Source organism: Eucalyptus grandis, chromosome 10, assembly GCF_016545825.1.
Source record: "Eucalyptus grandis isolate ANBG69807.140 chromosome 10, ASM1654582v1, whole genome shotgun sequence".
In the NCBI taxonomy this organism is placed as follows: domain Eukaryota; kingdom Viridiplantae; phylum Streptophyta; class Magnoliopsida; order Myrtales; family Myrtaceae; genus Eucalyptus; species Eucalyptus grandis.
In genome coordinates this window covers 36,808,540-36,869,487 of record NC_052621.1, presented here as the reverse complement: position 1 = coordinate 36,869,487, position 60,948 = coordinate 36,808,540, and the positions used below count along the sequence as shown (strand labels likewise).

Genomic DNA, 60,948 nt, shown 5'->3' with positions numbered 1-60,948 from the left:
CCGGGTTTGCTGTTCTTGTTTCCCAAGTTTGTGGATGAAAAGCTAGTTTACTTCCCACCGAAAAGAAGAGGGTTTTAGGGAGCGAAGTTCAGCGTGACTTCCTAAAATAATCATTAAATGCACTATAATTATAGTTTATAAAGTTTAAACCCAAAGCTTATACGATGGGGGCCAACTCTTTTTGAATATGATACTTTACCATCATGTACTTAAAGCACTATAACCGCAGTGTGGGAAAGTCATCTCTCTCTCTCTCTCTCTCTCTCTCTCTCTCTCTCTATATATATATATATATATAACGCATAAATGATGGAGGCAGGCAGACTCTTTTTACTTAATGATACATTACGATTATGTAATTAAAGCACTATAACTATAGTGTGAGAAAGTCTAAGCCCAAAGCTTAAATGATGGAGGTAGATTCTTTTTATATATGATACATTACCATCATGTACTTAAATGATCTTGGATTATACTTAACATAAAGAAACACAATACCCACAAATATTTGAGCATAACTTCTCAATAGGCAAATCACCCTGGGCAAATTGTCTTAAAAGTCATACAGCTAAATCTTTAAATTTTGCTAACTAAGTTCTAAATATTTGTACGTTTTGCCAATTGAGTCAATCTAACTAATTTTTTCTAGAAATCGCTAGCATGGACATCGGCTATCTTTTGTGGTATGGCCATAATTGAGATGGATAATTTATAATAATATTTACTATTTTAATATTTTTGCAATTTTTTTAATTTTTTTCCTTTTCTTTCATTCCCCTTTTTCTTCCTTCAGTCGCTGGGCTTAGGGGCGACCGGCCAAAGGCACGAAACCTCAGGCGAGTTTCCCCTTGACAAAACACCCTTGACTTGATTCTTATTCAACCAGGGAAATTTATGGTTCACTTCACACATAGGCATTAATTGATGCCAGAGTTGTTGGAATCATTGAAAGCAATGACTGGGTATGGCCTGCCGTAGATCTGATCATCTGGCTGTGTATTTCCAAATGTCGACGGAGAGGATCGATTTGAATGGCTCTTGGAACTAGTTAGAAGTAGAGGACTCAAGTCAAGGTGGCTAGGCACCGACTAATCTGGTTCAAGCCAAAATGTTCCTATAATAGTTAATCTTGAATACTCACCCACCCCTTTTGCTTCTGTCATTATCGCCCTTATATTACAACCTAAATTTTCCCCATATTAGCACATGATTGATTAAACGTACAACAACCGAGTTGTTGAAGATTGGACTTCCAGGAGGGCTCTTGAGAAGCTCACCGCAATTTATGGTAAAAATTGTCCAAAAAATCGTAAAACTTATTAAACAGCGATCAATTCAATCCTAAACTTTTTTAATTTAGAAAATATTTTTTTTTCGGAATTTTATTTGGACAATTTAGTTTTGAACTTTTTGACGATTTTTTAATATAATTAATTGTTGATGTGGCAGTCCAATTAACGAGGACCATCCTAATGGCATGATCAACACTATCGTAGGAGATTTTGGCAATTTTTTTAAATATTCTGATTTTGCAATTTTTTATCCTTTTTTCTTTCTCCTATTGTCTTGCCTAGCAATTAATAGATTGAAATAGAGAAAAAAAATTGAAAACTTTAAAAAAAAATTGTAAGAAAAGTCCACATCATCACCAAATTGCCCTATATAAAACAGTTGACCTCTACATCAGTGATTATCGGCAATATTAAACAAAATGATGATATTAGTAAATTGTTAAAATATTTAGAACTAAAAAAAGCTGAATTGAAAGTTTAGAAATGAATTGTTCGTCATACAATAAATTTATAATCTTTTGATAATTATCATGCAATTTGTTCATTTGTTTATTCACTTATGATTTCTCCTTTCCTTTGGCGTACGAAATCAAGCAGGCCGTGGGTAGTGGAGTATCCAAATGAAAAGCGGACAGATATCTCTCTTTTTGACTTGACTAATCGAAGCAAATTCTTATCCTTCCCTTATCCATACAGCTCTCATCGCTTTAGACTCAGACTAGGGTTTTCCATCAACGATACCTGCGTCCATGTTCCATAGGATAACCTTGGTTAACGCACTTTGTATGGATGGCCAAGTTGCTCGTAAATAAAGTCACGCTTCACCCTTTTGGCACGAAAGCTCAGAACTTTATTTTATGGACCATCATGTCGAAACGTCGACAAGATCGGTGATGGGCAATTTCAGCATATGATAGCAAATTTCTCGATGATGAGTAAATAATAAATTATGTTAGAGCCGCAGAATCGTTATTTTTTGGGAATTAATTTCTTTTAGGCCAAAAAGAATTGGGAGAGGCTAAAACAATTGGCGGTCGACTTTGGAGTATAGGGAAAGTGTATGCTATTTTTGCCTTTCATCCACATTTACTCACATGCGGCAATAAATATCTCGATCAAACTTGTTAAATGAAAAGGAATTGTTGCGTTGGGTTGATCGCAACATTCCGATCTAATCCATTCTATCCAGTTTTGGCCCCTAATACAAATCTAATCACACTATATTAAATTACTCGAGTGAATTGGCACGATAGATTTGGTGCTCATCCATTATGTGTGGGACCGCCAATGTAAGTTCTAGTCATATTCTTATCTTGGCTTTGCGGCAAGTGGGGACAATACCATCAATAGGACAACGTATTTAGGAAAAAAAATAATAATAATAATTGCGGCTTGCTCCTGCGGTTTCCAAAACCAATTGTCTCATTTATTGATTAAATTAATAAAAAAAAAATTGTTGGAAAGGGAAACCGAGTCCGGTTCGAGGAACGTGCATCTCTCCACAATTTGAAACTCTTGACAATAGTATAAAAAGCAAACTCCACAAACCCTTCGTAGAACCAAGACACTCCGAGCAACTATCCAATTCATCCGACCTCTGGATTTCTCTCATCTACTTCACCCAAAAATTGTGTTCTTCCTTCGTACTTCATTCATACATGGCGTTGATTCCCGGTCTCCCCGACGACATCGCCCGAGAATGCCTGATCCGAGTCCCCTACGCCGGATTCTCCACCGTCGCGTCCACGTGCAAGGGATGGAAGGCCGAGATCGAACTTCCACAGTTTCGGTCGCATCGCAAATCAGCAGGCCACAGCCAAGTGATCCTCGTCATGGCTCAAACCGTCCTCGACCCGGCCCGGAGCATCGGATTCGCGAAGCTTTGCCATGTCCCGGTTTACCGCCTGACCACTTTTGAGCCGGTTTCGGGTTCTTGGAGTGAGCTGCCGCCGCCTCCTGGATTCTCTGGGGGTTTCCCCATGTTTTGCCAGTTGGCCGCCGCCGGGTCGGATCTTGTTGTGGTCGGGGGGCTCGATCCAGTTTCGTGGGAGGCCTCGAGTTCGGTCTACATCTACAGCTTTATAACCGCCACGTGGCGGCGTGGGGCCGACATGCCGGGCAGACCACGCTCGTTCTTCGGCTGCGCGTCGGACGGGGACCGCGTGGTGTTCGTGGCCGGAGGCCATGACAACGAGAAAAACGCATTGAGGTCCGCAGTGGCATACCACGTGGAAAGAGACGAGTGGGCGGCTTTGCCTGACATGTCAAGGGAGCGTGACGAATGCAAGGGCATCTTCCACGGCAGCAAGTTCCATGTCATCGGCGGGTATGGCACCGCGATGCAGGGGAAGTTCGAGAAGAGCTCCGAAGCCTTCGACACCGCCATGTGGCAGTGGGGCCCAGTGCGAGAGGACGCGTTGATGGCGAGCACATGCCCAAGGACCTGCGTGGATGGCGATGTGGACGACCACTTGTACATGTGTAGGGATGGCGACGTGTTGGCGCTCAGAGGATCAACGTGGCGGGTCAAAGCTAAAATCCCCGGTGGCGTGGCCAATCCTAGTCATGTGACAAAGTGGCAAGGGAAGTTACTGGTGATTGGGTCTGCGAGAGCTGGCGAACCCCTAAAGGCATACGTGCTGGAGACACGCACTTGTACTTGGACAAACGTGGAGTTGCCGGAAAAGTTCTCCGGTCATGTCCAAGTTGGCTGTTCTATGGAGATTTAGGAGGAACAAGGCTGAGAAATAAAGCGTGTTGTGTACATATTAAGATATGAGACTATTGTTTGATTTATTACAAATACAATATTACTGTATAGGCAAGAGATTTTTCAGGGACGTTGGCGATGATCCATGTCATGAGATGCAAATTAGTGGGTGTAATGTGGAAAATTTTACTTGATTGGAAGTGGAACATATGCAGGTTTCGCTAGTACGTTTGGGCCTTTGCCTTGTTTTTTCTCTTTCAACTTAGAATCTCCGTCATCCTCGACACCATGTTTTGGTAGAGAAGAGGGTTTCAATCACGTCCTTAAATTACGACGTCCGACTTAAATATGCTACACATGTTTTATCCACGAGTTGGTGCTTGACCGCCTACCATTCCATGTCATAAAAGCACCGCTGGCCTTATTGCAGTCTCCTGAAATTAAATTTCAAAGGCAAACCCGGGATTTTGAAGCCTCTTGGAAAAATGTTAATATCGACCCATTTTAATCATATATAATAACACCTCTGTTAACCCCAATTATTGTCAAACTTCTCCTGTAAATTACGTAGGGTTCAAGTGTGGATTTATTTGGCCATCTTTCTGTCTAAGCGTTGGTGTTGGTCTTGTCGGATCATCTACGATAATTGGCATGTTAAGCCCAATAGGAAAATTCACATTGGTTGATACCAATAGAATTGCTGCCCTTACATTTTCAACATTTGGTAGTTGATGCTGGCCCACCCCCTAACCCTAGGACCAACTCGCACAGTGCTAGTCCTCAATTTTTGAAACCGAGAACCAACCCTATTGAGCTTGGGACCAATGACCGGATCGACCCAATGGGTTTGGTCTTCTTCTAGGATCAAGCCGGGACCAATTGATAATTTATTTATTTCATTTTTTGTACTATTTGAAAAGGCAAACGAGGACCGGACCGATCCAATCCGGTTTCAAGGTTAATCCGAAACCAACCGATAATATTTTGTTTTATTTTGTGTGCTCCCTAAAAAGGCGAGCTAGGATCGGACCAACCCTATGGGCTCAGTGAAGAGTGAGGTCAGCTAAGAGAAGCGACGAGTGTCGATGGGGTGAGCGTCAAATGTCAAGCAGGGAGCAACAAACCAGGCGAGCATTGAGCAGAAAAAGCAGCACAAGTGACCCAAAGCGAGTGAGGCAAGTGTTGAGTAGCGAGCGGCGAGCGAATAAGTTGTTTCTTTCGATTTTGGCAAATTAAAGACTAAGAAGACAAATAAGATAGAAGAAAACGAGTACTAGAGAAGGATACTGTGAGGAACTATTTATACCCTTTTGAATGTCGTGAGAACTCCTCACAAAAACATTTTTCTCCTTTGTAAATTATAGTTGTTCACGCCGTAACATTAAAAGATCTAAGTTATTAAAAAATAGTGTAAAATTACTTGAATTTCTCACTAATGAGCTATTTAATGTTATTGACGCCGTTTATTTTAGAATTTTCTCTATATAAAAATTTTATAAATAATATATTAGATATATTATATATATATATAAATCAAGGTTGGTCCGAGTTGGATTGACCATAAACTTCCAAGATCGAGGACCAATCTGTAGGGGTGAGCGGTTCCCGATTCTTTACAGGTTCCGCTTGGAACTTGGAACCTACCCTCGGGTACAGGTTCATCATTTTTTGGAACCTGGAACCTACCTGTCAGAACCGAGAACCTGGAACATACCCTGTCACAGGTTCCAGGGTCGGTTCCAGGTTCCAACATGTTTTTTTTTTTTTTTTCATTTTTAGTTAAAAAAATGAAAATGAATGCAGCAATAATAAACAAACTTGTCATTCATTGAAGATAATATAACACAAATAGCAAACAACATTTCAGAAGCAATAAACAAACTGTTTTTACACTCATGAACAATCCAGTAGTTCGAGCACATGATGGATGAAACGTGCTCTAACAATGACCATAATTGCACTGTAGGCATAAGAGCCAGACTTAGCTTCATCTACTTATAATGAACACAGAGTTCATAAAATCATAAAGGTAAGTTCACCTGCACGTTTCTATCAAATGATGTCATAGGAAAAATTGTGCATTCCCTGCTATCCTACTAACTTTATGCAGGTGGCATACCTAGGAAAACTTGTTTAAATCAGCAAAAGACTCATAGCTCATGCTTTGATGCAGCTTCTGATAAAGTGTCTTCAAGTTCCCAAAGATTTTCGCGAAAGTCAGCACTCCTCTGTTGGAATGGCTGGATGATCCCTCCACTGAGAATGAAGAGGAGGTGCTACTACTAGAGGTGGAATACCTGCCATTTCTGGGCATAGTTTGTTTGTGGCTATGCTTCCATTTTTCAAGACGTTGCCAGTCAAGAACTCCAACACTAAAAGCTTTCTCCGGAACATTTTTCCCCCTCTCAAGAAAAGATGGCAACTTCGACATGTACTTAACTAGTTCATCATCCTTAGTTGTATTTTTATTTTTTTGCTTTTGGCGTTTTGTTTATCCTCCAAAGGATAAGTTGGTTCATCTTCTATAGCATTCGTGATTTCATGATCGAAATCGGCATATGACAAATTAGCATCTCTTGGAGAAGAGTCGAACTTTTCGCTTTCCTGCAAAGCGTTTCACAAAGAACCATTAACCATGTACTATGTTACTGTTGCCACAAAACCTCCAGGACCATCAAGCACAACACCGTAAAAGGCCACCGCATTTTGATGATGCAATCAGCAAGGTTGATTGCCTCATTCCAAAAATCATATCTTTGTCTCAACATAGCAACAGTGCCAAGGATTCATAAAGAAAACTATTAAATATCAAAAACAACAAATAGCAAGAAGATCCATACCATTCACTCTTGCTCTGAGGGCTTCCCAGAAAAGTACTTATCAATATCAGCGAGCAGTGGCGTTGTGGGCGAGCGACGGTGGTGTCGAGGGCGAGAGACAGTGGCGTTGAGGGCGATCGGCAAGCCAGAGGTCAGTGGCGGTGCCGTTGAGGGCGAGAGGAGGTGGCCTCGAGCAGGGGTCAGCGAGCGGTGGCGTTGATGGCAAGTGACAGTGGCATCGAGGGCGAGCGACGGTGGCGTCGAGGGCGATCGGCGAGCCAGAGGTCAGTGGTGGTGCTATCGAGGGCAAGGGGAGGTGGCCTCGAGCAGGGGTCAGTGAGCGGTGGCGTCGAGGGCGAGCGACAGTGGCGTCGAGGGCCAACGACGAGCCAGGGGTCAGTCGCGGTGCCGTTGAGGGCGAGCGAAGGTGGCCTTGACCCTCGAGCAAAGATCAATGGCGGTGGCGTCGAGGGTGACCGGCAGTGGCGTCGAGCAGAGGTGGAGAACGGACGGGTGAAGAGAGAGAACTGTGAGTGAAAAAAAGTGTCGTGTGGAAGAAGTGAGTGAATTTTTGCTTTTGGGGTTTTTTAGCCCTAACCTAACTTGACTGATTTGGGGTTTTTTTGCCCTAACCGGACCGATTCCGGTTCCGATTCCGGTTCCCCGTGCCGGTTCCGGTTCCCATCGGAACCAGAACCAGAACCGAGAACCACCGGTTCCCAAAAAAAGGAATCGGGAACCGGAACTAGCCTCTTCAGAACCGGGAACCAAACCGGACCCTCCTTTGGTTCGGTTCCGGTTCCCGGTTCTACCCAGAACCACGCTCACCCCTACCAATCCGCACAATGCTGGTTTAGAAATCCCAGGACTAAGGACTGACCCGATCTCCCTAGGAACTGGACTAGGACCGGCAAGGTTGGGCCGGTCCAAGGTGGGTCCAGGGTTGACCCTAGACCGATGCTCACCCTTATATAGGGGTTGACTACTTTGATCGACATGAATAGCATCATTAAATGGAGAGAGACTAGGAACATACCCACCGGACGATATTGGCCTAGATAGGGTATCATTTAACTTTATTAGGTTTGACATGTGACTCACAATATAGTTGGTTTTATCATTCTGCTTTCGAACAATCTTGCCATGGTTGACACCATGTTGGAATTTGGAATAATATCTCTTAACTTCTCTTTAGTGTGATGCATCGGAAGATCAACTTCCTCATGTCGATTATCTTCTGCTGCTCTCCTAGCAGTTGAAGTATTATAATGCTCGATCAGCTCATTACAGTTTGTGGTAATAGATTGTTGTTGCTAGTGGAATTTTTAGACTCTTGTCGATTTTTCGTTCATACTATCGTAGTCTCATCGAATCAACAAAATGTCTCTCATTAGGCACATCAAAAAGATATTTCACAAAAAATGATGAAATATGCTTCAAGAATATGGATGGATTGATATAACCGACAAAGGTTGTAAAAGGTCATTTGTCAATTTTGGATGCAAAAATAAATAACAAGGAATTTAAAAGTATAACATTGGGAACAATCATTGCCAATGATGTAAAATGCAATAAAAACTTGTAGGGAAGTAAAGATAAACTCGTAGAAAGTTGAGTTCTTCAATTGATGGGCATATGTCCTTTACAATGAATATACTTGTGGTGTTTATAACGATGGTTACTTGTGGTGGTTACATACAACAGTTACTGAAATTACATATCTAAAGTATCACTACTAAGCAATTACATGCTGGTGCTGAGGACTTCATTCTTGGTCAGAGTTTTCATTGATAACTAATGTTTGCCGATAATAATTTTATTGGAGAGTTGTCAATTCTCTTGGAGTTGTCTACTGATAATAACTAAAAGTTGGTCATTTCTTGATGTTTTTATATATTCTGATGTCTTATATACTACTATAACAATATTTCCTATGCCTAACGCAAATTTAAGGTGTCATAAACAAGTCCACTCAAATGTCTTTTTCAATCAAATTTAGACCACAAAACGTGGCATAATTGTCGATACAAAGGTTGGACCTGAGCAAGTCCTTAAACTGCTCCCTCCTGAAATTGACCATTCCGGGAGGTCTTCCCCTCACAAGCCATTTACAGGCAAGTGAGGGGGAGAAGTATGGGATAACGGTCCCATTGGGTATCCCGGCCAAGCCCCTCACGGGGTTAGGGACCCACCTTGGATCCCCGTGAAGCCCGGTCTCCTAGCTCTACTAGGCAGGGTTCAGGGAAAATCCAACTAAAATTCTTTGTGTTGCTTTCTTATTTCCCAAATGAATTGTTTTTGAGAATCTCCTAACCTACTAACACTTTCCAAGTTTCAGTCTTTTCAAAGTCTAATTTGTTACATTGGCTGACTCCCTTCACTTCCATTTGTTTTGGGTTTCTTTTGAAACTTTTTCTCTGTGGGTTGAAGCTCATATGAGAGAGAGAGAGAGAGAGAGAGAACTGGTAGCATTCATATTAAATACAACCTAGCTGCAGGTGTTAGGAACTGACCTTTCTCGGAGGGTCACATGCAAATAATGGTTTTCATGTGTTCTTAGCATGTTGATCATCTATGTACAACACTGCAATATAACTTTATTATACTTTACGCCGAAAATATGCTCTCTCTCTCTCTTTCTTGGGACTTTTTTCACTTGGGGTTAATTATCCATAAAGTCTTAAATTTATTATATAGTGGTCAATTTAGTACTAAACTTTTTAATTTACCCAATTTAGTTCTAGACTTTTTGACGATTTTCCATCATAGTTCTTTAGGCCGGAAATTACTTTTGTGACAATCTAGTCAGCATATGACATCTTGCATAGCATGACTGTCATTGATTGGACAATTTTTGCATTTTTTTAAAATATGAGATTTTCTCTTTTTTATTTTAGTTGTTCTTTCTTCTCCTTTTTACTTCTGCCCATTGCCAGGGCTTTGGTGATGGCTGACGACCTTGGCCGACCTCGAGTGAGGGCCGAAAAGGGCTATGACCGCCCAGATTTGGTGAGGGTATTGATGCCCTCACCTATGGCCAGCAACCTTTCCTAGTCATTGCTGAGGCCTTGACGACCGGCAAAGGGAAATAGGATAAAAAGAAAATAATTCATGAATTTAAAAATTGAAATTTGAAAAAATCGTTTACATCAACATCAGTCGTGCCTTGTGAGATGACCAACACTAACTAGATTGCCACGTAAACGATTTCCAATCGGAAGAATTATGTTAGAAAATTCTCAAACGGTTTATGACCAAATTAGTCAAATTGAAAAATTTAAGACTAATTTGGTCGTTATACAATAAGTTCATAATTTATTTATTTTTTGACAATTCTCCCTGTTGTTTGTATTAAAATTTGACTTGGAAATTAACTTTAGTCAACCATGACCAACAGTTTTTAGCGGCGGAGATTGCTTTTGTTTAATTTACCGAAGAAACTTGTATCCCACAAATTCCTACGGCCAAAAAAGTAGAAAATGGTAATCGATTGTGATCCGATGCTATTCCACCAAGAGGTCAAAAGAAGACATTAAAGGCGATATTGCATTCTCATCACTTACGTCATCATTCTAATGGGCTATTTACCTGACCTTAGTTTTTCCTTCCAAAACCATGTCTATTCCAAAGAAACTACCTCCACTATATACAATTGATGGTTTTATCCACTTGATAGACCGTCTCTTCACAATTTCAATCAACCATTCCCCGCCGATACCAAACCTAAAAGTTATAATTAGCAAAAAATTATAAACGACCAAAATTATGTATGCAGGTGAATTTATGATGTTTGATTTTTGTTCTTTTCAAAGCACAACGAAATGTCAATATTAATTCATCTTGGTAATATCCTATTTTCATGAATGCAATTTTAAGCCATGTGATTCAACTTTGCCCGTTGAGTCGACAATAGACAGTTACATGGAAAAACAAGGGAAAAAAGAGAGGATATTTACACTTATTCTAATCAAAAGCAATTAATAATCGACCTCTCTTTTCTCATGTAGGAAATTTGTAATTCATAAGTCAATGAGATCGCATCTTACATCAACTCCGCGTGTCTTTCTGCATTTTGGACTTTGATGTCCATAATATTTAACGCAAAGCATGTTCAAAAATTATAAATTTATTCTACATTTTATTAACATATTGCGTGATGGAAAAAGTTGACTTTACTGCACACGACTTTTGGAAGAGTAGATTTAAAGGTCAGCAACAACATGCTAATGTCGAAAGTCCAACAATTATGTGAAGCGATGTCAATATTCTAGTGAGTGTTATTGCAAAGATCAATCAAAGGTTTTAAGTTGCAAGCATAAGCTATTTGAAGTTTATTTGACCCTGTACAAAATTATTGAAGTACATGTAACCTGGCTTTGAAAATCACTTTCCTTCCACGATCACCACGTTTCTCTTGAAGTCAAAAGATTGCTCCGTATATAAATGTCAAATACGCAATGCCTAACATCAAATCTCATATCTAATCAATGATCTTATACAGATAATGGATAAATGATAACATGAAAAAGCGGATATGAAGTGATGAGGTCATGCTATGTGGCATGTGTATATCATGGCAAAATAAAAAGTCATTGATTTACTGTACCACCGTCACTTTAGTCTTAAGTATTTTGATTTTACCAATTTAGTTATAAACCTTTTGACGATTTGTCAATGTAGTCTTTTCAGCCAATTTTGACAAAAAAATGCTAACGTAGACATTAGTCGTTCTACTTTGCATTGCTACCACATTAGTGATTTTTGGCTAAACTTGGCTTGAATGACTTTATTGTCAAATAGTCAAAAGTTTTAAAACTAAATTGATGTATTATTATAATGTTTAGAACTAAAAAAAAATTTAAAAAGTTTATGAGCAAATTAGCTGACGCATGATATGTTTAGCACTTGTTGGATTATTATCCCCTTATCATAAATATACGTGGTTAGTGTAATCAATGTAATTTGTATATGCCATTTTATTATGAGAGAAATCAAATTAATGACAGCTCTTTGATTTGATTTTATTTTTGCTTAAATATTATATATTATGTATCTTTTATCATCATTTGCACTTAAGAATTTTATATATTGCTTAAATATAAAAATTCAATACTCAATTGATCTTGACATTAAAAAAAAAGATTTTTAATTTGATTATTAAGACTCTATTTGTTTTATGGAAAATAAATAATATAGAAAGCATTTTTCTAAAAATGATTGTTTGCATAACTTGAAATAATTAATTATTCAATTTTTTTATTATCAATAATAATTTATATATAAACATTTTCAGAAATAATGAAAATATGTTTTATTTATTGATTTTTGTAAGCAGTACAAGTGATTATTTTTAAAAAATATTTTTCAAATCACTTGTTTTTTTTTTCTTTTCTTTTTGATGGAACAAAAGTAGAGTAAGGAAAACTTCCTTTTCCAAGCATTTATTTTTGGCCAAACCTTCGTCATAAATTCCACCGAACAATATTGTACGACCTCGCGCTTCTTCATTTTACATTGAATTTCGAGTGAACCAACATTGAAAAAGCAGATTCAATGTCTAATTTCAGACCATCTTCTCGTACTCACAATGTCGATTTGTCTCTTGTTTCAGTTAAACATCGTATCAAATAAAGATGGATAAAGCTGGCATCTTCGACCTAGCTCATTCATGTTGGAAAGAATGTATTTGGACTTCTACTTTGACCATATGCCCTGTACCTGCCGGTTCTATTAATATATAATGCAAGTTCAGGCACCCAATTCGTCGGTGTAAGTTCTTGAGAGATTAATAAGGTAATTAATTCCTTTCTCAGAAAAGCATTTTCGTACACCATGGCGAATTGGCATTTGGAAGCACGAATTTAAGCTAGCCTTAGAAGCAACGTATTTGCTAAAAAAAACACTAAAAAAGGAACGTTACGTTGTGACAAATTTTTTTGGTCACGACAAGTTAGAAATTGATCCGGAAATGCTTTTGCGAAAGAAAATTTTGGTTTGTGCGAAATTGGTTGCCATAGGTTACTTGGCACGGTATTTAGCGGTTGATATTATGTTCAGTTACCTGAGGATGTCTCTCATGACCAATCTTTGGTCACTAAAGGGAGTTAGGCATTCTTTGCAGTCTTTTCCGGCAACTAAGGCTGCGTTTGGTTGTGTTTATTTTTTTTGTTTTTAAACACTTTTTTCTTTTTTTTTGTTCCGGGAACAAAATGAACAAAAACGCGTTTGGGTGCGTTTTATCCTTTTTTTGTTCTTTTGTTCCAGGGAACAAAAAAAGAAAGAAACAAGAAACACAAATTTTGTGTTTCTTGTTTCGAACACAAATGAGAAACGCTTTTTTTTCTTTTTCTTTTTCTCTTATTTTCTTGTTCTTCTTTCTTTTGGCGGTGGCCTCACCCACCCACGGCGAGGCTCACCGTAGCCGGGCGAGGGTCGGCTCGCCATGGTCGGGCGAGCTCGAGCTCGCCGGCACCGTGGCGAGGCCGACCTCGCGCGCCGGCCCGGGTGAGCTCGATCTCGCCCGGATCCGGCGAGGCCGCGCCCGCCCGCCGCCGGGCGAGCTCGGCCTCGCCGGATCAAGGCGAGGCCGACCTCGCGCCGGCCGGGCGAGCTCGATCTCGCCCGGATCCGGCCTCGAGCTCGCCCAGCCGGCGAGGCCGCGCCCGCCCGCCGCCGGGCGAGCTCGGCCCTCGCCGGCGACCGGCCAAAAGAAAAAAAAAAATGAAAAAAAGAAAAAAAAAAAAAGGAAAAATAAGAAAAAATAGAAAAAATAAAAGAAATAAAAAAATTATCCAAATTTACCAAACATGTTTTTGTTTATTTTTTATTCCCGGAACAAGTTTACCAAATGCGTATTTTTGTTCAAAAATTGTTCCCCGGAACAAAACACTTTTTTCTATTTATGTTCCCTGGAACAATTTTTAAAATAAAAACACAACCAAACGCGCCCTAAATCTTTGGTTGCCGTCAAACCTATCAAGACCCATTTTGGTGGGTTGAGTTGCTATATGGGTTAATTATATTTAGTAATTGGTTTAAAATGAAAAAACCCAAAATAATGTTGGTATTAAATGTGTTCACAATTTATCTAGACCCAATCTACCTCTATAATTCTCTTCCATACTATTACATTAGTTTGGATATGAATTTTTCTAGATTGAATTAAATACGAAAATATTTTCACAATACCGGTCGAGTCAGTATAGGTTGGGTCGAATATGAATCACTATATTTGTATTGCATGGAAATTAGGCAAAATGGCTAAATGGGTTAATTTGAATCAAATCATTTATAATCTGACCCACTCGTTGGATGAGTTGTTGCCATAAAATCTTCTGTCGATCAAACACTTCTTGCGACTTTGGTCGCCAGCCAGAGACCCTCTATGGCAACCAAATAAATGGGTATTAACAGGGTTGCCAAGACCAACACTTCCGGGGGGCGAAATTTGGTGCAACCGTTCATCGTGCCGAAGGGGAGAGACGCCGACGTCTTGAGATACCCACTTCCAAACAAGATGATGGCAGAAAAAACCCCATCGAGAGAACTAACTGGTATTGACAGTAGAAGGACGGGTAATGTAGCTCCTAATCTTGGTCGCTATTAACTCAGGAGTTCCTCAGCTCTATGAACATGTCCAAGTGCAACACTCCAATCGAACGGAGCCGAATGCTTTCCACTAAATCTGCCTTTGACACGTGGAGAGCACTCCGCTCTGCGATACCTTTTTTATAAGCTCATGAGCCAAAAGTCCCCTTCGATCCTATGCCTTGTTGATGTATGACCAAGAAAATATTCCAAATTTATATGCTCATAGTGACAAATTTATTGCATCACAAACTCTAAATCGATACAAATGTGACAAATCTACCCATCGTTAGTTTTCATTATTTTAACGTCAAATTACTAAATTGAATTATACGTGTCAATTCATAGGTGTACCGATTTGAGATTTTATTCCCTATTTATTATAAATATACTAACTTATAATTTTTCGTGATATCATTTCAATTTAATGGAATGATATAGATGACATATTTATTGCGACTGTACTAATTTAGAATTTTTCATAATATTAATTTAAAAAAAAAAAAAACTCGGCCATTGGGATTTGATTGGATGGTGGAGTTCAAGAGAAGCGCCTTTTGCTCTCTTCTCTATCCCACGTGGTCCCACATGCCATTCCGGTTTAGCATACATGGAGACAAAAAGGCGGTGGCATGGAGCCGCGACGTCCCCATCTCAATTCTCTCGCGTCTCTCGCCCTCCTCTCTCTATCCCTCTTTTTTTGTCGATCTCGATCGATCAAACCCAAGGACAAGAGTACGGAATCGCTCACTCCGAACCGGATGACGACGATCACAGAACAGACGAGACGAGACGAGACGAGGGACGATTGATCAGGGGATTATAGAATGCCGTCGGCGTCCTCGAGGGGCCATTAATTAAGCTCTTGCTCTCGTCGATAATGGCGTCAGCCACGAAAGCCCGCCGACCCGTACTTCGATGAGATTTAACAACGGCAGGTTTCTCTGTGGTCTCCCCTCGAATATACGGAACACACGCTCTCGAACGTCACGTCGCTTTGTACATGCGCGCACGCTATATAAACGGGTAACAACGCCCACCTTTTCCGACACCACAAGCCCCCCGGAATAGCAACCGAAAACAACGTTCCCATTCCTTCCTCTTCCGATTCCACGTTCTCGTTCTTGCTTCGTTTCTCGTTCGAATCATGGAATTGATTCCGGGCCTGCCCGACGACGTAGCCCGAGAATGCTTGATCCGGATCCCCTACGGCGGGTTCTCCACCGTCGCGGCCACGTGCAAGGCGTGGAAGTCCGAGCTCGAGCTCCCGCGGTTCCGGTCGCGCCGCAAGTCCGCCGGCCACAGCCAGACCGTCGTCGTCATGGCCCAGGCCGTGCCCGACCCGTCCCGGAAGACCGGGTTCTCGAAGCTCTCCCACGGCCCCGTCTACCGCCTCACGACCTTGGAGCCGCTCTCGGGTTCCTGGGACGAGCTGCCGCCGCCTCCCGGGTTCTCCGGCGGCTTCCCCATGTTCTGCCAGCTCGCGGCCGCCGGCTCGGATCTCGTCCTCATCGGCGGGCTGGATCCGGTCTCGTGGGAGGCTTCCGGCTCGGTCTATGTGTATAGTTTTATGACCGGCGCGTGGCGGCGCGGGGCCGACATGCCGGGCGCGAGGCGGTCCTTCTTCGGGTGCGCGTCGGACGGGGACCGGCTGGTGGTCGTGGCCGGCGGGCACGACGGCGAGAAGAACGCGCTGAGATCCGCCCTGGCGTACCACGTGGGGAGGGACCAGTGGCTGCCGTTGCCCGACATGGCGAGGGAGCGCGACGAGTGCAAGGCGGTCTTCCGCCGCGGCAAGTTCCGCGTCGTCGGCGGATACGGCACCGAGATGCAGGGGAATTTCGAGGGGAGCTCCGAGGAGTTCGACCCGGCCGCGTGGCGGTGGGGCCCCGTGCGGGAGGACCTCCTCGCGGCCGGCACGTGCCCGACCACGTGCGTGGACGGCGAGGGGGACGATGACCTGTACATGTGTAGGGACGGCGAGGTCCTGGCGCTTAGAGGGCCGGCGTGGCGGCCGGTGGCTAAAGTGCCGGCGGACGTGGACAGTCCAGCTCACGTGACAAAGTGGCAAGGGAAGCTGCTCGTGATTGGGTCTCCGAGATCCGGCGGGGCCCAGAAGGTCTATGCTTTGGACACGAGTTCCGCCCACTGGATCAGCATCGAGTCGCCGGAAGAATTCTCCGGCCATGTTCAGGCGGGGTCTTGTTTGGAAATTTAGGGAGATTCCAAATCTTGTGCGGGAATTTTGTGTATATAACAACATGGAGATGAAGTTTTTGTTCATGGTATTACTGTACATGGTATTAGACTCGATACATCTTTGCGGAAATCATGTAATTAGCGAATGTCCCTTCACTTGCGGAACATGATCAAAAGCATTATCCATATCAATTGAAAGTTGGTTGAGGCACAGACGTGCATCTCCTCTTTGTCATTCGCTCCAAGTTGAAGCGAACTCCAATTCAAGTGGCCAACTGTGTGCAGTTATAGCATGTCGGCGTGTAGAAAACGATTGGTATTAGCCGCCTTGTGTACATGCATGCCGAGTTTGTTTTGACTTTCCTAAATGCTCATGTGTAGATAATGCCCACCGCCCATTTGAATTTTGAAGCAAACGGGCACGATTTCGGTTCCCGTGAAGCAACCATGTGCTCGTGCACGTAATGTCATGGGCCTTAGCTTGTGTGTCGTGCTCGGGCATGCTTTCTGCAACTTGGTCAACGATTCATTCCCCCTTTCGCAATCATTACGTACCATCTGATCCCGCAATTTGCTGGTACTGTTGCCTCAGAGGCTTATCCTCAACGAGTTTTGAGGCATTCCAAAGGCTGATCATCTTTTCCTTTGCTTTGAGAAAGCGGTAAGGTCAACTGGCCACGTTCCATTGCGCTTGGTCCACAAGCAGAGCACTTGCGGTAGCACGTAAGATATTAGTCGGAGTCGCTTGGATGACAAGTTGAAGAGGAAACGGAATGATGAACAAAGTCAGAAATTAGAACACGCGTTTCGAGTTGGAAACTTAGTGAAGATAAAGCCCAGGTAGCTTCATCTCTCTCGCTCACACTCAAAACTTTTTGCATTCTAAAGGCTGTGTACTGGGAACACGAGACGTACATTGTAAGATGAAGTATCGGCTGGCATCCGTGAGATGACAGCGAGTTGCTTTGGAGATGAATGGTGATGATCGACGACAAATTGAAAGAAAAAAATGTGGTAGAGGAAAAGATATACCCATTATGATCACCACATCTCTTCATCTTGTAAAATGAATCAATCCTCAATCAATGAACGGCCAAACAGTTCGGCCAGCACGTGAGCTCTTCGAAGAAACTACTCGCCCTGTGAGAGAATGAGAATGTCCAGTGGTAAAAGATCCCTCATCTCATGCATTTGGAGAGAACCACGGCGAATTTCTTGTATATGTGCCGTTTCAAGTACATTTTTTCCACCTTCTTCCTCCCCTTCATCCCCATCTGCTCCCTCAATGCCGGTTCTCTAAGCAAGTACTGGATATTTCTGGCAAGCACTTCAATTCCAGGACCACCTGGAGGGTGAAGAAGGCCCGTTTCATTATGATCGACAATCTCTTTTGTGCCTCCTGCATCTGTTCCGAGCACCTGCTCCATTTTAGGGGAAGTGAGCTAGGCAATATTTTGTTGATCACTCCATTGCTGACTTTACATACATACAAGTTGGACAGAAGGTACATTTCTCAATGCACCTTCTTTAAAATGGTGTAAGATGAAACTAATCAAATGCATTCAAGAAAAAAAGAAATTTCCTTTCACAACTAAAAACATGAAGGAAAGAAACCAAAGACTTCAGCAGGTAGAGGCACAGCCAATGTTTCGTGCAAGCAATCAACTCTTAATGTAAGAGAAATCTGGTCAATAATCATACCGGAAGGCCAAACGCCATAGCTTCAATTGTAACTCTTCCAAATGTCTCTCCCATGCCCTGCACAAAAGTTTCAAAATTTATTGCACAATCTACAATGACTGTAAGCAGAACCGAGCCATGATATAAAGCTTGAATGAATATAATGAAAAATCTAAGTATGGAGACAAGCCATATATGTAAATCTTATGAACTTGACTGACCCCCTCCGCAACAACTGTGATTTTGTTCCAACTTCTCACACCCGATAATGGAGCAACTGCATGCCAATCATAATGGTCCATGCCAATAGACGATTGGACCATAATCCTAGTCATTTCAATTAAAAAGTAACCTAGTCGGTGAGAGATTGCTTAAGTAGAAATATCCACAGAAAATCATCTATAGATCTTCTTTCTTAGTTTCATCATCATCTCAGCACATGCTTTATTGCTAAATAGCTGCTTTACAAATCAGGCTAAGGATTTGGAGCAGAAGAAGAAATCAGCGTGCAACAAAAGTGCATTCCAGATTTTTAGGAGTGCCAGGTGCCAATAAGATCCCTTTATACACCACGATGGCTTCTACTTTTTTCAATCAACTCAAATTTTTTTTCTTTTTTTGGGTCGAATTCAACTCAATTTGGAAAAATATGTTCAAGTGTGAACACAAAATAACAAGAACATATCCTTTTCCTTCTGATTTGAGCTCATAATTGGTACCAGATAATTTTGAATTTCAGCATCGACAGAAAAATAAATCTATTTTATGCGGATCTCCCTACCAGATACTGTAAGATGCTCATAAAAATACTAGAAGTCAAACAAAAGGAAGATGTTTAACCTGTGAATTGATGACATAAACATCCGCAGCAGAGTAAAGTGAGGCAACACGAGTAGTTGCTGGTGTCCACAGAACGGATTTTGAAAATTTGAATGCATGGATAGAAATGAAAGTGTTTCTTTCACGTATCGTACTTTATTGCTTTTAGATCCAACAGACCCAATAAGTACTTTCAGCACCTGCTGTGGCTTCCCTTCACTATCAGACAATGTTTTTCTTCTTTGAGCAATGTGCTCAGAACTTAAAGTATCTATCCCATGCTCCCTCATGGGACCAGGCAATGACGAAGTTTTTCTCTTAGGGTTTTTCAAAGAATCCAAATAGCTGGGCAGTTCACTCACTGACTCAGAATCATGCAACTCCTGAAACGATGCTCTCGAATGACTCTTTACAGTGGAGTTCACTTCCTCCTGGGCCTTGCCAAGTCCTGCAGGGGTTTTTACTTTAGTACTATGCTGCAAGGAGCCATTCTCTATCAGCGAGCATGCCGATTCAAGAAGCAGAAGCTGGCCTTTTGCAGGGTTTATGCTACTCAGAGAAATCAAAAGCATGTCATTTTCTGTTAATCCCATCTCTTTTCTGACGGAATCCCTCAGCAACATCCTTTTCTCCTTCATCCTTTCGGTGCTGAAGGATGGGGTGTTGAGTGAAGAATGAATCCCAGCAACAAAAGCCAATTCCTCATTAACTGATAGTGGGACTACTGAAGGTGGATATCTCAACTTTATTTTTTCTTCCTCACACCAAGTTAGCCACTGTTTAGACTGCGACTCTGAAAGAAAAATAACCATCTTTACTCGGTTGAGTACAGGCTTTGCACGATCAAAATACTCTCTCCTGTTCTCCATGATCCACCAAGTGATCTGACTCCCACCAGCCGGAAAGTGCTCCATGTATTTATCTGAAATAAGTCATGACCCATGAGAAGAGACAGCGATCAAATAAGTTCGTAGAGTTTCCCTAGTACAATTAAGTAAGTCTTGTCAATTAACTCTAATTACCCGGTCCCAATTCAGCCATGTGAAACTAGACATCAATAGCGCCACACAACAACATCACGTGAATCCAGTCTTTTAAAAAAACTTCATTATAATCTATTCCTATTCCTACACAAGTGGGAAAATAGAGTAATACAAATAGAACCAGAGTATTAACAGAAAAAGTTGAGCAGAGCTGATTAATTCGTTGGAGGAGACATGTCAGAAGGACCATTGCTTAGAGAAGTCATTGACTAAGCTGTTTTAGCCAGATCAATCAAATGAGGGAAAAAGTTAACCCTGCATTCAAATATTGGCAGCCACATGGATGTGTAAAAATCACTTGGGCGTACTTCTCGAATGTAATCTGCAGTCTGCACTTTCCAGTGTTTAAAATGTACTAGTGTATGATAATGCAATGCAGTGGAGCAATATTTTGCATGAAGGAATGGTGCACAAAGGTTTGTTCCTATATGCAGTTCTACAAATTGAAAGTTTGGCTAAATAAACTTCTGCAAATAGATGAGGCTGATCCAGGTAAACCAGCCAAATAAGATTAGCCATGAGACTGTTGATAATACTCAAACTTAGCACTCAATTTACATTATTTTCATTCATGTGTCAAGATACTTCCACAGTTTGAATGCCGCTGTGCTAATCATAGTTGACGTCACCTCTTACTGAAGAACAAAACCATTGCCCAACAGATAAATAAACCAAGTACTTTCAATTCAATGACATCTCACCAATCCATGAAGCACAGACAGCTGATCCAGCGATCACAAGATCAGATTTCATCCCAACTTTGAAGCTGAAGTCTGCTTTGTCTTCAAGCACTTTGATTCTTCTCCTAGCAAGCTCCGACATCAATCCTCCCTTCCTGCTAAGAACCACAGCTGAAACTGTAGCCCCACAGCTCAGTAGCTCTGTCGCAAGCTCCATCATTGATAGGGGAGCACCGGTCATGGAAAGCTCATGGAAAATCAACAGAAACCTCCTTGACCAAACAAGCCGAGCAAAATCTCCCTTCCTGTCACAGGTGCCTGATCGTTTCTCAGGACTCCATTCCAATACTTTGTCCTCTGTCTTGCCAAATGGACCAACAAGGAGACCATAAGTAGTATTTTTCTGGGGAATTTCGGGTTCCTGCTCTTCTAACTCTGCCTCTCGATCTCCACCTTGGGTGCCCGTTTGCGTGCTTTACCCCTTGATCTACGTGATGATTTCTTATTCTTTTTCCTAGCAACAATTTGAGGAGATGAACCCCCACCGCCCTTGTTAGCCAACACCACACCTATTGTTTTATTTTCCGGCAACCTTACGTCAGTCTCATTTTTTGTTGCTGTTGTACTGTGGTTGGCAATCAAACTCCTTCTTTCATTGTTATGAGAGTCAGGATCGTGTTTTCTTAGTTTATTTCTGAAACGAAGGAATTCATTTCTGTTCTCACCATGAGCCCATCTGGACTGGAAGTAAAATCCAAGGTAAGTCCATAGAGTGATCAAAAGCAACCAATACACCAGTCTGTTACTGCGGAACCACTGCAAACTAACTCCACCAGTTCTACCTTCTCTTTTTGGATTTCGGCTAGCATGCAATCTACGAGGAGAACTCCTAGGCGTTGATCTGCCCGACAATGTGGATTTATAGGTGCCACCGCCCTGCTTCAGCGACGATTGCCTAACAAAATTTCCTTGAGGGTCTCCTCTGTTTAGCCCATCCTCCATCAGTCTCTGCTCTGTTCCCAAATTTTGCCACCAAAACTCAACCTGCAGCACTTAGAGATGCCCCGACTCCACGAAGGCCAAACTTTTATAATCGACGAATTACACGAAATTACTTCACCAGCGCGCTCCTTTAATTTTCCATTCTCTATATGAAACAACAAAGCAGAAACTAAAATTAAGATATGCGAATACGGGAGGCAAGAAGGCACCAAATAAGAAATCCTCAGTTGAGTAGCATTCATAAAAATAGAATATCATCATCATTACAATGAACTAGCAATCTACTCGGCAGTAACATATCCCAAAAAGGAAACATCCATCCTGTCGGATAGAAAGACCATGAGGCAAAAGACATTCTTAGCTCAAAACATCCATCGTTTTCTCAAGCACATTCGCAAGAAAAGCCCAAACCGAGATGAACCCAGAATCCGACACGCGCTTAGAACGCCGGAATCGGCACCAATCGCGGTAAAGACGCTCACCGTTGACTCGATGACCATCCACATTGGCTCAGAAACCAGAACGACTCACGAAGATCAGAATCCCTCTGCCCAAAAACGGAAAACGAGACGGCGCGGGCGAGACGTACCCTCGGTTCGAGGAGCTCATGAAATCCGGGCAGCCATCGAGCCGGCGCGATCGGCGGCGGAACCGGGTGGGGAACGAAACTATCGGCAGACGGATGCAGCTCCAGAAGAGGCACCACCACCGCCACCGCTCCACGGGCGGACGCGACGGCCGGAGCGCGGGGACGAATCCGACCCGGAGCTTTACGGAAACGAAGCGAAGTGAGATTGCAGGGAACTGTGTAAGATCTGGTAAGCGAAATGCGACTTCTTCAACTGACCGAGAGCTGCTTCGGACAGGGAGAGAGGAAATAGGGCACGTGCGAGTCCCACTCGTGTCAACGAGATCCGGGGGTTGTGGTACCCGACGGCGCAGGACGGTGTTCACGGTGTTGTCGTGTCGTCCGTGGTTTTCAGCTGTTTGATCCCGACCGTTCGATTGTACAAACACGCAGACCCACGCATCTATCTTTTTTTGGGATTTTTGTTTTCCTATCAAAGTCCAAAGTTGTGCTTTTCTTTTTCTTTCGTTGGCTTTTTTTTGAAATAGAAAGCTAATAATTCGACCTTCGCACTTTCTTTTTTTGAATTTTTTTTTGAGAGAATAACTATCCATTTCGGACTTGGGCAAGTCCTTAAAAAGTTCAAGGGTCCTCTAGATAGACGGAAGAATCGCCCTAAAGTGGGAGACCTCGCTTAGCAATGGCTCATATTCTCTGTTGATCTGAGAAGAAAAATATCAAATCGGCTATAGGAGGAGTTAGACACCGTGTTCTTGAGGCATTGTATCGGGTGAATCCAAGTAGCCCGCCACCTCTCCTTAGGACGTGGACAGGCGTTGGTAAACCTGATTTGGGAGGTTAGACCTCCTTCAGGTTTTGGTGGAGCTTACCTAAATAAGCCTTAAAACCTAGCTTAGGTAAGTAATGAAACCATTTAACATAAAAATATATAAAAAAACCACCTTGTATTATTTTTAAATTATCATACCGATTACATCATAGTGGGAGGCGATGGCCCGCGCTAATCCCAACTTTCGATTAATAAATGCAAATCTTGTGTTTGGATATGTATAGTATTAAAATGGAATTAAATAAAAAAAAAAATTTATAATTAGAGGGGTACTGCAAATTTCGCTCCATTTGAAAACCTAACTAGTTAACAAGAAGATGCATGCTAACCCTCGTGGAATTGAGCGCAGGATTGCTTTGTCTGCATTGGATGGAAAGAAAAAGCAATATTTTGCGTGAAAGTTATCACAAGGAAAAATTCATTATTAGTCTCGAAGTAAATTAAACAAGATATATTTTTTTTCAACAAATTAGAACAAGATATTTAACTACCGCCATTTAAGAGGGGGAAAAAAGATGGTTACTTTAATGTCTGGTGGGGTCAGCATTGAAATCCGAGCTTGATCAAGCCAAATGTAATAGCAATGCTGGCAAAACTTGTTAAACAAAAAAATTGAAAAACAAAATTAAACATTGACTACATATGACACTGGAACATTCGGTATAGTAAAATTTGTAACTTGAAAAGCGCTAACTAATTATGTGATTTGAGATTTTAACTTTACTACTTGAAGTAAGTATGATTTTTCCAATTTTTAAGGTGTCACGGAAATTTTTACTTCCAATTTTAGTTAACTTAATTAGTACCCTATTTACACATGTTAACGAAGATCTTTTTTATTTATTTATTTAATTGCTTAACAAGTGTCACGGTCATATTATTTAACCAAAGAATTTCAATATAAAGTGTCCCTACAACACTTGATACTAATTAATAATAATACTCTAGAACTTGAGCTTTATTCGTGACATACTAAAAAGAGATAATGTTTTCAATTTCAATCTTTAGATACTTGTCAAGCGCGGCACCTGGGGACCAGATCCTTAAGAAAATGTTATTTTATTTTATTAGGCAATTTCTTGCTTTACCTTTTCCCTTCTTTGTCTCCTCAAACTGATTGTCGGCTAACTTTCTGGTAAAGAGTCAACGTAAATTTATGGCAGCAATAAATGACGCTTGTTTTCCTCATCCCAGTTCCACATATAGGCAGAGCACAAACATTAATTGGCGTCAAATTCCCGAATTCTGGATTGGGATGATAAATTAGCTTGTACTTATAGTACTACTAAATCGTTCGGTACTCATCGTACAATCTTAAGAGAAATGAAGATGAAATAAGGCGTGAAGGTGGGTCTATGGATGGTTGCAAGGTTTGATAAGTGCTGCGCCGCACGTTGCAATATATGTATCATGTATAAGATACTCGTATGGTGTATACCTGTCAAAATGAGTCATAAACTCATTCCTCTAACTGTATTTGATCAGCTAAATTATTATATGTATAAGTTATATTTAGTAAATATGTTAATGAGCTTAAAATGGTAAAAACTCAAAATAATATGAGCGTTAAATAAATTCACAACTTACCAACCTACCTTTACGACTCTATATTTACTCCCTCATGCCCTCACTCAGTATTGTGTTTGTTCAATTCACGCTTTTAACTTAGTTTGGATATGGATTTTTTTTTATATATATTAAGTCATATGTGAAAGTGTTTTAGCAATATGAATCGAGTTAGTATGGGTTACTAAATTTGTATTACATAAAAATGAGTAAAAATTTGTTAAATTGATTCGACTCATTTTAGTCCATTTCACCAGTTTTGATCCCCATGAAAATCTTTTACCAAACATTGCATTTTTGTTTTATAATATGAGACTCAGATTTTGTATTGAATTTGGATAGAGAATGTCAAATGCAAAGGGAAATTTTATCTATCAACTTGTATATATGACCCTGACAATCAATACTTAGATAGCTCGAAAACTAACTACTTATGGGCACAAATTGCACCAAAATCTAATCAATGATGCAATATAGACACTACTAGGTGGATAGTTTGTGCTTCAAACTCAAATCATACCGGAATTTAATACAACATAGTTTGTTTTAGGTGTAGAGCTGAAATCTAATTAACAGCAATATCCATTGATAGGAAACACGATGCTAGAATTTAATTAACAATGTTGGGCTTGTGAAATAACATCGGAATCTAATCGAAGATACTTGATCATATAGAGATGCACATTCGAATTTAATCAATGATGGGAATCTTGAAAACTACAGCTAAAATGCGATAAAGTAAATATAGTTATTGTGTTGTTTGGGGGTTCTTCAATGAACGGGTTGTGGTATTTATAGGATGGATTGGCAACCATTAGTTGGTTTCCTTTCCTTGGGTGTCACTCTTGATATTCTCCACATTTTTAAATTCTTTTTGGCACTCTTATCTATAAGCAACTGTGTTCTAACTCATCAATGATGCTTGCGCGGCTTGCCTGTCAAGTAAATAGTTGCTCCCCCTTTTATGCATATTCATCGCAGCAATTACTTTCATTCGAGTTCTAGAACTGATCTCTCTTAATCTTAAATTTGATCCACTATCCTATAACCTAAGATGTGGCAATCAATTACTTGGCCATCAACTCTAAGATTTGCTTCTATAATCTCATCGAGGTTCAGCTTAAGTAGCCTCCACGAAAGCTGTTTGCCCTTGATTTTAAGAATCCAAATGGAGCGTTTCACTTATTATTTCCTCATGATCAGCACATGGTTCTATGGGTAATTTTGGTGTCAACAGAGTCAAATCTTTTTTTGACTTGACCCAAGGTCAACTCAATCCACCCGGGTCTAATGCTGCTTCATGATCCAAAGAAGCTCTTGACTTGTGCTTAGAAGTGCCTTGAGCAACGCATCTTTGTTCCTGCTTCAAGCGACGTCTGCTAGTGTTCTCTGGGCTGCTCCATTTTGACTCCTGCTGTAATTCCATTCATTGTGTGCATAATCTGCTGATGCCAGAAAGAGGAACTTCTTTATGTTGATTTTCAGATATATGCTTTATGCAAGATCAAGCCCAATAATGAAAGTGCTCCTTATTGGCAGATCACAAAACCATCGCTTTATATTTTTCTGAGGTCATATTTGTTGAAGAAGTCTTAAATTTATTATACGGTGGTCAAATTAGTCTAAAATATTTCAATTGTGTCAATTTAGTGTTAAACATTTTATATAGCAATCAATTTAGTAGTAAGCATTTTATGGATTTATCAATGTAGTCCTTGAGCGATTTCTAGCCAAAATTACCAAGAAGGAGTACACAATTTAAAATTAAATTGGTACACTTGAAAATTTTAGAATTAAATTGATAAATTATCAATAAATTTAAAACTAAATTAGCACAATTAAAATGTTTAGGATTGAATTGTTGTTAATAATAGATGTATGATTGAATCGACACAATTGAAAGGCTTATGATTGAATTAATCGATGTACGATTGTTTAGGACTTTTTGAATAACTTTTATTTATGAGCTCCTCTCTATTTGCTTCTTAAATCCCAGGCGACATGTGGCACATGTTACAGGTCTAGATGACACGATATCTTTGAACGTTTGAACGGAAATAAGCAAGAAGCTATGACAATGAATTGTGAAATGGGGCTTCATTTCCCGCTTCTAACAGAAACATTGATGAGGCTCAAACAGCTTTTGTCTTTCATCTAGATTCAATGTAATGCTACATATACTAACATCTTACTAAGGAAACCTTACCAATGATATGGCATATCCCACGTCTACCATTTGTATACCATCTCATGACATGACATACACATATAATTGTCATCTCATTTAAAACCATATAAAATTACTCTATAACTTATATTTGTCTATTTTGTTGGACCATGTCAATCACTAATATCACAAAACATGTATAAAACACATCATTCTTTTATGGTTCAAAACATTGCAATATGGACGGTTGCCTATCCAACTTAAAATTGAAATAAGAAAGAGAAATCTCAAATGTAATTTCTCATCATCGTTCTACCAGCCTTGGCGTGAAGGAGAGAATGTCAAAACATAAAAGATTAAGCTGCTTGTCTTCCAATACAGTTTTAGTCATATTTATGTTATGTCATGTCACGTCATTCATAAAATGATGATCATTAGACACCATCCACATACGTGCGTACATAAATAAGGTGCTTGGGAGATACTCGTAGCTGCAAAAACACTAAAGAGGGGCAATGGAGAGAGTTGGTGTGGCGAAATTGGCGAAGGGGGTGATGATCATAATGGTGCTTCTTCTCGTGCATGCTGCTGTTGAGACGGAAGCGAGGAGGAACGACGACGAGTGCTTCCGGAAATGTTCTTCCCGTTGCGTCGGCATCGGCACGCCCATTTGCCGCGTCATTTGCAAGAGGAGATGTAAATCTCATCCTCTGATGAACCTCGACGACACTTGCATCTCCGGCTGTGCTGAATCAACCTGCAACAGCATCGGCCCTCTCGGTACCATCAGTCAACAATAATGAATTTCTATAGATAGATAGAGAGACCAATCGTGCATGCATTTGATAAACAGATCGTGAAAATTATCGGGGTCTTTTCAAGAACATGCTTGGCTTGATGAATTTGTTTCTGAGTCATTCGAGATGCTTATATTCTCTCTTTTCTTCAAAGAAAAGATTCAGATGCCTGTTTACGTTTTACAGATGCAAAGGGTCGGCGATCTTTTACTCATTTTCTTCAATTTTATTTTGTTGCTATTTCTCGCAGATGCAGATGAAGCGGAAGGCTGTGTGGATGCATGCTCGGAGAAGTGCAAGATCAAGGGATAGAAGAAATGTAGCCATTGTTGGGACGAGGTCTGCTACATGTTGAACTCCATCAAACCTTGAAACTTTCTGTGGATCAATTGTAATAAGAAATGTCAAATAAAGAGGCCATTTAGCTGGGGTTTGTGCATAGATTTTGTTGGACCATCTCCAATTGCTCTAAAAACTTATAAGTATCCAACACTCCCTCTCATTCTTAGAATTAAGCATGGATATTTAATTGGGGAGATAAAGGAGGCCTAGAAAGATTTAAACTTAAAACCATCAGCTCTGATACTATATGAGATTTTATGAAATCATCACTAATTATTTAAAAAGTTTAAGTTTATTAGGTGAAGGCATGATTTCCCAACTGCATGTCATATTATCATATTCACACTTAATAACTTTAGTTTGATCTATTTAAATAGTCGGATCAAATTTGACTAGAAAGCTGAACCCTAGGTATACTGGTTCTTGAATAGAATGGCGGTTTAGAGCATTAACTTAGGAGCCAAACTAGCCTCAATTGGTTTCCGAGGTTTTCAACTCGTGAACCTATCCATAGGCTCATATTAGATTCGGCCCTGGACCAGCCTGGTCGGGTTGCTTTTCAGGTTAAACGGGGACCAATAGTCATCCCACCCAACACGGTTCTACTTCAAGTCCTGAAGCCAAACTTAACGTGTCGACTGAAACTTGCAATCTCTGTACCGTCCCGATCTCGAAACCAGATCCTCACCTCGGCACAACTACGATTACCGAGAGATGCACCGAATGCTTATGGTTGACGTTGCAAACAAATTTCGGATTGCAAGCTTTTACCCGATCCACGATATTAATGAACTGTTTCACGGTCCGTGCGAGGGGCATTTGCTCCTGCAATCCCATATTTTTGTACAAACGATGAACTGCGACTACTGTAGTGTCGCTTGCGGTGGCAAATCGCTGGGCAGCTTCGCTTTTCTAAAGCAAGCTTATCATATTTATTTCCCAACAGAAAATTAAATGTCAAAATAAATGGTTTTTTCTATAAACGACAATTACGGACAAGGCACTCAATGAACCGCAAGACCAGGAATTTATTTTCCTCTTTCCTAACAGAAACATATATGCAAAACTCAAGAAGCTTTGTCTTCGAGCGCATTCGGATAAGCCACACCAAGTTGACGCTTCTCTCTTCCAAAGTCCTAACTTATATATATATTGAATAGAAGACCGCGTCCGTTACATATATCAAAGTATAACATATGGATTTCTTCGTTTATTAGTTCAAACCAATAGAATAAACAATTACGCGGAGATTATCCAATCAGTCCTAAACTTATTGTACATATGTCAATTTAGTTTTAAACCATTCAATTTTGTAAATTTAATTATAAATTTTTGTGCAAAATTTCAATGTAGTCATTTCGGCTTAATTTTACAAGAAATCGTTGATTTAACTGTGTGCCACATAAAATGGACAATGATGACTTGATTGCCACATCATCAATTTCCGGCAAAATTTGACCGAAATGATCATATTGAGATTTGGCACAAAAGTTTAGGACTAAATTGACAATATTAAAAGAATTTATGACTAAATCGACATAAGTTTATTAGGTTTAGGACTGATTAAATAATATTCCCAACAATTATGTAAGCCAACTTAAAGCTACAACCAGAGTAAAACATCTCAAGTCGGATCCTCCTAGTTGTTCTACTAGCCATTGCATACTCAAATTATATTAGACCCAAAAACTAGCCGAAACCTAAAGAAGTCGATAGCCTAAATCAAGTCCTTACACTACTCTTAACTCATAAAATCCACTTGGGTGAATGTAAAACAAGTTCATAAAGGCCATAACAATGCAATTGTCCAATAAAGCTCATCGATGGAATGCCTGCAATGCTCATCGATCATAAGTTTTCAATAAATAGAGTTTGAGTGAAGTTCATTACATGTGGCAGCAGTAACTTAACTCGAAACATGAAAAATACGTTGAAGTCTAAGTCAAGAATGATCCAATGATCCATTCACTAAGGGATAACTTTAACTAAAAGATCGCTAGTAGTCACAAATCATTCCTAGAGTAGTGAATAACTCAAGAGGGAGTTAGAAATTTTTACGAGTAAAATTTGTGATGTATAACGAAGTGACTCATTAAAAATGCAGGAAAATAGAAAAGCGACAGGCACCAACAAATTTCTCACCATATTCAACTTAGATAATAAATAAACTATAAGCAAGAGACGTCAGAAATCACAAGGGTCCATCAAATTTTGAAGAAAATCATTCGGATTGGATTTTTCTTAATTGATATTTGAAAAAGAGTTGAGAATAAGTTTTTTTTTTCATAGAATAATATACCCATATCCTTGAATTCAGTTTTTTTTTTTGAAGGAATAAGTATAATGAAGTTCTAAAACTTATCATAAAAATGCAATTGAGTCCTAAAAAAAAATTATTATAAAGGTGTAATCAATTCTTAAAGTTTTTAAAAAAAGTGCAATCAACAATTAGATCTAATTGGATAAATTTGACAAATTTTAAGATTTAATTGCATGTTTTTAAAGTTTTAAAACTCAACCACATATTCATAATGAGTTTTAAAATTTGCAATACACTTATCCATTCTTTTTTATTGGTACAAGGAAGATTTTATTTTTCTAGTGAAAGCGGGGGAACTAAGGAGGTCAGTTACGATGGAACAGTGTGCAATCAAGAAAGCACCGTCGTCGGCGTAAAGATTACGGAGCCGTCACCATCGCATTGCTGTTTCATATGGTAGCAGTTCAGCAATACATAGAAGTCAACTTCATGAGTCATTACTCGAGGGAGATTGCTTTGTCTAATGAGGCAGATTTATTTTTTATCCGCTATAATGTTATTTTTCACAACATTCTTTGATTCTGCCACCCTATTACGTATTAATCAAGTCCATATTTCCTTCAATATAAAGATTTTCCTTTTCGCAACATGTAAAATATGTGATGAAATAATTATGAATGTGACAGCACTCAGGTCAATTTGGAATTAATATTATTGATTTTCTGTCCTGAGTTTTCTAAAATAGTCGATTTTAAGGGTTGCTTCATAATTTTTTAAAGATTGGACACAAAAATTTCTTTCATTTTGCATTTGCTCTTCCGCCACTCCCAAACTTATATTAATAATTTTTTCTAACTATGTCATGGATTAAAAAGAAGGTACGACTTTCAAAAATACATTAATACTTTTGATCGGTGGCCTTAAAGGCACTTTTTACTGAAAATCAAACTTTAAATAGATGTACAGATCGAATTTCTGTCAGCATCCTAGTGGAGTTAGCCTTGAAGAAGGCCTATATAAGATCTCCATTTAGGGCATCGAGGACCGTATCTCAGCTCAAATATTTATCGGTGGTTCATCAAGTTCTTCCTCGCAGAAGACAGCAACATGGACAAAGTGAAGCCTGTTTTCATACTTTGTCTTGGGTTGGGGTTGTTTCTTGGGCAGGCCACCGCCGACGCCGAATTTCTTGGTTGCTACGCTCGTTGCTTCGTTATATGCGTCATACTACCCCCCTTGGGGCGCCTTCACTGTGGTAAAATGTGGTCTCAAGTGCTTGAATCACTGCATTCATCCTTTATCAGAGTTTTCCAATGACCCACAATACTTCTGCAAGCTTGGATGTGCTTTCTCCTCGTGCTCCGACCTCAGTTCCAAAGATAACCCAAGTGATAAACTCTCTCTCTCTCTCTCTCTCATGTGTGTATGAGCTCGCGCGAAGCTCACACCGTCTCTTCTTGTGTGGTTTGACAGATCAAAAGGCAGTCGCGGGATGTGTGGATTCTTGCTTGAATCCGTGTACCGACCATGTGTAGCTGAACTCGTCAAACGTTTTGTTTATTTTGTCGGCACAAAATGTAGTAATCTGATCAGTGAAATCAACAGAATTGTTATGAGCAGATCTTGAGCTACCTTTTTCCAGCAGATTCTTGCACTCTTTCCTTTGGCAGACGTAGGTTTATTCGGGATTCCCCTATGATACTTTTCCTCAGAAAATTGAATGCCTAAAAACATGAGTTTCGCCTTCAACTACCTTGTGGACAAGACGTGCAATTAACGCTTGCATGCAATCCCACACAAATAAACGGTTTGGTGTGTCGTCAGGGGCAGGACTTTCATGAAGAGGAAAGTTGCCTAGGAAATTGGACATTGCTCTTCATTTTGCCAGACCTCTTTTTTTCCCGACCAGCCCTCCATGGACAAACCTTGCGGAGGAACCCTTCGATTTGTAAGGCTTTGGAGTCTCAGCAATATTTATGTCAGTTCGATAGTATCAATCAATTTTTATCATTAAGTAGACCTCATTAAAGAAAGGAAAATTGTCCAAAAGGTCCTAAACATATTACACTATTTTTAATTCAATCATAGACATTTAATTTTATCAATTGAGTTATAAACATTTTTAAGATTTGCTAATTGAAGCCCTTTAGGCCAATTTTAAATGGAAATTACTTGTATAGACACCAATATTCCTATGTGGCAAAATAGATGTTGAGTGCAAATAATTTTTACTAATATTTTAATATTTTTGAAATTTTTATTATTTTTCGCTCCATTTGAAAACCTAAGAAGTCAACAAGAAGATGCATGCTAGCCCTCGTGGAATTGGGCGCAGGATTGCTTCGTCTGCATTGGATGGAAAGATAAAGCAATATTTGCATAAAAGTGATCACGAGGAAAAATTCATTATTAGTCTCGAAGTAAATTAGAACAAGATAATAAACTACAGCCATTTAAGAGGGGAAAAAAGATGGTTACTTTAATGTCTGGTGGGGTCAGCATTGAAATCCGAGCTTGATTATGCCACTTGAATAATGTTATAGCAATGCTGGCAAAACTTGTTAAACAAAAAAATTGAAAAAAATAATAATTAAACATTCACTACATATAACACTGGAACATTAATATAGTAAAACTTGTAACTTGAAAAGCGTTAATTCTAATTAAATGTGATTTGAGATTTTAACTTTACTATTTGAAGTAAGTATGATTTTTCCAATTTTTAAGGTGTCACGGAAATTTTTACTTCCAATTTTACTTAACTTAATTAGTACCCTATTTACACTTGTTAACGAAAATCTTTTTTTTTTTTATTTAATTACTTAGCAAGTGTCACGGTCATATTATTTAACCAAAGAATTTCGATATAAAGTGTCCCTACGACACTTGATAACAATTAATAATTATACTCTGGAACTTGAGCTTTATTTGTGACATACTAAAAAGAGATAATGTTTTCAATTTCGATCTTTAGATACTTGTCAAGTGCGGCACCTAGGGACCAGATCCTTAAGAAAATGTTATTTTGTTTTATTAGGCAATTTCTTGCTTTACCTTTTTCCCTTCTTTGTCTCCCCAAACAGATTGTAGGCTAACTTTCTGATAAGAAGTCAACGTAAATTTATGGCAGCATTAAATGACACTTGTTTTCCTCATCCCAGTTCCACACATAGGCAGATTACAAACATTAATTGGCTTTAAATTTCCGAATTTTGGATTGGGATGATACTTTAGCTAGTACTTATAGTACTACTAAATTGTTCTGTACTTATCGTACAATCAAACCGAAATGAAGATGAATTTAGGCATGAAGGTGGGTCTGTAGATGGTTGCAAGGTTCGATAAGTGTTGTGCCGCATGTTGCAACATATGCATCATGTATAATGTACTCGTGCTGCGTAGACCTGTCAAAACGAGTCATAAACTCATTTCTCAAACCGTATCTAATTAGCTAAATTATTATATGTATTGGTTATTGTCACGACCAAAATTTTTTCGGGTGCACCACCTAAAACTAGATTAATGAACTACTAAGCTTTTTTAAACTTAGCTCAGGCTCTCCCAAGCCCATACCAAATCGCGACTTAATGTTCAATTATTTAACATGCAAATGATTAATATCTAGGAGTCGCCACTAATCTGTTTATAGTAGGTCGATTAGACACTTAAGTAAAATAAAGGGAGATTTATTTTACTCCTACGAACCAGAGACTGAGGGTACGGGGACTTTGTTATACTAGATTTCTCTAATGCCCTTTCGGTACCATTTCTTTTTAATTTTTCAAAATGTTTTTTTTTTTTTTTTGCAAGCAACTGATTTATTTTAACCTAAATTACTATCATGCAAATGTGGTGACCACACGGGTGCTCATCCATTATTAAAGCAATCAAATAAATAAATTGCATCACACAAAGCAAGCAATCATTTTTTTGGGTTTTCTTAAAAATTAGAATTATTTTATGAAAATACATTTTTAAACCAAATGACTTCATCTTATTAATATGCAAATTTTAATTAAATGGGCCTATTATGCAAACTAATTATTATGCACCTCATGACCTAACTTCACTAATTAACAAGTTCTGATTAAATAATCCTATTATGCAAACTAGTTAACATGCACCTAGTATTTTTGGATTTTTTTATTGAAATTCAGAATTTATAAAGATCTTAATTAATCTATCTAAAAATGGATAATTTTCTAATCTATTCTAGGGACTAATTTGACTTAAACCCTATCATATCTTAGAAAACTATTTTTTTTGGGAAAATGAGATAATTAGAATATGCGAACATTATCTAAAACCCTAAAAAATATTTAGGTTCAACCCTAACTTATTCCTAAAAATGCAATCTTAAAAATGTAATCCTAAGAAAATTCTAATTTGTTAAACCTACATGCTTGATTTACTAAACCTATATACTCATGCAGAATTTTGATTTTTTTTTTTTTTTATCTTATGATTTTTTTTTTTTTTTTTAAGAGATAAGTAATTATTAAATCTAAACTATCAACAAAATCAAGCAATGAATGATTAAAATAATCGAAAAAATAACATGTTGTCTCACAGGTTAAATTAACGGTTATTCTAACCCTAATTATCACAGCAAATAGATCAAAATAATTACAAATCTGATCCGAAGTCTTACGGACCAAATTAAATAATTATTGTGATTTAACAATTAAAATCTCACTAAAAAGCCCAAAAATTAAAATAATTAAAAAAATAATCCAATGTCTCTTGGATCAAATTAATAATTATAATAATTCCAGACAAAATCCCTCGTGAGACAACATGTTATTTTTTGTCAATCGGTTCAGTAAATAAATGTAAATTAAAAACAAATGCACCTAAATCTATATGCTATGCAATTAATATTTTTTTAGAGATAAAATTAATCCCTAATTTTTAAGGCGATAAATAACTAAATGGGTCGCCAAAATTTAGGTGTCAACAGTTATATTTAGTAAATATATTAATGAGCAAACTCAAAATAATATGAGGATTAAATAAATTCACAGCTTACCAACCTACCTCTACGACTATCTATTTACTCTCTCACGCCCTCACTCATTATTACGTTTGTTTAGTCCGCGCTTTTAGCTGAGTTTGGATATGAATTTTTTTATATTAAGTCATATGTGAAAGTGTTTTAGCAATATGAATCGAGTTAGTATGGGTTGTTAAATTTGTATTACATGAAATTAGTAAAAATTTGTTAAATTGATTAATTTGAGTATGTTTCACTAGTTTTGATCCCTATGAAAATCTTTCACCAAACGTTACATTTTTGTTTTATAATAGGAGACATAGGTTTTGCATTGAGTTTTGACAGAAAATGTCAAATGCAAAGGGAAATTTTATTTATCCACTTGTATATACAATCCCGACAATTAATACTTGGATAACTCGAAGACTAACTACTTTTGGGCACAAATGACATCAAAATCTAATCAATGATGCAATATGGACATTACTAGTTGGATAGTTTGTGCTTTGAACTCAAATCATGCCGGAACTTAATCTACGACATAACTTGTTTTAGATGTAAAGCTGGAATCTAAGTAATAGCAATATCTTTGGATAGGAAACACAATGCTAGAATTTAATCAGCAATGTTGGGCTTGTGAAACAACATCGGAATCTAATTGACGATACTTGACCGAATAGAGATGCACATTCGAATTCAATTGATGATGAGAATCTTGAAAACTACAGCTAAAATGCGATAAAATAAAGATAGTTATTGTGTTGTTCGGGGGTTCTTCAATGAACAGGTTGTGGTATTTATAAGACGGACTAGTAACCATTAGTTGATTTCTTTTCCTTGGGTGCCACTCTTGATATTCTCCACATTTTTTAATTCTTCTCGGCACTCTTATCCATAAGCAATTGCATCCTGACTCGTCGACGATGCTTGCGCAACTTGCTCGTCCAGTAAATAATTACTCGCCTTTTTATGCACATTCATCACAGCAGTTTTATAACCAAGAAGAAGTACACAATTTAAAATTAAATGGATACAATTGAAAGTTTTAGAATTAAATTAGCACAATTAAAATGTCTAGGACCAAATTGGTTGTTATATAACAGATGTAGAATTGAATTGATACAATCGAAATGCCTATAATTGAATTAATTGTTGTACGATTATTTACAACTTTTTGGACAAGTTTTATTTATGAGCTCCTCTCTATTTGCTTCTTAAATCCCAGGCGACATGTGGCACATGTTACAGGTCTATATGACACGATAGCTTTGAACGTTTGACCGTAAATAAGCAAGAAGCTATGACGATGAATTGCGAAATGGGGCTTCATTTCCCAATTCTAACAGAAACATTGATGAGGCTCAAACAGCTTGTCTTTCATCTAGATTCAATGTAATGCTACATATACTAACATCTTACTAATGATATGGCATATCCCACGTCTACCGTTTGTATACCATCTCATGACATGACTTACACATATAATTGTCATCGCATTTAAAACCATATAACATTACTATATAACTTATATTTCACTATTTTGTTGGACCATGTCAATCACTAATATCACAAAACATGTATAAAACACATCATTCTTTTATGGTTCAAAACATTGCAATATGGAGGGTTGCCTATCCAACTTATAATTGAAATAAGAGAGAGAAATCTCAAATTTAATTTCTCATCATCGTTCTACCAGCCTTGGCGTGAGGGAGAGAATGTCAAAACATAAAAGATTAAACTGCTTGTCTTATAATACGGTTCTAGTCATAGTTATGTCATGTCATGCATCCATAAAATGATGATCTTTAGACATCACCCACACGCGCTCATACATAAATAAGGTGCTTGGGAGATACTCTTAGTTGCAAAAACACAAAAGAGGGGCAATGGAGAGAGTTGGTGTGGCGAAATTGGCGAAGGGGGTGATGATCATAATGGTGCTTCTTCTCGTGCATGCTGCTGTTGAGACGGAAGCGAGGAGGAAAGACGAGTGCTTCCGGAAATGTTCTTCCCGTTGCGTCGGCATCACCAAGCCCCTTTGCCTCATCATGTGCATGAGGGCATGTGGATTTCCTCCTCTGATGAACCTCGACGACACTTGCGTCTCCGGCTGTGCTGAATCAACCTGCAACAGCATCGGCCCTCTCGGTACCATCAGTCAACAATAATGAATTTCTATAGATAGATAGAGAGACCAATCGTGCATGCATTTGATAAACAGATCGTGAAAATTATCGGGGTCTTTTCAAGAACATGCTTGGCTTGATGAATTTGTTTTTGAGTCATTCGAGATGCTTATATTCTCTCTTTTCTTCAAAGAAAAGATTCAGATGCCTGTTTACGTTTTACAGATGCAAAGGGTCGGCGATCTTTTATTCATTTTCTTCAATTTTATTTTGTTGCTATTTCTCGCAGATGCAGATGAAGCGGAAGGCTGTGTGGATGCATGCTCGGAGAAGTGCAAGATCAAGGTATAGAAGAAATGTAGCCATTGTTGGGACGAGGTCTGCTACATGTTGAACTCCATCAAACCTTGAAACTTTCTGTGGATCAATTGTAATAAGAAATGTCAACTGGAGAGGCCATTTAGCTGGGGTTTGTGCATAGATTTTGTTGGACCATCTCCAATTGCTCTAAAAACTTATAAGTATCCAATACTCCCTTGCATTCTTAGAATTAAGCGTGGATATTTAATTGGGGAGATAAAGGAGGCCTGAAAGGATTTGAACTTAAGACCATCAGCTCTAATACCATGTGAAATTTTATGAAATCATCACTAATTGTTTAAAAAGTTTAAGTTTATTAGGTGAAGGCATGATTTCCCAACTGCATGTCATATTATCATATTCACACTTAATAACTTTAGTTTGATCTTATTAAATAGTCGGATCCAGTTTGACTAGAAAGCCGAACCCTAGGTAGACTGGTTCTTGAAAAGACCGGCGGTTTAGAGCATTAACTTAGGAGCCAAACTAACCTCAATTGGTTTCCAAGATTTTCAACTCGTGAACCTATCCATAGGTTCATATTAGATTCGGCCCCGGACCAGCCTGGTCGGGTTGCTTTTCAGGTTAAACGGGGATTAATGGTCATTCCACCCAACACGGTTCTACTTCAAGTCCTGAAGCCAAACCAAACTTAACGTGTCGACTGAAACTTGCAATCTCTGTACCGTCCCGATCTCGAAACCAGATCCTCACCTCGGCACAACTACGATTACCGAGAGATGCACCGAATGCTTATGGTTGACGTTGCAAACAATTTTCGGATTGCAGCTTTTACCCGATCCACGATATTAATGAAGTGTTTCACGGTCCGTGCGAGGGGCATTTGCTCCTGCAATACCATATTTTTGTACAAACGATGAACTGCGACTACAGTCGCTTGCGGTGGCAAATCGCTGGGCAGCTTCGCTTTTCTAAAGCAACCTGTCTCTTCATAGAAGTATTATCATATTTATTTCCCAACAGAAAATTAAATGTCAAAATAAATGGTTTTTTCTTCAAACGACATTTACGGACAAGGCATTCAATGAACCGCAAAACCAGGAATTTATTTTCCTCTTTCCTAACAGAAACATATATGCAAACTCAAGAAGTTTTGTCTTCGACTGCATTCGGATAAGCCACACCAAGTTGACGCTTCTCTCTTCCAAAGTCCTAACTTATTATATATACACTCAATTTATAGAAGACCGCGTCAGTTACATATATCAAAGTATAACATATAGATTTCTTCGTTAATTAGTTTAAACCAATAGAATAAATAATTACAGGAAAATTATCCAATCAATCTTAAACCTACTGTACATATGTTAATTTAGTCTTTAACCTTTCAAATTTTGTAAATTTAATTATAAAATTTTCTGCGAAATTTCAATATAATCATTTCGGCTAAATTTTACAAAAAATTGTTGATGTGACTATGTGCCACATAAGAGGGACAATGATAACTTGACTTCACACCATAGATATCTAGTAAAATTTGACCAAAATGATCATATTGGTATTTCGCGCAAAGGCTTAGAACTAAATTGGCAATATTAACACATTTTGGACTAAATTGACATAAGTTCATTAGGTTTAGGACTGATTAAATAATATTCCAGCCAACTTAAAGCTACAACCAGAGTAAAACATCTCAAGCCGGATCCTCCCTGTTGTTCTACTAGCCATTGCATACTCATATTATATTAGACCCAAAAACTAGACGAAACCTAAAGAAGTCGATAGCCTAAACCAGATCTTTACACTAATCTTAACTCATAAAATCCACTAAATTGAACGTAAAACAAGCTCATAAAGGCCATAACAATGCAATTGTCCAATAAAGCTCATCGACGGAATGCCTGCAATGCTCATCGAGCATAAGTTTTCAATAAATAGAATTTGAGTGAAGTTCATGACATGTGGCAGCGGTAGCTTAACTCGAAACATGAAAGATACGTTGAAGTCTAAGTCAAGAATGATCCAATGATGCATTTACTAAGGGATAACTTTAACTAAAAGATCGCTAGTAGTCACAAATCATTCCTGGAGTAGTGCATAACTCAGGAGGGAGTTGGAAATTTTTACGAGTAAAATTCAAAATGTATAACGAAGTGACTCGTTAAAAATGCAGGAAAATAGAAAAGCGACAGACACCAACAAATTTCTCAGCATATTCAACAAAGATAATAAATAAACTATGAGCAAGAGATGTCAGAAATCACAATGGCCCATCAAATTTTGTAGAAAAACATTCGGATTAGATTTTGCTTAAGAAATATTTGAAAAAAAGTTAAATATAAGTTTTTTTTTTTTTTTTTTTTGCATAGAATAATATACCCATATCCTTGAATTCAATTTCTTTCTTTTTAGGAATAAGTGTAATGAAAGTCTTAAAACTTATTATGAATATACAATCGAATCCTAAAATTTGTCATAGAAGTGTAATCAATTCTTAAATTTTTTTAAAAAATGCAATCAACGGTTAGATCTAATTGGATAAATTTGATTAGTTTTAAGATTTAATTATATATTGTTAAAGTTTTAAAACGCAACCACATATTCATAATAAGTTTTAAAATTTGCAATACACTAATCCATTCTATTTTATTGTTACAACGAAGATTTTATTTTTCTAGTGAAAACGGGGGAACTAAGGAGGTCAGTTTGCATGGAACAATGTGCAATCAAGAAAGCACCATTGTCGGGTTAAAGATTACGGAGTCATCACCATCGCATTGCTCTTTAATATAATAGCTGTTCAGTAATACATAGAAGTCAACTTCATGAGTTATTGCTCTAGGAGATTGCTTTATCTAATGAGGCGGATTTATTTTTTCTCTGCTTTAATGTTATTTTTTTCAACCTTCATTGATTCTGCCACCCTATTACGTATTAATCAAGTCCATATTTCCTTTAATATGGAGATTTGCCTTTTTGCAATATTTAAAATATGTGATGAAATAAATATGAATGTGACAGCACTCGGGTCAACTTAAAATCAATATTATTGATTTTCTATTCCGAATTTTCTAGAATAGTCGATTTTAAGGGTTTCTTCATAATTTTTAAAGAATGGATATGCAAATTTCTTTCATTTCACATTTTCTCTTCTGCCATTCCCAAATTTACATTAAGAATTTTGTACTCGAATAGGTTAACAAGTGGCTCAGGGCCGTTTATTAAGAACCTAAAGATAAAAGAAGCAATTTGCAATGCACATTCAACAAATATTCATCTTGACAAGAAATTATCTACATAAACATTGGTTGATTCGGATTTAACAGAGATGACTGTAAACTCCATGGGATTCAAAAACAAGAGCTTTGATTGAGGCCGAAGGGCTGAAGCTACCCATCTCCAACGCCACACTTTATTCAGTAGCTTTGGAATACAGTCATCGTGATAAGATGCAACTCTGCAGGAAAATCAATTGCAAATCTGGACTTTATTTTCCTTCTACCATGAAAAAAGTGCAAAAGCTCGATGAGTTTTGTCTTCAAGACCATCAAAATTAACGCTATTATCTTTAACGGTTTTTGAATTACTGGAAATATCCGACTTAGATTCAATTTGTTTCATGGAAGGTTTAGTGTTCACTGTTTAGATAGTCTGTAATGAGAATTATTGTACAGTGATGATTTGCCTGAGGTAGAGATTCTCATAACATGTAAGAAAAAACATTACACATGTTATCTAAACACATTGGTTGAGCATGAGAAAACTAAGATCACTGCTAGTGAATTGAGAGAAATTAAATTGCCTGGATGCTGAAAAATTTAATTTGAATCTGCATAATATCAAATCAAAAAAATAAAAATACTTGCAAAATTAAATGGGATCATATTTTACGTGGTCCTTAATTTTTGAGAAAAGACCACCAAAAACCCAAAACTTTTTGACATGAAAAATCTGAATTTATAGTGAATTCATAAAGTAAATTCTGAAAATTTGAATTAAAAACAAAGCATAAGTTCGACTGCATAATATCCCCGCATCAATCGCAAACGATCTCATACGTTTAGGCCATTTTGTTTATGTTTTGGATCACATTTTAAGTTTGGGATTTTTCATGTCCAAAAAAAAATTTGGGATAAATTTGTCACTTTTGGGATAAGTTTTGGGTTTTTGGTAGTTTTTCCCAAAGTTTTTTTAATAATACTTGCTTGCCTTTCCAATGTAGGCATCCGTTTTCTGAAATTATGGCGTCATTTGTCAGAGAGACATATGTTCTCAACAGAAAATTGAATGCCCACATTACTGAGTTTTGTCTTCAACCGACATTTAGTCATGGCACTGACTAACACCCTCATGCACGAAAAAGCCATTATTAAATATTTGAAGTCTTACAATTTAAACAATTAGAGAGCGAACTTGATGCCATAGAAATTCATATGCTCGTAATTTCATGTGCTAATTGTGGCAAGAGTGAATAAAAGGAAAGAGATGCACAAGAAAGGATAAGTTCCTGTTTAACTTTGCATGTCATTTTTCGTTAATGTTGAATTTGAATAATCAGTTTCTACTCTTAGACTTAATTAAAGGCAGGCCAATACATGATATAACATTCCAAAAAAATTATCGGTGCTAACCCTATTGAGAAAAAAAGTATTTTGTGTATCGATTACGCAACATGATGTAATTAATGAATCATACTTATACCACTACCTGCCAACTAAATTTAGATTTCAACTTTAAAATGTCTTTAGCTCCGTCGGGCATGTGTTCCACGTGTAACCAGTTAGACAAAGGTACACTTTTCCAAAGCAAATGCCTGTATAAGATCCCTTGCTAGCGGATAAAGAAGGAACTCTCATTCAGCGGCTGCAGCTCAATCCTGTGGGTGCCGCTTCAACTTCTTGCTCATCGAAGACAGCAACATGGAAAAAGTGAAGTCCATTTTCGTGGTTTGTCTTGTGTTGGCGTTGTTTCTAGGGCAGCCTAGTGCCACCGGCATGAAGCCTTGCTTTAAGCGTTGCTACTTTCGGTGCGTCATTGATCCTCGTCGCAGTGCGGCCGAATGCTGTGCCAAGTGCATGAAGCACTGTGCACCTCCTTCATCAGACAGCCTCAAAGATGCCCAGTACTCTTGCATTCTTGGATGTGCCTACCCCTCGTGTATCGCTTTCAGTTCAAAGGATGAGCCAAGTAATCTCTCTCTCTCTCTCTCTCTCTCTCTCTCTCTCTCTCTCTCTCTCTGTGGGTGTATATGAAGCTCTTATGTTTGTTTTGCCAGGAGAAGAAAAAGTGGCAGGTTTTGTGGATTCTTGCTCGGAGAGATGTACCAAGCATCATGGGGAGCCGGCCATCTGAGAATTTCGGTTTCCGATGTTGGTACAAAGTGCAATAATATGATCAGTGAATTGTTAAAAAGAAAAAAAAAATAGCAATCTTACTTTTCGTTTTGATACTATCTCATCAGAAGATTAAATACGCAGATAAATGAGCTTTGTCATCTTCCAACACTCGGAAAAGGCACTGAAAGAGAACGCCTATCCAATGATGCAACAGATCCCAAAACCAATCCATTGCTTCGTTCTTTGAGAGAGAGAGAGAGAGCTCTATTATTCTGATTGTACCACGAGTTCCACCTCCACCGTACTTAAACACATACACATTCAAATGATTAGCTTAGAATCAAAAGAGAACAAGAACATAATTTCTCGCAAATCCTCAAAACCAGACATGGATGGCCTGTTTTTAATCGGATTGGGGAGCTGGTCCGGAGTACTAGCGATGACTAATCACCCATGAAACTAGTTTCTTCCTTAAAAGCAAACAAATAGCAATCAGAGATAGGTAGGTTGACGATGAAAGGTTGCAAGCAGCCAATCATTTTTCTGTGGTGAACATTATGCTTTTGTAGTTACCCATATATAATTAGTCCAGTATAAAATCAAAATCATGTGGGTGAGTTAGAAATATTTGAATGAATGCATTAAGACGTTGACATTATTAAAACTTATTTTATCATTCTAAAATGTTGAAAAAGAAAAATAACACTTAACGTCCACAAAAAAATATATAGGGTTGTGGTTAACATTATGCTTGTAACAATATTTTCTCTTGAGCACTACTTTACCGGTATATATATATTTGTCGTACCCTATGGTACTTATGAAGGCCCAAATACCAGAACATGGATTAGGTGGACTAAGTGCATCAAAACAATTGATTTGTATATTCTAAATGGAGCGTCAAGTGAATCTCACATAACCAATTCAAAACCAAATGTTGTAATGCACTTATTTTATATTATCAAGATTTATCATAACCATTAATCATGTGGGTTTCAGGTGTGGATCATAAATAATGAACAACTGTGATTGTTTTGGGCCCACCAAGTCAGGTTTAGGCCCAAGTTTCTCTATAATATCCTTCTTGGAGAACAAAAAGATTGTCAATGCTCCTTCAAGTTCTTCCTCATTCAAGGCAGCAAACACGGGCAAAGTGAAGTCTGTTTTGATCATTTGTCTGGCGTTGGGGTTGCGTATTGGGCACTAGTGCCAACTTTAAGTCTTGCTACAGGTGATGTTACTTTTGGTGTTCTTTTGAGCCTCGTCACACTCCATTGTACTGCTCCGTCAAGTGCATGAATAAGTGTCTGCTTCCTCCTTCACACAACCTCACTGATACCCTTTCCTTTTGCAAGCTTGGATGCTCCTATTCCTTGTGTACCAACCTCAGTTCCAAGGATGACCCAGGTAATTTATACACTCTCTTTCTCTCTCTCTCTCTCAGAGGAGGTGACCTGTTTGTCCATGTTTGTTGTGTCAGGTGAAGAAAAAGTTGCAGGATGTATGGATTCTTGCTCAGGGACACGTACCAAGCGCGTGTAGATTCTGAGAATTGCGGAGTCTCTTGAGTTCCCGGCACTGCTACACGGTGGAATAATGCGATCAATAAATTGAAGTGAAATTCTTGCAGTATTATGAGATTTAACGGGTTGTTGAATTCATCGGTCAAACTTATCTTTTCAAAGGGCTTTCACTTCAGTTATAAATCACTCTGATAATTTCCCAGCAGACCAAATGAATGGGTGAGAGAGGGAGAGAACTCTACTTCCAATGGCACCACGACCTACATGGGATTATTGTGTTTTTTATGTTTTAAAAGCCCCTAATCAGGCGTTGAAGTTACAATCTTATTTTGTGTTCACCCTTCTAATACAGCGATTCGAAGCATTTTAGGGGTTCATCCTTTATTCCGCACCACGAAATAACATATCACAATTAAGTATTTAAAGAAGCGGATCCTTTTCAACATTAATAGCTGTCTCACATCACTTATGTAACAATTTTATAAATCGATCTTAGTATACTAACCATTTCTCTAATAGACGTACAAATATATTCTAAAGAAATACAGTTTTTTCCTGATTTTAAACACTGAATGCCCGATGAGTTGCATGATAGGGGCTAATATTTAACCATTACGCCTTTGGGATTTTTATAGCCCCTCGGTCAGTCGATTATTTTTGTCCTTTTGGTAACAGTCATTACTGTCCATATATGTACATAAGAAGTCAACCTTGCTTCTTACTCTAGGGCAATAACCTCCTTTAATGAGACCTAAATCTGGATTTGGTTTTTCTTTTCAAGAATGGTATTTCCCCACCTCTTATTGATTCTCCTACTATTATGTATTAATCCAGATTTTCTTTTAATATATTGAAAATCTCCATCCTACACATGTACAACATAATTACTTCAACAAGAATGTGTGTAAAGAAGCAAAAGGTTAGTGGGACACTATGACTGTAGCACCCTAAGTCCCACATCTATTGAGACATGTTCTATTGAATAACTCAAAGGTTGACATCCACCCTAAATAATCACTATCTTTATGGGACAAGTCAAGTCATTACAAATACCGACCAAAAAAAAAAAGTCATTACAGATGATGTCAAAGTAGGACCCCCTCCAATAGTGCATGATTTATGGACGACTAAACTCATACCTGATCTGATGAGGTGCAATAGGGCTTCAACAAGGTATAGGAATAAACTGAATGACACATTGAATAAGGGGAAGTATCGCTAGGTGGCATAGGCTTACCCTGACAAGGGCATCAATTCTTTAAGTGTGGGAGCTTTGGCCCAATGTAGGATGGGCTTGGTCCTTATAGTGGCAACTATCCCAAAATTTTCTATAACCGTGCTTCCAAATGCAAACGGAGGAACTTAAAATTATATATGTCATATAATACAAAATCCATCTTTTTTCTTATAGAATTAACCTGAAAAGAGGTTCTTTGTGATTTCCTATTGATTGGTGTTAGTAGAGTAATCATTGTATGGGACCGAGATAGGCCAAACGGTAAGTCGAGCCTAAATTTGTTCAAGCCTTTCGCTAGGCTAAGCTTGGCTTAGGGGCCCATTGAGGCCAGCCGAACTTTCTCAATAAATACCCTTATTCAAGCCTGTTCAAAGGTCTTTAATTTCTTGTAATTCAAGTTGCGCCTAGATGGGTCTATAAGATTTCAGATCCATAATCAGGTCTAACAGTCAGATCACAAATGGATAGATATTGATTATTGATATTTGGTTGAACAATTTTTTTTTTTTTTAAATGCTTGTACGTTGGGATGCATTACGTAAGGGATCCTAAGAAAAGAGGGAGGCACTTAAATATGACGCCTAAAATGATAAATGGCCATCTGTCAAGGAACCATCAAAGGGCGTTCCACAAAGGCCTATATAAGCTCTCTTGTTGGGGGCTGAATTGGCATTCGGAAGCTCAATTTTCCCAGTGCTTCTTCAAGTTCTCCCTCATTTGAGATAGCAACATGGGCAAAATGAAGTCTGTTTTGATCATTTGTCTGGTGTTGGGGTTGTTTCTTGGGAAGGCTAGCGCCAACTTTAAGTCTTGCTACAGGTGGTGCTACATTCCGTGTATTCTTTTGCCTCGTCGCACTTCGTTCTATTGCTCTGTCAATTGCGTGAATAAGTGTCTGCCTCCCTCTTCACATAGCCTCAATGATACCCTCTCCTTTTGCGAGCTTGGATGCGCCTATTCCTTGTGTACCAACCTCAGTTCCAAGGATGACCCAGGTAATTTATACTCTCTCTCTCTCTCTCTCTCTCTCTCTCTCTCTCTCTCTCTCTCTCTCTCTCTCTCTCTCTATAATGAGGTCACCTGTTTTGTTCATGTATGCTTTTTTAGGTGAAGAAAAAGTTGCAGGTTGTGTGGATTCTTGCAAGAGGACATGTACCAAGCGAATGGAGCAAGCCTTCTGAGAATTGTGGAAGTCTTTGAATTTCTACACAGTGGAATAATGCGGTCAATGAGTTGGAAAGAAAGTTTATGCTATCAATGAGACTTAACAGTTTACTGAATTCATTGTTTAAACTTATCTTCTTAAGTGGCTATCACTTCGGTTTATTTTTCACTCTGATAATTTCCCAACTGCCCAAATGAATGCGTTTTGTCTTCTACCCATACTTAGACGAGGCATGCAAGGCCTACGAATAAATCCAATGCTGCATTCATCACGGGGACGAGAGAGAGAATGAATGCGTTTTGTCTTCTACCCACACTTAGACGAGGCATGCAAGGCCTATGAATAAATCCAATGCTGCATTCATTACGGGGAAGAGAGAGAGAGTGAGTGAGAGAGAGAGATCTAATTCTAATGGCAGCGTGATCTTACGCGAGATAGAGATCCACATCCCTAAAGACAAAACGGTATGTACTTATGTTTTCAAAAGAACTTAATCATGCGTTGAGCCTATAATTCTATCTTCCATTCACCCTTTTAGTATAAGGATTTAAGAGTTTAATAGTTACAGCTATATTTAAAAATGCCTTGCTACGTATTGCAGTTAGGTATCTAAATGAGCAGGTCATATTCACTATCAAGAAGAGTCTACATATCACTTAGATAATAATTTTGTGAATGAATTTTAGTATCCTTAGCACTACTTGTTTGATAAATCTTTTGTATATTCCAAAGATATCCATAACTCTCATGATTTCAAACACAGAACGCGGGATGAGTTTGAACAGGTGGCTAATATTTGCCAATTATGTATTGTGGAATTTCGTATAGTCTTTTGATTATAATTATTATTTTTATAACAATTCCTATCTATCCATATGTATATAAGAGGTCCACCTAGCTAATTATTCTAAGGACAACACTTTATTTAATGAGACCTAATTCTGGATTTGGTTTTACTCTATGGTATTTCCATACCAATTATAGACTCTCCTACCATTATGTATGAATGTGGATTATTCCTTTGAAATGGAAATTTCCAAATTTCTATCTTACAACATCTAAAATATAACAACTTCAATACGAGGTGTGTGTAAAGAAGCAAAAAATTTAACGCAGCATTATGACTATGACATCCCAAGTGCAACAACATTTGGTACAAGCCACGTCTAGTAATTTAAATGTCAATATATACCACATATGGTTACAACCTTGTGTAGTTGATTCAAATACTCCTTTTGAGGGCTCAGCAGACATGGATTGAGCCAAGTCATTATAGATTATATGAAAATAGATTCTCATCTAACAAGTGCGTGGTTTGTGGACAGATGAAACTCACATCTGATTCGACCTAGACGTAGAGTAATCGTCTAGGCGAGAGGTGCTCAAATATGGTGCCGCGTCTAACAGGATTTTAGGATGGTGGATGGGTTGGAATGCGTCAAACCATAGGTTGACGGAAGTCTTAGAGAGTGATTTGTAAGTCAAGCCATACTAACTTGTCACCATCTTATATGGTTACTCATATAATTCTTTGGGTAGTTTGGTCCACGTAAAATGGGTCAAGTCATTATAGTGGCAATACCGGTACTCTTTCTGCATCTCAAATTTGCTAGTACCACACTCCAAAAACTTAAATAGACACAAGAAAATTTAGCATATCGTACAATAGAAAGATCCGTCTTTTATCTCCTCGAATTGACCTTGAAAAAGCGGTTTTCTGCTGCCTCCCGTTGACAAGGGTTGGCGGGTGATCATTGGGCGCGGATTCGAGTCGAAATTATTCTTGTCCAATCCCGCTCATCATGAAATTCTCATAATCAAATCTCTGGTTGAGGCGGGCTTGACTAGGGGCCCAAAAGGACCTTCTCCATAAATGCCCTTACCCAAGCCTGCCCAAAAGGACATCTCTAGAGGAACCATAGAAGGCGCTGCACGAAGGGCTACATAAGCTCTCTCGTTACGGGAGGCATAAAGGTCTGTACTGGCATTCAGAAGCCCAGTTTTGTCAGTGCTGCTTCCTGCTCTTCATCTGTAAAGTCAGCAACCATGGGCAAAGTGAGGCCTCTTTCATGTTGTCTTGTGATGGCGTCGTTGCTTGGGCTCCAGGTGTTGCTATCTGAGCTGTTTCATTGGGTGTATGGTTGTAACTCTCTCTCTCTCTCTCTCTCTCTCGTAAGAGAGTCACAGGTTTGTTCATGTCTGTTTTGTCAGGTGAAGAAAAAAGTCGCAGGTTGCGTGTATTCTTGCTCGAAGACCTGCACCAAGCCTGTGTAGCCAGCCATCTGAGAATGCTGAAAATCTCTGGTTTCTGATGTTAATAAAGGGGGCAATTAAACATCATGGATGAAATGGAACGGAAATCTTTTACGACATCCATGAGATTTAAGGGATTATTTTATTATCCGAACTCATATTTTTAAGTGCTTGACACTTTAATTGTTTTCTACCAACACTCAGTCAAGGTACTCGGTTTATGCTTTCTCATGCATTAAAGACCCGTAAACAAATCCAGCGCATCAATCTGATGATAGTGAATATATATAATTTATTTTAATTTTTTCCATTTATAATAAATAATACTCAGTGCATCGTTACACCATTTGGCTTAATCATACGCAACCATTTCAATTAACTTCATTCGTTTATTACTTTTTTTTTGTAACATCAATAACAAAATAGTTGCAACTAAGAAACGATTGCCATTGCCAAAAATTATTTTCATCAGTCCAAAATAAATAAAGTAACATAAACGTTGAATATGGGTCTAGGATGCAGTCTGCAGATTTTTATTCATATATAACATAGATATGTTGAAAAAACAAAGGATATTAACGTAGCGATCTTTTGAGTTAATACTAAGGATATTACACAAACAAAAATAAGAGTATACATCCCTCAAATAATAAAAGATCAATATATATTAAAAATATAATAAGATATGTTGATATCTTTGAAGTACAAACGAAGTAATTTACTATTTTCGAATCTGATATAAGAACAAGTAATAATTACTAATAAAATAAATTCAATCACAAAAAGAAAAAGAAGAATTTTTCATTGCCATAGAAATTATTAAATTTTGTGAAATCCACGAAGAAAGTGAAAGGCCTGTGGCGAACACTTAGATATGCATATGACATGACTTGCAAAATGGGAAAATAGTCGGAGAATGGATGTTGCCAATCCGCCACTCCCAAACTCACATTAAAGTATGGATATATAAATTTTTGTGCTGGAAAATGATACAAAATTTTAGCTAAATGTGTAATATGAATTTGTTCAACATTATCCATGAACTTTAATTCAATGTGTAAAAGTTCAATATTGAATATTTTTATATAGTACAAGGATTGAATTAAACATTTGCAAAAAGTTCCAACACCACATTGAACAAATTAAAAATTTAGGGGCAACATTGCATATTAAACTAAAGTTCAAGAATTAAGACTATTTGTGTCATTTACCCATTTTTGTCTCTCCCTATCCTGTTGTACTTGCCCTCAAAAAAGGGCCATATAAGCACCCCATTGGAGCCAAAAAGGACCGCCATTCAGCTCAATCTTGTCACTTTGTCAGAGCTGCTTCTAGTTCTTCCTCATTGTAAGAGAAGAAGATGGGCAAGGTGAAGTCTGTATTTATGGTTTGCCTTGTGTTGGGGTTGTTTCTTGGGCAGTCCGGAGCCAACTTTCAGGATTGCTACCCGGCCTGCTTCATCCTGTGTGCCATCACGCCCGGTCGCACTCTCTTCTCATGCTCTGTCGAGTGCTTGAAGGACTGCATAACTCCCCCTTCAAACAGCCTCAGAGATACCCTATACTTCTGCAAGCTTGGGTGTGCCTCCTCCTTGTGTACCAACCTCAGTACAAAGGATAACCCTCGTAATAACTCTCTCTCTCTCTCTCTCTCTCTCTCTCTCTGTATATGTGGAAGCTCACGTTTCTGCTCATGTTTATGTTTCTCAGGTGAGAAAAGGGTTGCAGGTTGTGTAAATTCTTGCTCGAAGACATGTACCGATCATGTGTAGCTTGCCCTCCGAGAATTTTATGACAAATCTTCGGTTCTTGAAGTGGAGTAGCATATCAGTGAATTGAATGAGATGACAGGAGTCCTGAATTATTTTTAGTTCCAGCAGATTCGTATGTACTTTGTTATGGTGGATGTTTGTTTTATAAGGTTTTCTATATTTATCTCAAGATGCTATCATAGAGTGCGCACAGAAAAGTGTTTATATTATCGACAAAAAGGTTCACGGGTGCACAGAAGCACTAGAAGTTAGTTCACATGTGGGTGAACCATACACATATCAGAGTGTTCAGTTTTTTAATCAGCCAACTTTGTCTTGAATAGAAAAGAATTGAGCTGGTGGACAGCACCGGATTTGACTAAGTGATAAGAATGTCATATTCCAATGTACAGATTCAAACCCGTGATCACGTAATGATGCTTGGACATAAAAGTACTAGTTGAGGAAAGTCGACCTTTATAGTGCAGCATTGCCATCCATGACCAACGATGAATTGTAAGTCGCGAAGACTGGTTAGAGTAGCTGAATTACGTATCAGGGGAAAATTCAAAAGCATTTGTGAATGTGTAAGTAGCCTCTTAACACATACAATTCCTTTTTAATTTTTAAAAGTTGGAGCGTTTTTGTGTTTTCAAATTGGGAAAAAGGGGAAAGCAAGAATGTTCCAAGAAGGCGAACAGCTTCTATGGCTTCTTCACATGGATCACTTCAAGAGAGCCTTTTATCCCATGCCAACTGTTTCTTGCGATTGCACTTTGTCGAAGCCCGATTACTAATTAACCTGTGGTCATGTCATTGCCTCTACGCAAAATTTGGCACTGCCTCAGAAGCCATATCTGGAACAGGTTACGCACACGAGATCATAAAATACTCGAAGCATTTCTAGAAGAAGCCACCCCAGTCCAAATCGAGTAGAGGAATCTGTCTACATGATCTCAATACTTGTCATCCCATCTGTACCAAAAACTGGAGAATTGGGACATGTAAGGCTGAAACTCTCTACTTACAACGAAGCAACGTTCTCAACGGATCAGGCTTATGGGACAGAGTAGGGGTGTGCAACGGAAACCGCTCGAACCGGGACCGGACCGGACCAATTTTTTTTATATATAATTTATATACATATAATATATTAACACATATAATATATGAATATTATATATGAAACTTGTTGCAATCGAAATTGCAATTGAGGTAAAAACTTCTTACGTGGGCAAGAGACCACCAAAGCTCTTAGAAAACTTATTTATTAGTTTTATTTTCTACTCGATGTGGGATAAGGCTCTAGGAGTTCCTCATGCTCACTCTCTCTCTCTTGCTCCCCTCACTTGCAAACGACAAAGCACTTCAAGCCTCAAAGAGTCCGACATTGACTAAACATTTAAAGCATAGAAGAGAGATTGTCTATAAAACCTAAGCCAAGCACAGTTATGCTTAAAATTAATAGTGAAACACATAAATTATTATTAATATTCATGCAAGTGAAGTTTGAACATTTTGCATGTGAAAACACGTGTGAGTAGTTTTATTAGATCGCCTGGGAACCGAATTGGAATGATCGGTCCGGAGCATGGTCTTTTTTTTTAATGAATGGTCGTTATTTAGTGAAAAAAGAAAGTGCCGATCCTATTGGACCGAACCAGACCGGACCGGAACCGATGGTCCGGTCCACGGTTCCCAAAATTGGGAACCGGTTTTCCCGGTCCGGTTCCCGGTTCCACCTTGGAACCGGACCGAACCGGGAACCGATCACCCCTAGGACAGAGGAGGCAAGGCCGTGAAAACTTAGCCGAAGAAAGGCGAAGGAACAACTACAGAAAGGAGGCTTTGCCCTACTTTCTTTATGGCAATTATTACATTATATATTTTCCAACAAAATGGAAAAAAAAAAAAAATCTGAATTTATAGACGTTTGCTTGCAGCAACAAACCTTTACACGTCCTTCCTTCCAATTTTAGCCCGAACTTACAGATATTAAGGCCTAGTCATTGCTGACCGTCCAACGTAACATGTCAACAATTTAACGTAACGCACACAAATTCACTCAATGTTGTTTCTCTAGTGGAGTAATTTTATGATTTTTTTTTCTCTTCTTCCGTTTTCTTTGTTCACCATCATCTCCTTAGTTTTTTACTGTCCATCATCTTTTCATACATTTTACACTAGATTTTTCTGATCACATCGTCATCCGCAATCATCGCCGCATGTCCCTTCCCCGGCAGCCAAGTTCGGCAGCGCCGAGTTTTTAGCTAAGCTGGACCATCTCGAGCTCCACCATGGCATCGACCTCGAGTCCCAGACCTGGAGGGATCGACCTTTCTCCCAATGTCAAGTTCCAGCCCTCGTTGGGCATCGAGCTCAACCCCCAGATCTGGAGAGCTCGAGCTCCGTGGTGGCATCAAACTTAAGCCCCAGATCTGGCGACTCCACCTTCGTGTCTCGGTTGTTCGCCTTCACTCTATTCCCGAACATTCGGCTTCTTCTTCTTGCTCACTTTGGTCAAAGCAACCAGTACTTGCCTGAAAGATTGCTTTATGTGTGTGTCTGCCTTGTGGTTATATGTGAAATTTCCTGTGGTTTTGGGTGCATTATTTGTGCTCTAGCTGATGTTCAAGGTAGGCAGACGACTTCTATTCCAGCTTATAGGGAGTGTAGAGTTTGCAATAGATTAAATGGAGGATTTCAATTAGGCTAAAGAGAAACCTTTCTGTTTTCGTGGCTATGGTGAAGCATGTTCAATCCGTTGTTCTCAAGCAAAATGTTGAGAACGCAGTGCTCTTGCATGAAAAGAGGGTCTCTATGTAATTCAAATTGGTAGGTGTAATGATGACTTGAGCAGGATGTAATGCACTCAAGAGTTGGATTTTGGGGTTAGGATTTGGGGGATTCGAGCAGATGGGAAGCAAAGGATTTGTTGAAGTAATTGTTCACGCTTTCATTATGTTTCTCAAACTCTGTCGGCTTAGAGATTATTATAGTATTTAGATGTTCTAAAAATGAGAAATCTTATCTGAAGCAAGGGAAAGAAATAAATAAATAAAAATGGAAAAGGGAGAAGATGAATAATATTCACAAAAGAAAAAAAAATGGAAAGGTAAGGAAAAAAAATCAAAAAAATCCGAATATTCGAAATACATGCAAAACTACTCCATTGTTTCATCCAATTTGTCCACGTAAAATAGGTAGGCGCAAAAATGACCTGAGCATGGTATAGTGCACTCGAGATTGCGATTCGGAACACGATTTGTGAGATTCGAGTTAAAGGGAAACAAAGGATTGTTGGAGTAATTATTCATGTTTTCCTTGTTCTTTTCAAATTTTATCAGGCTGGAGATGATTCTGCTATTCCGATGTTCTAGAAAAGAGAAACCTTATTAGAAGCAAAGGAAAGAATTGAAGAAGGAAAGAAAGAAATGGAGACGATGAACTGTAACCGCAAAAGAGAAAAGGAAAGAAAAGAAAATGAAAAAAGAAAAAGAAAAAGAAATCAAAATATTCAGAAAATCATGCAAATTAGGGACCTACTTAAGTTCAGTTTCCTTTGTGAGGCGAGTTATGTTTTTAATGATCATGATGAATTACATGTAAACATAAATTTTTGTCCCTATCCTTTTGTGTACTAGCATCCCATACAGAGTAGAGTGTAGCGCACTCAAGAGTGAGATTTTGGCAATAGGATGTGGGATTCGAGGAAAGGGGAAACAAAAGATTGTTGGAGCAATTGTTCACGCTTTCCTTACTCTTTTCAAGCTCCATTGGGCTGGAGATGATTCTGCTATCGAGATGTTCTAGCAAAAAGAAACCTTATTTGAAGCAAAGGAAAGAATTAAAAAAAGAAAGGAAGAAAGAAAGAAAGAAAGAAACGGGAGAAGATCAACAGCAACCGCAAAAGAAGAGGAAAGGATCAAAATATTCAGAAAATCATGCAAACTGTCCCTATCCTATTGTTACTTTTCCTCCCATATATGCACTCTAGGTTGGAGCATAAAAGGACAGTCGTTCAGCTAAATTTTTGTCAAATTGTTAAGTGCTCCTTCTAAGTGTTCCTCGTTGTAAGAGAAGAAGATGGACAAAGTGAAGTCTGTACTTGTGGTTTGTCTTGTGTTGGGATTGTTTCTTGGGCAGTCCAGAGCCGAGTTTCAGGATTGCTACGTGGGCTGCTTTGTCGCGTGTGTCGTCACCGGTGATAATGTGGTCAAATGCAGTCTCAAGTGCTTGAAGGACTGCATAGGTCTTCCTTCACACGGCCTCACAGATGCAGAGTACTTCTGCAAGCTTGGGTGTGCCTCCTCCTTGTGTATCAACCTCAGTTCAAAGGATGACCCTGGTAATAAATCTCTCTCTCTCTCTCTCTCTCTCTCTCTCTCTGTGGAAGCTCACATTTCTGCTTGTGTTCATGTTGCTAAGGTGAAAAAAGAGTTGCACATTGCGTGAATTCTTGCTCGAAGACATGTGCCAATCACGCGTAGCTTGCCCTCTGGGAGATTATGATAAATCTTTGGTTTTCTGAAGTCGAATAACACATCAATGAATTGAATGAAATGTCAGTAGTCTTGAGGCATTTTCGGTTCCGGCAAAGATCTTATGTATTGTTGCTATGGTGAATGTAAGTTTGATCGGATTCAATGTTTATCTCAATATGCCTATCGTGGAGTGCGCACTAGGAAGCCTTTTATCATCGACAGAAGGTTGCCCGCTTCGCACAGAAGCACTAGAAGTTGGTGCTCAAGTGGGTGAACCATACACCTGTCAGAATGTTCAGCTTCCTAGTTCCTAATCGGCCAACTTGTCTTAAATAGAAAGAATTCAGCTGGCGGCCAACGATAGACATGACTTACTGATAGAAATGTCACCTTCCTATTTATAGTTTCAAACCCGGGAAAGGCTTGGACAAGAAAGTATGTCACCTGCATACTGCAGCATTGCCATATATGTCTAGAAATGAATCGTAATGTCTCGAGTGACATATGGGGGGAGAAAAATAAATCTGATCATACCTAACCTTTTACTACATCTAGCGCTCTTATATGAATGCAAGATTCTTAAGCTTTTTAAGGCTCACAAAAAACCTAGGCTACTTAGCGCTCCTATAGATCGTTTGGAGTATTTACCAAAAAAATAAAATTCTGAAATAATGCGAATAGCCCCTTAATGATGGTTTGAAAATTCAAAAGCATTCATGAATGAGCGAGTAACCCCTTAACGCATACAATTCCTTCTTTGTTTTTGAAAGTTACAGCATTTTTGTGTTTTCAAATTGCGGAAAAACGGAAAGCAAGAACGTTTTAAAAAATGCGAACAACTTCTATGGCTTCTTCACACGGATCACTTCAAGATTGCAATTTTATCCTACCACCCCTGTTTCTCACGATTGCACTTTGCTGAAGCGGACCATGCCAATTTCTCCGCCAACTCCATAAGCCATCTGCCGATTGGCCAACAAGGCCTTCGACACCAGCCGATTCTCATTGAGACTAACAAGGCCAACATATCCAATGCGAAAAACAATGACAGAAGAGTAGAGATCACATCATATTCGTCGAAGTCACATCAAGGTCTACTTCCTGCACAGCCATTTAAAAGACTCGTTAAGAGGAAAGTCGAAGGCAAAATCCTATGGAATATTGCAACAAATGATCTTTCCCCCCTTTTCTCTAGATTGGAATACTGAAGAAGAGTGTAGATTCAGAAGACCAGTTCATTAAAAACTAATTAACCTGTGGCCATGACATTGCCTCTACGCAAAATTTGGCACCACCTCGGAAGCCCTATCTTTAACAGGTATTACAACCGATCATAAAATGCTCGAAGCATATAGAAAAGAAGCTAATCCCAGTCCAGCAAATCGAGTAGAGAAAATCTGTCTGCATGATGACAATACTTCTCATCCCCTCTATACCAAAAACCTGGGGAATTGGAACATGTAAGACTGAAACTCTCTACGTAAAATGAAGCAATATTCTCAATGGCTCGAGCTTATGGAACAACGGTGGAAAGGCCTAAAATACTTAAGCCAGAGAAAGGCTCTGCGCTACATTCTCTAGGGCAATTATTACATTATATATTTTCGAAAATAATGGGAAAAAAAAAAAATCTGAGTTGGCAAACACCAGGAAATGGAGACGATGGATCCCAGTGACCTCTTGAGCTACCTGCTGGAAAAATAGTGAAAATCAGGGAAGATAATGAAACAGAGTTGCAATTGATAAGGCATGAAGAAAAGTAAAATTTCAGGGTCATCTGCGCATGGATCTCCTCAAGATAAATACACGCTCCCCATGTGGAGTGAGAAATTTAAAAAAAAAAAAAGTGACATCTAAAGGCAGTAGCTATCATTATGGGTAAGCTTGCTTCAGCCAAAATTCCCCTCACGGTGCACTGGAAGTATTCAACCACACAGCTAAGTCTTTTAGACCATTGTCCTCTGCAATGTCACCAATCTATAAGATTATAATTTGTGCAACAATTTTCTTAGACCATTGTCCTCTGCAATGTCACCAATCTATAAGATTATAATTTGTGCAACAATTTTTTTAAGTCCTAAAACGTTTCTGGAATTTGTGATGAAGTCCTACAACTTGCCAAGCCAACTATTGTCACTTGGATCTTACTAAAAGAAGATGCAGTCTGATCAAATTTACTGCTCCAGGTTCCTGCATGTAGGACAATAAACACAAGTATATACAGGGGCTTCTAACAAAGACAGCCAAAGATGAATAACCAGATTCACCAATGCCTTGGGTTCACGAATGACTAGCAATATTGAATCTTCACATGATCTACACTAAGCTATAAAAATGCATTTAAGGTGGTACTACAACTAGAGACCCTAGATCAACAAAATTGGCTTAAAGTAACCGAGTCATATGTCTGAAAGGTTGGTCCAACAAGAACTGTAATAGGTACCTTGACTAAGGGCTACTTTCTCCAGATTATCACAATTATATTCTGAAGTTACCTTGACTGATTCACAAAGAGTTCTACTGGCTTACAAACAATAGGACTCTAGACTTAACACAGAAGTCAGGTACATGAAGGAGATATAAGGTGAAATGGATTGAAATAGAAATGTAGTTCACCATGTCTTCATCCACATCCTAATCGTTAATTCTCAATGTCTCAGTGGATTTGAAGAACTATTCGAGTCATTCTTCACCATTTGGGCCTGTGCTTGAATAAATTCTTAGACGAGCAAAAGTCATGACCCTCCAAAATGACACTCAATCCATGTATATCTACTACTCTGTTAAAGCTTTGTCTCACCTTGAAAGAGTATCAACAAAAATCCGAGTTGGTTTTCTCGAGCTCGGTGGTATTGCGTATGAACTGTCAAAACAGAAAAAGTGAACTTTAAAACAAAAAATGAACAGGAATTCACTTTTAAAGCAGCATAAGAGCAAAGAACAAGTGAACAGCATTGGTAATTAAAATAAATGGAGTAAAAGATATAATAACGCTACATAATAAAAACAATGTGTGGACTGTAACCAAAAAAAAAATCACAAGTGCAAGAGGCTATGAGAAAAGAAATCGACTCCCATAATTGAGGACACAGTGTTGACCTGGAATGATAAACTATAAAAGTGGAACTTGTGCAACCAATTTGGTGAACATGACCAGTACATTCTATGCGGTTATGTTGCAATTCGTAGGAAGATCAGGAAAGAGACTGAAAACAAGATCCACTTTAAGTTCTTACTGAAAACTCAAATGATCAGACAGAATTTACACAGCGTTATGAGATGCAGTAGCACATATAGCACCCCATATATTTGGCCATGAAGGGCAAGATGCAAAATGGATCGTTTTGTAGAGAATAAATTAAATCCAGCTTTCTTGGTTAGAATCAACCATGTGCCCTTACTTACCATTGCTATAAGGATGCAGTCTGTACTTCTCATTCTACCAATTTTGTGGACTTTTCCTTAATACTCATTTGATTGGACTCTTTGAAACATCCTGTACACGTTTCCCAATTTATTTGTATATAAGCGCCACTTTAATAAGTAAAATAGAACCTTTTAAATCTGCTATTGCATTTTGGGTTTTAATATATGAACAGGAATGAGTTTACGAGATATTATACGAGGCACATATTAATGAAATGTTTCCATAACAGGAAACAGTCGCTATAAATTTTTTATTTGCTAGTTTTCAGAGATCAGCTCAACCAAATTTTGAAGCATCACAGTACCTTGTCTATACTAAGTTCAATAAAAGTGAAATCTATGGTAACATCTCAAGGGAATTGAGAGTGAGAATTCTTGGAATCAAGTAATCACCATCAAACAAAATTTGGATATTCACACTGGCTCCACAATTGCTTTCAGGCCAACAGGGCTCCTTCATCATTCACACCCAACTCTTCTTCCACTTCGTTACCATTAATGAGTATGGCACCATCAGTAGAATCAGCTTCCATAACTACACCCTCCTCCTGGCTTTCTTCTTCTGCATCCTCTTCCTCTCCATTTTGTTCATTGCCCTACATGGAGATGAAAAGAAAATAAGACATACAAAAAGGAAGTTTTTGGCCATACATGACCATCACTTGGAGAGAGAAAGCAAATGGGTCATGTGGTACTGCAAACTGACCCTGATTGCTTAATGGAAGAAAATAAGTAAAAAGTGGGAAGAGATGACTCACAATGAACTTGGTTAAGAACATTACCTCGTGACTCTGGTCACCATTTTCAAGAGTTACATTTTCTTCCTCAACTTGCATGCTTCTGAAAGCCTCAACAAGATTATTGTGAGATCTATCAGGGTACTTTGTGTATTCTTCCGCAGGAGGATAAACACCCCTAGGGAACAATTAGAAGTTGAGTGAGCAAACTATACCCAATGATGTACTGGAGAACCTCTAAAAGATTTAAGCGTCAATGACTCGAGCTCTTTAAAGAAAACACTGATAGGTATGATATATCAACAGTAGTGATAGAAACTGATGTAATTCAGAAGCAATATAATCAATGAGAGAGCATAGAAAGGTAGAAACGATGGTATCATTTTTAAGCATAGATGAACAAAAAAATTGTTTTCCAGTACCTTGTCCCAGCAACCTTAGATTCGACAGAAAGAGCCACTTGCCAATCGTTAAATAAATTTGGATATTCTTCAGGGTCAGCCAAAGATTCTGCGGCTTTTGGATTTACCTGCATAAATATAGATGTGCTTATGTAACTACCCACTTTCATATGAACCTTTTATATAACTGAGAAAATGATTGAGAGATTATACAACTAGAAAAGGACTTGATTTTGTCCATATCTAAACAGTATGACGCTTAAAGTATAAGCATGAAAATATATAAGGTACAAGAGAACTTGAGTGGTCCTGAAAGTAGATAAATAACCTATTTCAGGCAGAGACATACTTAACATCAAGAAAATCAGTTTGATGAATTGGAAGTTGACCAACATAATCTGATAATAGCAAAGGATGTATGAATATATTACCTGAATAAATTGGTTTAAGAAGTCAGATTTTAATTCTTTCAGAAAAAAGTATCGAAATAGCCAGCTTTTATAGCTAATGACTGAGAACTCTCTGTATAGTTCCACAACTAATTCACTAAAAAGCAGGAAATAATTAAGAACCATCCCTCACAGCACCAGTACAGTAAAGTTGCAAGAGAAAAGCATCATAAAGAACAAACAATGAAATGCATGTGGTCAAAAGAGACTCCATTTACTATTTCAAGGACAAAATATGACAAGGAAATACGACTTACCTTGTGGAGGTCCTTTCTCCAGATTGCAGTAATCTCTGAAACTTTGCTTGGTAGGTAAGATCGTGCCATCAAAGCAGCCTCGGGTATGCGATTGCTGGAAGACATA

General features: G+C 38.6%; 6 protein-coding genes, 1 long non-coding RNA gene and 1 other non-coding gene across 16 annotated transcripts in view; 6 read left to right on the top strand and 2 right to left on the bottom strand.

Moving 5' to 3' along the window:
• Positions 1-2,818: 2,818 nt before the first annotated feature.
• On the top strand, positions 2,819-4,088 carry LOC104423131 (F-box/kelch-repeat protein At1g80440). Its single transcript, XM_010035594.3, has one exon. The coding sequence runs from the start codon at positions 2,951-2,953 to the stop codon at positions 4,019-4,021; it is 1,071 nt and encodes a 356-aa protein (XP_010033896.2). The 5' UTR covers positions 2,819-2,950; the 3' UTR covers positions 4,022-4,088.
• Positions 4,089-15,555: 11,467 nt separating this feature from the next.
• Positions 15,556-16,626, top strand: LOC104424183 (F-box/kelch-repeat protein At1g80440). Its single transcript, XM_010036551.2, has one exon. The coding sequence runs from the start codon at positions 15,556-15,558 to the stop codon at positions 16,624-16,626; it is 1,071 nt and encodes a 356-aa protein (XP_010034853.2).
• An 875-nt stretch (positions 16,627-17,501) lies between these two features.
• LOC104423130 lies at positions 17,502-22,730 on the bottom strand. Its single transcript, XR_005547089.1, has 5 exons — positions 22,421-22,730; positions 20,851-21,976; positions 19,128-20,028; positions 18,309-18,365; positions 17,502-18,025 (listed from the first exon to the last, which is right to left on the bottom strand). It is a non-coding gene; the product is annotated as an uncharacterized LOC104423130 (transcript).
• Positions 22,731-37,263: 14,533 nt separating this feature from the next.
• Positions 37,264-43,176, top strand: LOC104424179. The gene is made up of 4 exons (XM_010036548.2): positions 37,264-37,525; positions 37,793-37,848; positions 42,804-43,011; positions 43,100-43,176. The coding sequence occupies exons 1-4, from the start codon at positions 37,264-37,266 to the stop codon at positions 43,174-43,176; spliced, it is 603 nt and encodes a 200-aa protein (XP_010034850.2).
• Positions 43,177-46,609: 3,433 nt separating this feature from the next.
• Positions 46,610-47,155, top strand: LOC120289000 (thionin-like protein 2). The gene is made up of 2 exons (XM_039303382.1): positions 46,610-46,915; positions 47,028-47,155. The coding sequence occupies exons 1-2, from the start codon at positions 46,651-46,653 to the stop codon at positions 47,099-47,101; spliced, it is 339 nt and encodes a 112-aa protein (XP_039159316.1). The 5' UTR covers positions 46,610-46,650; the 3' UTR covers positions 47,102-47,155.
• A 3,458-nt stretch (positions 47,156-50,613) lies between these two features.
• On the top strand, positions 50,614-51,471 carry LOC104431454. Its single transcript, XR_722839.3, has 2 exons — positions 50,614-50,963; positions 51,048-51,471. It is a non-coding gene; the product is annotated as an uncharacterized LOC104431454 (long non-coding RNA).
• A 3,673-nt stretch (positions 51,472-55,144) lies between these two features.
• On the top strand, positions 55,145-55,661 carry LOC104424178 (thionin-like protein 2). Its single transcript, XM_039303395.1, has 2 exons — positions 55,145-55,436; positions 55,517-55,661. The coding sequence occupies exons 1-2, from the start codon at positions 55,175-55,177 to the stop codon at positions 55,576-55,578; spliced, it is 324 nt and encodes a 107-aa protein (XP_039159329.1). The 5' UTR covers positions 55,145-55,174; the 3' UTR covers positions 55,579-55,661.
• Positions 55,662-56,293: 632 nt separating this feature from the next.
• The window catches only part of LOC104423125 (coatomer subunit beta'-2), a 12,036-nt gene continuing 7,381 nt past the window's right edge, over positions 56,294-60,948 (bottom strand). Inside the window, exons 21-28 of one of the 9 annotated variants that reach the window (XR_005547122.1) lie at positions 60,843-60,936; positions 60,158-60,264; positions 59,781-59,913; positions 59,392-59,594; positions 58,978-59,068; positions 58,373-58,435; positions 57,220-57,264; positions 56,294-56,673 (exon numbers count right to left, since the gene is read on the bottom strand). Coding sequence is in view for 1 of the 9 variants with exons in the window: in XM_010035587.3 (XP_010033889.2) it covers positions 59,436-59,594; positions 59,781-59,913; positions 60,158-60,264; positions 60,843-60,936 (493 nt within the window). In the remaining 8 variants the exon portion in view is untranslated. Of the gene's footprint in view, positions 56,674-56,791; positions 57,265-58,372; positions 58,436-58,977; positions 59,069-59,205; positions 59,595-59,780; positions 59,914-60,157; positions 60,265-60,842; positions 60,937-60,948 lie in introns of those variants that run through there. The other 8 variants (XR_005547121.1, XR_005547120.1, XR_005547119.1 and 5 more) reach the window with 8 other exon arrangements.

Bases quoted from the DNA above. Each gene is read 5' to 3' on its own strand.
- LOC104423131 (XM_010035594.3), top strand. From the start codon at position 2,951: ATGGCGTTGATTCCCGGTCTCCCCGACGACATCGCCCGAGAATGCCTG.
- LOC104424183 (XM_010036551.2), top strand. From the start codon at position 15,556: ATGGAATTGATTCCGGGCCTGCCCGACGACGTAGCCCGAGAATGCTTG.
- LOC104424179 (XM_010036548.2), top strand. From the start codon at position 37,264: ATGGAGAGAGTTGGTGTGGCGAAATTGGCGAAGGGGGTGATGATCATA. The intron at 37,526-37,792 runs GTACCATCAGTC...TATTTCTCGCAG, and splicing joins CAACAGCATCGGCCCTCTCG to ATGCAGATGAAGCGGAAGGC. The intron at 37,849-42,803 runs GTATAGAAGAAA...TTTCTAGGGCAG, and splicing joins CGGAGAAGTGCAAGATCAAG to CCTAGTGCCACCGGCATGAA.
- LOC120289000 (XM_039303382.1), top strand. From the start codon at position 46,651: ATGGGCAAAATGAAGTCTGTTTTGATCATTTGTCTGGTGTTGGGGTTG. The intron at 46,916-47,027 runs GTAATTTATACT...ATGCTTTTTTAG, and splicing joins CAGTTCCAAGGATGACCCAG to GTGAAGAAAAAGTTGCAGGT.
- LOC104424178 (XM_039303395.1), top strand. From the start codon at position 55,175: ATGGACAAAGTGAAGTCTGTACTTGTGGTTTGTCTTGTGTTGGGATTG. The intron at 55,437-55,516 runs GTAATAAATCTC...CATGTTGCTAAG, and splicing joins CAGTTCAAAGGATGACCCTG to GTGAAAAAAGAGTTGCACAT.